General features: G+C 40.6%; 6 protein-coding genes and 1 pseudogene across 6 annotated transcripts; 1 reads left to right on the forward strand and 6 right to left on the reverse strand.

Annotated features, from left to right (window-relative positions):
- Nucleotides 1-1,653: 1,653 nt before the first annotated feature.
- Nucleotides 1,654-2,935, forward strand: LOC118078460 (olfactory receptor 14A16-like). Its single transcript, XM_035102337.3, has one exon. The coding sequence runs from the start codon at nt 1,666-1,668 to the stop codon at nt 2,596-2,598; it is 933 nt and encodes a 310-aa protein (XP_034958228.2). The 5' UTR covers nt 1,654-1,665; the 3' UTR covers nt 2,599-2,935.
- A 9,565-nt stretch (nt 2,936-12,500) lies between these two features.
- On the reverse strand, nt 12,501-13,425 carry LOC132592931 (olfactory receptor 14I1-like; annotated as a pseudogene).
- A 5,780-nt stretch (nt 13,426-19,205) lies between these two features.
- Nucleotides 19,206-20,198, reverse strand: LOC118078461 (olfactory receptor 14A16-like). Its single transcript, XM_035102339.3, has one exon. It carries the CDS (start codon nt 20,196-20,198, stop codon nt 19,206-19,208), a length of 993 nt encoding a protein of 330 aa, XP_034958230.2.
- A 5,251-nt stretch (nt 20,199-25,449) lies between these two features.
- Nucleotides 25,450-26,437, reverse strand: LOC132592932 (olfactory receptor 14I1-like). Its single transcript, XM_060281177.2, has one exon. The coding sequence runs from the start codon at nt 26,413-26,415 to the stop codon at nt 25,450-25,452; it is 966 nt and encodes a 321-aa protein (XP_060137160.2). The 5' UTR covers nt 26,416-26,437.
- Nucleotides 26,438-31,755: 5,318 nt separating this feature from the next.
- LOC118078462 (olfactory receptor 14A16-like) lies at nt 31,756-32,746 on the reverse strand. The gene has a single exon (XM_035102340.3). The coding sequence runs from the start codon at nt 32,728-32,730 to the stop codon at nt 31,756-31,758; it is 975 nt and encodes a 324-aa protein (XP_034958231.3). The 5' UTR covers nt 32,731-32,746.
- Nucleotides 32,747-44,799: 12,053 nt separating this feature from the next.
- LOC118078996 (olfactory receptor 14I1-like) lies at nt 44,800-45,787 on the reverse strand. The gene has a single exon (XM_035103001.3). It carries the CDS (start codon nt 45,763-45,765, stop codon nt 44,800-44,802), a length of 966 nt encoding a protein of 321 aa, XP_034958892.3. The 5' UTR covers nt 45,766-45,787.
- Nucleotides 45,788-49,957: 4,170 nt separating this feature from the next.
- LOC132593134 (olfactory receptor 14A16-like) lies at nt 49,958-50,948 on the reverse strand. The gene has a single exon (XM_060282202.2). The coding sequence runs from the start codon at nt 50,930-50,932 to the stop codon at nt 49,958-49,960; it is 975 nt and encodes a 324-aa protein (XP_060138185.1). The 5' UTR covers nt 50,933-50,948.
- Nucleotides 50,949-61,343: the final 10,395 nt, after the last annotated feature.

The raw sequence follows: 61,343 nt of genomic DNA on the forward strand, positions 1-61,343 counted from the left end.
GGAACTTAGACTGAACAGCTTGTGTAGATCCCAGGTGAGCGCCTGGGCAAATCTGAGCCCCATATAATAACTGTGCTAGGGGTTTAGCATTAAATACTGATGGTATGTGATTGCGTTAAAGTGCTGATGGTATGTGATTGCCAACTTTTGTATGGAAAAAGTGTGTCAGAATTTTGGCGCTTTGAGAAATTTTATCCTTTGCATATTTCTGATGTGCTCCCCATGACCCTGTTGACTGAAAAATAAGGCCGAGGTATTTTAAAACTTTAACTTGCTTGATCAACTGATTATCCACATATCATCTATGGGCCCCATAGTTTCTTGAAAACACCATGGCATTCGTTTTCTTGCAATTCACAGCCAGCTGTTCTCTTTGGCAGTATCCTGTTAATGCCCTCATCAATCTTTTAGGCCCACTTTTGTTTGAGATAGAAAGACTGCATCATCTGCATATAGTAATATAGAGATGGGTTTTGTGGCCAATTTAGGGGCATGATACTCTGAGGATGTTAAACTCTGGACTATATATATATATATATATATATATATATATATATATATATAGTGTGTGTGTGTGTGTGTGTGTGTATAAACAGTGTGAGAGCTAGGATACAGCCATGCTTACCTTCCTTTGTGGCTGGTAAGGATACTGTGAACTGCCCATTTATAGAGCAACACACTTTCAGCACAGTGTTTTTTAAAAAAAGGAAACTTCCAAAATTGTTGAGTTTTTTTAAGGAAGTTGTCTAACACAAAACGCCTTTGAAATACAGTGGTACCTCGACTTACAAAGACGATCCGTTCCGCGGTCGCCTTTGTAAGTTGAGATTTCCGCAAGTCGAAGCACCGCTACGGTGCATGTGCGAAGCATGATTTTGTGCTTCTGCACCGGTGAAGAACGCACGCTCCCGGCACACGTGCCGAAAATACTTCCAGAGGCTTCAACTTCGAATTCTTCAAGGTATGACTCTACCAGTAATGGGACATATGGCAGTATGTCTCATGAAATTTGAATGAAATGAGTGTTATGTGGGGCTGTTTTTACAGGTTGGGGGACTGTTAAGGTACCCATATTCAAATGCTGAAAGATGTTTAACCTATAATAACAGCTCAAGGTTCTGAGTGTTTAGAACAGGGGTAGGCAACCTAAGGCCCATGGGCCGGATGCATCCCAATCGCCTTCTCAATACGGCCCGTGGATGGTCCAGAAATCAGAGTGTTTTTATATGAGTAGAATGTGTTCTTTTATTTAAAATGCATCTCTGGGTTATTTGTGGGGCATAGGAATTTGTTCATTATTTTTTTCAAAATATAGTCCAGCCCACCACATGGTCTGAGGGATGGTGGACCGGCCCACGGCTGAAAACGGTTGCTGACCCCTGGTTTAGAAGATCAAAGTAAACCCATATTAAATGAGCTGCAGAACACTGATGTTAAGAAAACAGTGGTAAGCCACTATCTCTTATTATAACACATCATTATTAAAGTTTTCATGTGTTGAAAGGTTCACTTCTAAGACTTGTGGTTTATTTCCCTTATCTTTTTTTCTTTCCCCCGACTCTCTTTTGAATTTAATAAATCTTGCTTAGTAAGTTATGCTAACAGTTATCTTTTTATTTTGTTCCAGAGGTTGCAAGGATCTTAGTGATTTGTTTTTAGAAAAAAATGGATAATAAATCCTCCATTTCTGGATTTCTACTTCTTGAATTCTCAGCCATCCGGGAACAGCAGATTCTACTCTTTCTGTTGTTCCTGATATTGTACCTAGCAATTGTCTCAGGGAATCTTCTCATCATTTCTGCAGTAGTCTTTGACCACCACCTGCACACCCCTATGTACTTCTTCCTGATGAACTTGGCCATCCAGGATCTTGGCTCCGTTTCTGCCATCATACCCAAATCAATGGCTAATTCTTTCCACAATACTAGATACATTTCTTACTCTGGATGTGTGGCTCAAGTGTTCTGTTTTGTTTCCTTTGTGGGATCTGATTTCTTTCTCCTCACAGTCATGGCATATGATCGCTATGTTGCCATTTGCAACCCGCTACAATACGAAATGGTGATGAACAAGGCAGCCTGCACACAAATGGTTGCTGGTGTTTGGATCACTGGTCTTTTCTATGGCACATTGCACACTGGAGGGACCTTTGCAGTACAGTTTTGCTCCAATATTGTCAATCAATTCTACTGCGAAATCCCAGAGTTACTGAAGGTCTCCTGCTCTGACTCATATCTAGCTGAAGTTGTCATTCTTGTGATCAGTGCAGTTATAGAGTTAGGCTGTTTTTTCTTCATTGTTGCAACGTACGTGCTAATCTTCACTGCAGTGCTGAGAATCCCCTCCATCCAGGGAAGGCAAAAAGCCTTCTCCACCTGCCTTCCACACCTCATTGTATTTTCTGTATTTATATTCACTGGGTGGTTTGCCTACCTAAGACCACCTTCTGATACACCATCTGGTATGGATTTGGCATTAACTGTGATATATACCTTTGTTCCACCCATGTTGAACCCAGTGATCTATAGCATGAGAAACAAAGATATCCAGGTTGCTCTAGCAAAGCTGTCAGCTTCACTGTCCTCTTTTTGCATGTAACTGTGGGTTTTGTGTTTCCTTAAATACCTTCATTTGTGTGGAAGGCAGTTTAAAAAATAATTCAGCTGGAAATATTGCTGAAATAGATGTAAAACCTGGCTCTTTTGTTTGAGGAACTGGTGACTCTTTTTGCTTTCTAAATCTTGTTCCAAAATTGTATGCACATAAATCATAAAACAGGATATGACTAACAAAAATGGGTCATGACAGGAATACTAAATCTATTATTTTATGCTACAAAATAATGAATTCATTGTCATAAGCCAGTGAAATGAATTCTTCAACAAAGCAACTTGGAAAACACAGAATAATAGTAGTGCCTGCTTATCGACTCCATATTGCAATATATGTTGTATGTATTTCCCGTCTGTGTGTTGTTTCATGTGTATATTTGGTAAAACCACACCATACAGTATAAAAATTATCTTTCAGCCCTCTTCGCCATCTTCACTTTTGGCAACGGATTTTCCATTATGTCTGTTTGTCACACTATATTATAGCAGTGATCAATATTCATTAATTGCAAGGTTTTCCAAGTTCCATTACTGTTGTATCTGCTGTTAATAAATGCCTCTGCTATATCAGTCTCTACAGCCACAGTACACACTGTAACTCTCCAACAGTTTCACTATACCACCAAGGGAACACTCTTCCAAGACAGAGGGATGCCAACAACATCTGCAAGTAAGATTAATCAAGCATGGTAGACACGGCCTTCTTAGTGGTGACCCCATGGTTTTTGAATTCTGTTCCAAGAGAAATTATGACCCTCTTTCCTCAGGGCATTACCACAACAGACTGATATCAGATCCTGATACCCCTATTCTGTCATTCTTTAATGAAGAAATTCTAGCTTCCTTTCAATGTGGGTGCCCAGCACATGCATGTGATGTGACACAACGGACAGAGGCATAGCTGCCAAGTCTCCCGTTTTCCCCGGGAAACCCCCGTTTTTAAAGCCATTTCCCGCTGTTATCCCGAATGGGGGAATATCCCGTAATTCCCCCGTAATTTTTATTTTTATTTGCAAACTGAGCCAGGAAGTGTGTGCGTGAGTATCACTCTTTAATTTTCCTATCTCTATGGAGACACTCGCTCAGTCTTCCCGGGGGCAGCACTGGCTCCGCGTTTCCTTTTGCAGCCCGGGACCAGGAAGAGAGTATGGCGATTCTTTCGCTTGTCCTCCCGCCAAGCGCCTTTCCTTCCTGGTCCCCAGCAACTGTTCCCTTGTGCCACAGTGCCTCTGGTGAGTGCAGGAGCCACAACGGGCTCAAGGTACTAATTTTTGGGGGAGGCGCTTCTTCCCCTCTAAACTTTGCTTTGTGCTGGGAAGGGAAATAGCTACAACTTCAGTACAAATGTTGGCAGCAGCAAATTTCTATTTTTAAACTCCTCTTTGCTCTTTCTGCATCCCCCCCCAAACACTTTTTTATATAAAATTGTTGGCATGAGGGTCCTAACATAATCTTCTTAGGGGTGGAATGAAGGTTGCTGAAGTTCTTAAGGTTTTTGGTTTCTAAGTGGGATTTTTTAAAAAAAAGAAAGAAAAGAAAAATACATATTGAAATTTTAATTGGAGTCATGGAATAAACAGATGTATTTTATGGCTTACAGATGCACCCACACAAACTCTCCAGCCCAGGTATATATAGCGGAGTTTTAAATGACTAATTTAGAGGTCAGAGAGATAAACAACTACCTGACATTTAGAAAATACTGTATTTTAGACAGGGGGAAGAGGGATTTATCCAGACTGTGCAGTATAACATGAGACCACATATGTTTTGGGGAGCTATGTTAGCTGATATTACAAATCAAAACAAATAAGCAGATTTTAATTTGCCCATTTGGTGCTTGGATGCTCCTAAAAAAAAATCTCTTCTTGTATCTACAGAACTCATTGTAATTTACACGCATTTACATGTGAAAAGGATCTAGGAGTCCTGGTATACCACAAACTTGACATGAGTCAACCGTGTGATGCAGCAGCTAAAAAAGCCAATGCAATTCTGGGCTGCACCAATAGGAGTATAGCGTCTAGATCAAGGGAAGTAATAGTACCACTGTATTCTGCTCTGGTCAGACCTCACCTGGAGTGCTGTGTCCAGTTCGGGGCACTACAGTTCAAGAAGGATACTGACAAGCTGGAACGTGTCCCGAGGAGGGCAACCAAAATGGTCAAAGGCTTGGAAACAATGCCTTATTAGGAACAGCTTAGGGAGCTGGGTATGTTTAGCCTGGAGAAGAGAAGGTTAAGGGGTGATATGATAGCCATGTTCAAATATATAAAAGGATGTCATATAGAAGAGGGTGAAAGGTTGTTTTCTGCTGCTCCAGAGAAGCGGACACGGAGCAATGGATTCAAACTACATTAGGAAGAACTTCCTGACAGTAAGAGCTGTTCGACAGTGGAATTTGCTGCCAAGGAGTGTGGTGGAGTCTCCTTCTTTGGAGGTCTTTAAGCAGAGGCTTGACAGCCATATGTCAATAATGCTTTGATGGTGTTTCCTGCTTGGCAGGGGTTCGGACTGAATGGCCCTTGTGGTCTCTTCCAACTCTATGATTCTATGATTCTATGACCCTTGAAATATTTTTTAAAAAATCTGCATTGATAAAACAGGTCAAATTTTGCAGAGATTCTTGGTCTTCTGAGTATAAGGTATTTTTTTGTTATTTTGTGTGTAAATATGTTGCAGTTGATAATGAAGAAAAGTGTGTGCCAATGGGCTATGGTACCTTCAGTGGGTGAATAGTTCTACCCGAAAACTGCTGAAGAAGATTGTTGTTGAAAGGACCCTGTCTGAACTCACCATAGTGGATAATGTCTGGCAACTCAACAATTTATCTTGTAGGCAAGCATGCAATGGTGTCTCCCAGCCAAAGTTTTGTGGAGGATCAAGATAAATTTCAATATGATCCTGGCCTTACTTTGGTACTGAAATGGATTTGGTAGTTTCCAACCTTTTTTTGCCCTTGAACCACTTGAATATTGCTTGACAGGCTACTTAATGATTTTTCTGCCTGTTGTAGTGATTATAATGTGCTGTGCTAGATGCTGTATGATTTTTAATTTTAATTTTGCTAACACTGCATAGACCACCTGAATGAAGCTCTCACAGGCCACAGTTTGGTTACTGCTCTAGACAATCTACACTAGGATCTAGACACAGGGAGTCTTGTCTCTGATGGTCTGCTGAGCCTGTCAACAGCTTTCAGTACTATCCACCACAATATGGTTCTCATGGACCTGCCTGGGATAGACCCTGCTTGTTTGCAGCAGTATCATTCCTTCATGGAAACACACAGTTCTGAAAGATGGTACTGAGGACGATTGCTCATCTTGTCTCCCACACTGTTCAACATCTAGATAAAACTTAGCAAGATCTGAAGATTCTGAGTCCACTAGAGGCATAGGAAGGGGTGTGTGATGGGGGCGGATCACCCAAGGTGTCACGGCTGAGGGGGGTGACATTCGGTGCACCGCCTGCCCGCGACTCCCAATCCTACCCTGAGCTGTCGGGGGAAGGGGGGAGCTGCGCCGCTTTGCCAGTGGCCTTCCCCCTTCATTTTGACAGCTTGGGGGAGGCTTAGGAGTTGCAGGTGTGTGGCGTGCCATTGTCCTGCACTCCCGGGCTGCTGGAGGAGGCAGGCCAACAGGCAGGGAGAGGACGGGAAGGAGGCAGGCGAGCAAACAAGTGGAGTGGGGAGGGAAGGAAAGAAGCAGAAGCTCCCTCAACTCAGGACCCAAACCCTGGAACACACAGGAGGAGAGGTGGGGTGTGAGAACAAAGTTGGGGGGGGAGAGTTTTAAGTGCTTATGCTCAGGATCCAGGCCCCGGATTCCTTATTTAAAAAAAAAATCAAATTTTATTAAGTTTTTCACTTACAAACCAATCATATCATATCAATTATTCCATATTATACAAATACATATCTATTAAACCAAATATTATACCAAATCATAAAATTTTTGACTTCCCATGCTTCAAAATCTGAGGGTTCTGAGTAACGATACTTGCTGCCATTTATCCAAATTCCAAATTCTTTCCAATCATTATAGTCCAATATAGTCCCAATCTTTCCCAACAGTTCTTTCTTGTTATTCTCTTCCTCTTGTCACAGCTTCTGAGATATTTTCAAGCAAGATTTAACACAAAGTTACTATTCCTGTGTGAATTTTCTGTCCAGCCTCCCCATAAATCCTTGCATTTCTTTTTCAAGCTGGCATGTTTCCCAGGCCGCTCCAACTATCCAAAATGGACAGTCGCTATCTTGAAGATCCCATTAATCATGTCCCAGCTTCTGCTCAATAAATCCACTGATTGCAGAATTGCAGTTTTTTCAGGCGAGGTTCAGCCAAATACAAACATTAACACTCTTCTTATAACAGACGTATGGCTCTCCCCGCCCTTTAACTGCTCCTCCGCTCTCCTCAAACTCCCTTTAAGCGGCCTGAATTAAAAGTGTATCACAAATCGTAAATCCTCTTAGAACTGTCTGCAAAGAATTTTAATGAGCTCCAACAGTTGATATAACCCAGATTCCTTTAATGGAATACACTTGGTCAATGGAGGGGCAGGTGTTGGCCGACCTCCCCTCCCCCCCCCATCAATAAGCCAATGCCCAGCCTAACCACCAAACGTTACAAAGGTGTGACGGTTGCTAAGAGGTAAACCAAATGGCCAGTGCCAATCTGCCAAATGGAAAAAAATCCTACCCAGTCCCTGTCCCAAGACAGGTGATCAATCAAAGTCCAAAGCAAGGCCAGAGGACACCTAAATTAAAGGGCAGGTGGGCGGGCGTTCGGCAGCATGAAGCAGGTGCTTGGCACATGACGTCGTGCTGCCGCCTTTATACCCCCTCATGATCACCCCATTCAAAATGATTGGCCAAGAGGCCTGGAGTGATCGTGGTGTCACCTGGTGTGAGGGTATTACTCCGCCCATGCCAGGGAAGGGGGGAACTGGGTTGAGGGCCTGCCCACAACCAGGACCATCTTTTAAGATGATCCTATTTGTCAAAATTGCTCAGAGGGTATGGGAGATTTAGAAGTATGCCACCATCACCCATGCCCCAGTGTCCTCCTTTAAAATGTATTAAGAGCAATAGATACCATTTGGCCACTTTGTATGTAGGTCACAGTGGAGACTTGCTTCCAATTCCTCCTATGTGTGTTCACTATAGACATACATTACCTGGCAACTGCCTTATAGTAAATCAGACCATTGGTCTATCTAGCCCAATATGATCTGTTCTCATTGACAGTAGTCTCCATATGGTGGTCCCCCCCCCACAGTAATAACTGGAATACTGCTTGAATGGTGGCTTGAGTATGTATTATAAAATCATAAAAGGGACATTAAATAAGTCATTACTTTGTAGAGTTTATTCTTCTGGTTTGTGTGTGAGAGAGATTTATTTTGCTATTTTTTTAAAAAAATGAGCAAGCAAAAATAATCAACATTTTGAAAATAATTCTTTTTGAAATACTGATAACTGTCCATAAACTGTTTTAACTCATCTCCAGGGAAATTAGAGGAGGAACACATGAGGGTTTTTTCTGCTTCATTTACTAGTATGTTTTCTGAGATGGAATTATTTCACCATAGCTCAGTGAACAGCATTCTTAATTGACCTTCTCATCTGCTGAATATTGTTGTCATTAATTAACCAAAAGCACATTACCTTTAAAAAGAAGCTTTTACCCTTTTTTATTTTTTCCAAAAAATTAGACAAAGAGAAATATGCCCCATAAATTTGCATTCTTGGGATTATTGTGCTTTCCAATTAATATAATGAAGCCTAATTATCCCAACTTTTTTGAGGTGATTGTAGACTCAGTTAAAAAAAATTAATGATCTCTCTAGAGATAATATTGTATGTACAACTATTTACACTAATTAAGCTAGACTGTGAAATGTAAAATAATGAGGAGAAGCATAATTTGTCTTTAAATTAGTTTAATTCCTACAATAAAGAAGAATAAATATTTCAAACAGTATTCCAGTTGAATTAATATGTTGTATCTCTTACAGCTTTAATTGTGGTCTTTATAAACTGAAGGGAACAAGAAAAAATGTTTGGTAGATGCCACAGTAATTCTAAGTGAAGTGATTTTAGAATTAAATAGTCAACACACTTTGCAAATCAAATTAATTCAGCATGGATGTTGCCATGGACACTTGAATTGTTCCTCCTCATTCCCTCAGATGAGGTGCTGATTAAAAACAAGCAATTATACAAACTAGACAAATAACACACTGGAACATAAGATGGCACTCACACTCCACTATACAGTAAGGAAGAAACGAAACTTGTTTACTGCAAAGTTTGATTTTCCTCTGTGTACACTTTGCCCAATTGGGAAATAATGTATTGAACCTATCTTTACCATGTCTCCTTCCAGTCACCGTTTTAAAATCAAAAGCCAAACCAAACATATGATATGTGGTCTGTGTAAAAAGTTACAATTATTGGAAATAATAATAATTGGGGAATGGATGATTACATAAATAGAAACCCAGTGTTCTGACCCTATGGTGCACCTTGTTGTAGACGTAGAAACTGAATCAAAGAGTCCAAGTGCTGGGAGAAGTGAGAAGTGTAGGTTTGACCCAGCTCTACACTCTATGTTAGACTTTGTACAGCTCCTAATAGCTGTCGGCTGTTGGCCATTTATGACAATATAATCACACTGAAAGACTGAATGGATATATTGAGGCAGGGATCATATCCAATGGTCCCACCCTGACTGAATGTGTTTTCCAGTTCTGCAGCACTTCATCCATATTAGAAGCTCATGGAATAAATAGCCTGCCTAGGTTTGAAAAACCTGAGACTACTTAAATTTATGTTAACTTAGAGTCTTCCTGTAAGTTAACATATCATCAAAGTAGAATTCTGCGGAAAGAGTAGACTGTGTTGACTTCTCTGGCAGTTGAAGAACAGTTCTATAAATACTGAGTCTTGTTTTCAGCCTTTTTGCCCTTCAAGGCCCCCAAGCCCTTCCCTCGTAAATAACTTCCCCCTACACATAAGTTTTAGTTATTGGGAAAAAATTTAAGCCACAGCTTTATTAATTACAGCAAAATGAGTGGTATTGGCTTAGGCCCTGGCAACAGACTATAACTGACTCCTGCCTCCCTGGCTGGTACTCTGAAATGGTAAACACCAAACGAGGGAGCAACATTGATGAAGATCAACCGAAGCTTACCCCAGGGTTCCTGGGTTCCTGGAATGGCCCTAGACCCTCAAGTGGACTTTGGACAAGATCCAGGACCCCCAGATTCCATTACCGGAATACCCTATTTCTGGAGGGGCAGGTGACGGCAGCACCTCCCCTCCCACACACTTCAATAAGCCTTACAAAGTTGTGATGATTGCTAAGGGGGTAGGCGAAAACCAAGTGGCCAGTGCCAATTTGCCAAATGGAAAAAATTCCTAACTAGCCCCTGCTCCAAAGCAAGTGACCCAATCCAAAGCAAGGCCAAAGCATGACCTAAAATTAGGGAGGGAGGGTGTTCGCCAGTGAGAAGCAAGTGCCCCCAATCTCATCACGCTGCCGCTTTTATAGGCCCCAGGAATCATGCCGCTTGCCAAAACAGCCTGGCGTGATCCCAGGGCCTAACGGTTAAGCATAGCTGCCAAGTGCCCCGTTTTCCCTGGGAACCCCCCAGGGGTTTCCTTACCGTTTCCTGCAGGTGTCCCGAATAGCAAAATACCCCATATTCCCCCGGATTACGGAGCCCCTGCCAGCAGCCATGTTCTTCTGGTGCTGTGCCAGCACTACAAGTCGCTTCTACGCACTTCCGGACATGCATAGAAGCAATTTCCGGTGCCGCGGCACTGCTGATCCCGGATTTTTCAATCCGGAACTTAGCACCTATGCGGTTAAGGCTTCGGTCACACCTAGCCACAACCCACCCTGTGTGGGTGTCCCGGGGGCCCGAGCGCAACCAGGACCCTTGTTAAGGAGGATCCCATTTATTGCACAATTTCACATTGTGTAATCTTATATACAAGTAAATGTATGTGATGCACACACATTTTAAAAAGCTGGACATGATGGCTTCCATTTTTATTTTTTAAATATATTTTCCATAAGAAAGCTTCCCATAAAAATGAAAATAGTAGGTTTTTAAAAATGAATAATCTGTTCAACATTCTAAAACCCACAATTCCTGCCAGAATTCAAATAATGTGGAAGCCAATGTATACTGAAGCACTAAGGGCTCATCCACAGTTCTGTTTGTGCTGCAATTTCTAGGCACAGGTTCGAGTGTTGTTGTTTTTGTCCTGCCACTTTCCCTGGGAAAACCTGCTGTTTAAATGGGTTCTCCATTCATGGAGAGCACCAGTTGCGGAAGGGTTAACAGGACAACCCCAAGGTTAGCTGGGATGGTTAGGCAAGATGGCCACTGGGTGACTGGGCATATTTTCTGTTGCTGGGGGGAAAGTCATGTTGCAAGTTTGATTGCTAGCCATAGCCTTTATAAACTCTAGCATACTGCGTCTGGGTTTCACTTTTGCCAAGAGTAACGGATCTCCTGCCCGCCCACCCTCTTTAAGGGCTTTGTGCGTTTGACATTGCTGTGCCTGTCATGGGGTTGTCTGCTTTGGAGCAGGGGCCTGGTAGGAATTTTGTCCATTTGGCTGATTGGCTGTTGCCTTTTGGTTTTTGCCTACTGTGTAGCAAATTGTCACAACTTGTAAGGTTGGCGGTTAGGCATTGGTTAAAAATTTGGTTGGTGGAGGGGTATGGAAAGGCTGGGCCTATCCCTCAAAATTGTGGTGTATAGAGGTATTCCATTAAAGGAATCCTGGGGCTCGGAGGGCTGTTGTCAGTACCCCTGCAAGGGGATTTGCCCATACAAGAGGAAAGAGCCTTGGGGAACATTCGGGGAGAGGTATAGGGCCTGTCGCACAGCTCCAGCCTCTCTCAGGTGGTGTTTACCTACTGACTTCCCTAGATGGCTAGCGGAAGTCAGTGTTGATCCGTCCCAGGGTGGGGGACAGATGGATTAACCAATGCCTAAGCAACCACTCACTATTGGTTGTATTTTAAATAAAGTTGTGGCCAAAATAATGCCAAAAACCTTGGACTTAAATTTGGTGTGATGTGTGAATTTCTTGGGGGGTTGTACTGTGACCTCGACACGCAACCACTGAATCAGAACAAGCATCAATCAGGTTTCCCCCTTGATTGACATTTGTTCTGATTCATTGGTAAAAGAAGCAAACTGCAACTCCTAGTTTTCATAATAGAAAATAATACATTTTTAATTCTGTTTATGAAGTTACAGGTAGGTAGTCGTGTTGGTCTGATGTAGTTGAAACAAAAAAAAAAAATTCCTTCCAGTAGCACCTTAGAGACCAACTAAGTTTGTCATTGGTATGAGTTTTCGTGTGCATGGTTTCTGTTTCAGTGTATCTGAAGAAGTGTGCATGCACACAAAAGTTCATACCAATGACAAACTTAGTCTCTAAGGTGCTACTGGAAGGAATTTTTTTTTTTTTGTTCTGTTTATGAAGATAGTCTTGAAATTGCAATGGCCATATCTGGTGAAATCTTGGGGATCCCAGATAATATGTCCAGTGGTAAAGTCTTTAGTGCCATGCAGAACTTCTTGTCCAACCCATGACTAGAAAACCAAGACAAATTAATTCAATAATAAAAGACAAAACCACACACACTTTGCAAAATACACATCATGCCTACAGATCACTGGCCACTTCAAGATGACCTGTTTATTGAACATTCATCCTCAATTGTTTGCACAAAGTCTGCTGGGAGATTAGGCATGTATTTTGGGGGTGGGGGTGGGGTGGAAGGTTATAGAGTATTGCACCAAGAAAGTTGTATCCCATATTTTACAGAGTATTTGTAAGTGAAACTGCATAATTTATTTTATATTTATAACCCTCCAAAGTGCTGTCTTGATATCTTTATTCCTGATGCTATAAATAATGGGATTCATGAAAGGTGGAATGATTGAATATATCACTGCAAGCATCAGCCCCATGTCTGAGGAGGACCTACCGGTAGATGTTTGTCCCAAGTAAGCAATGCTTCCAGTGAAGAAAAATAAAAAAAGGACAATGAGATGGGGAAGGCAAGTGGAGATGGCTTTTTCCCTTCCTTGTACAGAGGGGATCCTCAACACTGCTTTTAAAATCTGCAGATAGGAAATAATTATGAATCCAAAACATCCCATGCTCAACACTGAACAAAATATGACAGCTCCTCCTTCAAAAATGTATGAGTTGGAGCATGAGAGCTGGAGAAGCTGTGGGATTTCACAGAAAAACTGGTTTATGACATTAGAGCAAAAAATGATTCCAAATGTGCAGCTAGCATGCAAAACAGCATATAAAAGACCAACGAGCCACACACTAACTACCATTTGAATGCAGGATATTTTGTTCATAAGTAGCTCATATTGCAGTGGGTTGCAAATGGCAATGTATCGATCATAGGCCATGACTGTCAGGAGGAAGAACTCGGAAGATGCAAAAAAAAACAAAGAAGAAGACCTGAGCCACACATTCAGAATACGTAATGTGCCTGGTGCCCAGTATGGTGTTAGCTATAGCTTTGGGAATGGTGACTGAGATGTAACCAAGGTCGACAGCAGATAAATTCACCAGGAAAAAGTACATTGGAGTATGAAGATATTGGTTGAGTGCCACAACATTGATCACCAGCAGATTTCCAACCACAGCTGTCAGGTAGATAATGAAAAATGTCACAAAGCATACAATCTGCAGTTCTCGAATTTCAGAGAATTCCAAGAGAAGAAAACCTGTCATAGTGCTTTGGTTGAACATTTCCTTATTGTTATTCAGTAATGCACCCCTGTCAGAGAAGGGAAGACATAAATGGGATGGTGGTGTCCTGAAATGTATCTCAATAGAGGTTCCATATGCATGTTTTAAAAATTGAACAATGGTTAAAGGTAAAGGGACCCCTGACCGTTAAGTCCACTTGTGAACGACTCTGTGGTTGTGGTGCTCATCTCACTTTACTGTTTGTCCACAGACAGTGGCCAGCATGACTAAGCCACTTCTGGCGAAACCAGAGCAGCACAAGGAAACACTGTTTACCTTCCCACCGGAGCGGTACCTATTTATCTACTTGCACTTGACATGCTTTCAAACTGCTAGGTTGGCAGGAGCAGGGAACCACTCCATCATGGGGATTCAAACTGCCGACCTTCTGATCGGCAAGCCCTAGGCTCTGTGATTTAGGCTATAGTGTCGCCCATGTCCTTGAACAATGATTAATTCTGCCTAAATGCAATATTTGAGCATGCTTATGAGGACAGTAAATGAGTCAAGTGGGTCATGTTGACTTTCTTAAGATACACATAATATCACCACCACCACCACCCCCCCCCAAAAAACCCACGGAATATATATTTAGGAACTGGTGACATGTAAACTCATTTATATTCACTGTTTGGCTTATCAAATAGCAGAACATTAATAAACAAATTATGTGGTTGGCATCCTTCAAGTATTTTGAAAAACAAAGATTAGCAAGGCAAGGGGTAATATCCGACAGAAGACATAATGCTGATTAGATTGTGTTTGTGCAAATACTGCTGCAGTTAGCAACCCAACAGCCAGAATGGACTGTTCTAGAAACAGGGCATGTACTTTTCAATTAATTGCATATAACAATAGAGCCTACACCAGGGGCAGCCAATGTGGTGCTCTCCATCAGATCCTTGGACTCCAGGTCTCGACATTGCTGACCATTGGCTATGCTGGCTGAGTCTGGTGAGACCTAGAGTCCAACAACATAAGGAGGCAACCATACTGGTGATTCCTACTCTATACGGTTATGATCACAGGTAATGTTACAAATGTTCTAAGCAGTATTGCCAACCTGGAGGGCAAGTCTTGCCGTCTTCTCTACAAACAAGGTCTTAGTACTTTTACACACCAAAAAATCCATAAGGCTGCAACCCTATACCCACTTACCTGGGAATTAGTCCTGTATTGAACAGTAACTAAATCCATGGTAAGCTTCTTATGTTTGACCTTATCCATACAAAGCATACTTTAACACAGAACTGAGACTCATCCCACAAAGAACAGCAGCAAACAAGGATATAGATAAAACATTTGAGGAAAAGATGGTGGTGTGGGACGATAAAAGCAGAATATTTAATACCAATTACCCAGTCATTAGATGTCATCCCTAACAGGATATTGACTATAAAGATTCAAGAAGGCATTTAGGCCAGTATAGTTATTATTCCTTTTAAGGAAGGGACTTCCATCCAAAGTCATAGACAGATGTCTGAGTAATTCCACTGGAAGAAATTTAAGTCCAACACCTGACAAAAAAAGAAAAGAAAATCATAGTGGATGAAAGAATGATTTTAAGAAAAAGAACAACACTGTCTATACAATTATTAAATAATCCCCTGTGTTTTTTTGGCTGTAACTGTTTCTTTATACATTTCTCTACTAGCTAGTTATGTTATTCCAAAACAGGCATTTCCCTGGCCTAATCCCCAAATATCAGTTTTTTTGTGCACACCTTTGTCTCACATTGTCAGATGATTTGTCAGTCATCACCACAGTAAATCTGTTCACCGCTCACTCTTTCTCACAGTGAAGGTCTATCGCTCACATATTGTCCGTTTTCCTGTCTCCTTCTAGTTGTCTGTGGCTGTATAATCTGCAAAATCCTAGTTATTTAGCTAGTCATTCTTCTAGTTTCTCTGAAATGGAAATCTGCAATTGTTTGCCAGAAGTTCATGTATCTGGCTCAAAGGTAAGATGACGTCCGAAGGACGCTTTTGTAGGAAGCTTTATGTGTAGCTTTTCTAAGTTGGCCTCTGGAGATAGGCTGACATGAGTCCAATCAAATACAACAGCAGTGTCTCTGAGGGAATTCTAAATATATTTAAATGGCTAGAGAATTAAAGTAATGTTAGTGATAGAATTATTGATTTCAGATAGATAGATAGAGATAGATAGATAGATAGATAGATGATAGATAGATATAGATAGATAGATAGATAGATAGATAGATAGATAGATAGATAGATAGATGATAGTGTAGGGATTAGTAGGCTACAGACCTGGCTCCCATTTTTAGTTTTATGGTTCACTCCTCAAACTAGAACTAGACGGAAGTTGTCCTGAGTGCAAGTAATAGTGCATTCCCCTCACTGAATAGCTAGCAAGAGTCCCCTATTTCCAGAGACTTTAAGCAGGGCTTCTAGATGACAGTGGTATTTCTACACATATTTGAGACCTGACAACAACTACTACTTCCTCCTTACTAGAAATTAAACATTGACAATAACCAGCTCAGATGAGAGAAATTAAAGGCAACTGCTACTAAGTAGACTAGGACAGGGAAGGAAATGGTGGGCAGGTGAGTTATGTTGTCATCAGTTTTTGAATGTAATTTTTCAAAACATTTTTTTAGCCTAGTAATTTTAGCAAGGTGAGAGCATTGGCAATCAATATTATGTGTTAGTTGTTTAAAAATAAGATATATTTTATTTTTAAGGATTAGGTTGCAATTTAGCCTCATAGTAAGCTGTGTAGCACAGCAAATAACACCTACTTGACTTGCAAATACAGGTATAATCTGGTTGTTGTTGTTTAGTCATTTAGTCGTGTCCGGCTCTTCGTGACCCCATGGACCAGAGCACGCCAGGCACTCCTGTCTTGCACTGCCTCCCGCAGCTTGGTCAAACTCATCTTAGTAGCTTTGAGAATACTGTTCAACCATCTCGTCCTCTGTCGTCCCCTTCTCCTTGTGCCCTCCATCTTTCCCAGCATCAGGGTCTTTTCCAGGGAGTCTTCTCTTCTCATGAGGTGGCCAAAGTATTGAAGCCTCAGCTTCAGGATCTGTCCTTCCAGTGAGCACTCGTGGCTGATTTCCTTCAGAATGGATAGGTTTGATCTTCTTGCAGTCCATGGGACTATCAAGAGTCTCCTCCAGCACCATAATTCATAATATTATATTAGATAAAATCTGGTAGACTATACCTATTTCAAGAGGTGTAAATTTTCATTAAAACTCAAGCAGGCTCAAACAGGAGTATTATAAAACAAAGAACTTTATGTAAACAAGTTTTGGTTAACTCTCTCACCCTCCTGCTCTTTGTCTAAACTTTCTGTGCTAAGTACTTTCTGGCAGCTGTTCCCATAACCTGTGTCTTCTCTCTTCTCTTTAGAGATTTTCCCTATCATAACCACAACCCAGACCATTGGGGCTTTGTAGGTCAAAACTAGCACTTTGAATTCAGTCTGGGAGTTTTTGCATTTGTTGTTGTTGTTGTTGTTGTTGTTGTTGTTGTTGTTGTTGTTGTTTTGTTAGCAAATAAAGCTGCTTCTGGATAGGTGAAGTAGTGATGAATGGGTTGCTGCTCTTCAAAAGGTAGGGCACCACATTCTGTAGTTGATGAAGTTTCTCAAAGCACCATATAAAAGTGTGCTACCATTCTCCCCTCTTTGGATTTGTCCCAGAAGACCATTAGGATAAGTCCTATCTCACCTCCCCCTTTCTATTTTATTCCAAAGAAGTAGGATTTGACAAGACTGCCCAATGCAACAGGCTGTTGTGGAGAATGGGTTTGTATCACCTCACATACTAGTGACATCTTCCCTCACCATTTTAATACTGATGCTGAGGAAGAGTTATTTGAAATGGGGTTGTACTCCCTTGGAGGAGTCCACCTGGATCCATCTTGGTCATTGGAAGACCAATGACTTCCATGGCTAGGGGTGCCATTACACCAACTTTAAGTGTTAAGTCAGCTATGGTAACTTCTGGACTGGAATAGCTTGACTATTGGTGTCCATGTAGAGATAGCCTTCATATTGGATTACTGTAATGTGCTCTATGTGAGGTTGCCCATGAGGCTGACTCAGAAGCTTCATAAAATTTCTGAACTTGATGGTTCACTTAAGCAGAAATAGACAGCTGCTAAAAGAATTGTGCTTGCTGAAAATTATCTACCAGGCTAAGGTCCTGGTACAGATATGGAGAGACAAAACCTATGCAGCTATGGGACACAATGTCCCATTCCTAATGGGTCACTGTGCTCATTAGAAGAGGGTATCCTGAAGGTACCAGCTCATTAGGATATCCATTTCCTATACAATATAGGCACCTATCTTTTGGAGGCACCTATCTTTTGGAAGTTCTTCCTTTTATATATTAGATGTCACTTCTATTGTCCTTTGGGGCCTGTTCATCCTTCAACAAGCCATTATTATTATTATTATTATTATTATTATTATTATTATTATTATTTCTGAAATTTGTATACCACTCTTCATCTAAAGCTCTCAGGGTGGTTCACAGTATAAAAAGATAGAAACACAAAATACATAATAAAAACAAGAAGGAAAACAAAACATACCAATACCCTCCCATAAATACATATAAAAGGATATTGGATGTTAATCAGCCAAAGACTTGGTTGAAGAGGAATGTGTTCCTGCATTGCATTTCAAATTGTTTTTATATATGTAATCATTTTGTCAATGGAGTGGCTAATTCTGCTGAGCCTGTCTGTTCGCAGGTAGGGAGCTTCTTGAATCAAACGCAACCAAGGAATATACAAAGCAAGGCAAGCCAAAATAGGCTCTGTTCTTTATTTCTGCTGCACATCAGGTACCCAAAGGTACCGTCCCAAACAAGGAAAGTACAAAGTCTTTTATACATTTCTATAATTAGCATTTAATTAACAAATTATGCCAAAGCCTGGTACATCCTAACACATGCATATATACTTATAGTATTTGTTATAACTCTTTAGCCATTGTCAACTTTACACAAACACAAGGTTCATAGAAGTATTTCCGTACAGGGCAAGTTGACAGGGCAAGTCAGCAACCATCAGCCAATACAGTAAACAGAGCTGGCAAACGTTGGTACATTTTAAACAAACAAACAAACAAACAAATCAACAGCAAAACTTCCCATCATTCTATTACAAACCTAGGGTCCCAAAAAAATTGCAGTGCAAAGGCATTTCCTTCACAAGTTTGTGATACACTTTATTCCTGCAATTTTATATACGATATGTGTTTTGTTGTATGGTAAAATAGATTTGAAATGCTTCGTAGGAAACAATTTTTCAAATAATAAATAAATAAATGCATAATACTTACATATAAATATGATGCTTTTTTGCTTTGAGATCAGTTTAATTTAAACTTCAATTTTGCAAACATAATTTGATGTCTATGTAAAGATTGATTGGCTCAGCTGAGCTAGTGTAATAGAATGAGCCTGCTTTCATGTAACAAAGCGAATTTTGATTCTGCATCAAGGAATCAGAGCAGGGACTGACTTGAAAGGTTATCTTGCTCAAGGTCTTGCTGTAGCAGGAAACCAGTCTATACATAAAAACGTCTAAGACTCTTGTTCATCACCTTCTGAAAAACATCTGTATGACTACTGAACAGTTGATACTATTGGGAACATTCGTAATGCTTAATAATAAAAAGTGCTCTTCAAATTTGAATATGTTAGTTCAGTTTTGCCTTGTAAAGCAGCCCTTAGCTGAATATATGTAACTTATGCAAACTTTCCTCATCAGACTTACAGTTTCCTATCATTAGAGTTATATACAGAATTTACATTTACATAATCGGCTGGGAAAGGTATTCATAGAGGAGTGTCTTAAACCCAACAGCTTTGACAGAGAATTTTTAATTTCCTTATTTCTCATGCTGTAGATTACTGGATTCATCAAGGGTGGAACCATGGAATACATCACTGTAAATGCCAAATTAAGGTGTGGTGGGCTATTAAATATGGGCTTAAGGTAAGCAAAATATCCAGTGAATACAAATAGGGAGCAAACCATGAGATGTGGAAGGCAAGTTGAGAAGGCCTTTTGCCTCCCTTCACTAGAGGGGATTTTCAACACTGAGCTGAATATGTACACATAAGTTACAACGATGAAAATGAAGCAGCCTAACGCAATGACTAAACTGAATGCAAGAACTCCAATTTCGAGTAGGTACAAATCAGAGCAAGTCAGTTTAAGTAACTCTGGGACTTCACAGAAAAACTGATTGACCAGATTGGAACAAAAAGGGGGTGCAAACGTGCACCCAGTATGTAACACTCCATAGAAAAAGCTGATGATCCATACACTAGTGATCATTTGGGTACAGACCTGCCTATTCATCAACATCTCATACTGTAACGGTTTGCAAATGGCAATGTACCGATCATATGCCATGACTGTAAGGAGGAAGAAATCTGATGCTATGAAGAAGAGAAAAAAGAGGACTTGAGCAACACATCCCGGATTAGAAATGTACCTTGTATTTAAGATGGTATTGGCCATGGATTTCGGCATAATGACTGAAACTGAGCCAAGGTCTTGTAAGGCCAAGTTCATCAGAAAGAAGTACATGGGGGTGTGCAGGTGATGGTCAAAGGCTACTGCAGAGATGATGAGAATATTTCCTGTAAGTGCTGCCAGATAAAAAGCAAGGAACACAACAAAGTATAAAATCTGTAGCTCCCGAAGCTCTGAGAATTCTAGAAGAAGAAATCCTGACAGAGAGGACTGATTAACTATGATTTGCTCCATCACAATCATGTTGCTGTGGAAGAAAGCAGAACAAAGTGGTTAAAGGGTTTTTTATTTTTATTTTTAAAGAATAGGATGTCAAGAAAGAGTCCTGCACTGTCTGCAAAAGAAGATGGTATGGTTTCAGACTTGATTTACAGTGTCCCTTCTAACCTATTGCAGTGATAATTTGTGACAACATAGATAAGAACAGAATTCTGTTACTGCTTGGTATGGTACAGCCTCCAAGACACACACAAAAAGGGCTCCAACAAGCTGTAAGAATTGCAGAAATGGTAATTGGTGCTAGCTTGCCTACAATAGAGACAATCTATGCTACCAGAGTTAAGAAGAGAACAGAGAGAATTGCAGCAGATCCTTCACATCCCGGTCATCATCTGCTAGATTTACTCCCACCTGGACGTCGCTACAGGTCTTCATATACAAAATTGGCCAGGCACAGGAACAGTTTTTCCCCCTGTGCCATTAAATTGTTAAATTTGTAGATGTGTAGCTGAAGGGGAGGTCGATTATGGGTGGGTTTCTTTGCTTATTTGTATTGTGAGTGGAACAATGTGTGTATGTTTACATTGCAATGTAGCCAAAACAAATTCCAAGTATTATAAAATGTACTTGGCCAATAATAAATTATTCTATTCTATTCTATTCTATTCTATTCTATTCTAATGTATCATATGATTTCCCTAAAATCAAGATTTTCTCTTATGCACTGCATGAGCAGTGAAGACCTGTGCTGTCTGCAAGTTTTTCATAAATAAGTAAGTAAATAAATAAATAAATGGTGCACCAACCCTGCAAGAAGTGGGTTCAAAAGACTGGAAGAACATTGGAGCAATTCACATTAGAGGAATCCCAACCATGCTAACAGTATTAACAAGCAACAAAAATTAGGCTTCGTTCAGAGTTCTTGATAGGCAAAACTTGGCATTTTGTGGTACAGCTGAAAAATTGTACACTGCTATCAAATGTTGTTGTTTTTTGAAGTTTTTGGAATATCTAGAATAAAAATACAAAATGAGAACATAAAATAGTATGGACAAAGGGAAGCTTGGACTTGTGAACAGCACAAAGAAAAAAAAGTATATTGTGACTGGCATGAATGAAAAGTATAGAAACACAAAAACAGACAAAACACACGTTGATGTACTTTGTGTTGTTCTAGCCATGAAAAGAGAAAGAGAGTTGCACAAAGAGAGAGTTACAAAGTGACTATATGTGGAAGAGAGAATATGGCAGAGAAATAGAGAGGAGGAGAGGGGACATAGAGTTGAAGGGATTTATTATTTTCATTGCAAGTGCAATTGAGAAAATGAGTATAAGCAGCTTACTATTATTCTTCATAGATTTCTCTCCACTTCAGATTCTGTTTCATTGCATTGAAATTAAATGACTGCATATCTATTGAGCCATACGTGCAATTTTATAAAAATCTTCCTATGCTTGGATCTACTATGATGACAATAAACATTTGTCAACATGGGGAGGAGATTTCTTAACAACTCTTCAGTCTTTCTGGAGATTTGCTCCCACAGGAATTGCTGAAAACACACTTATCATCTGCAATTCAGAATACTGCCAAAAACGGTGAGGGATCTAGCAAGCTGGTTCGACTAGCCAACTTTTCAACCAGAGGTTTTACCGCACTGGCCACCTGTAACCACAGAGGAGGCAAAGAAATTAATCGCACAGCTAAATAACAACAAGGCCCTAGGCATAGACTATATTCCCGCATAACTCTTGAAGACCAATATTGGTTGGTGGGCCCCCCTGCTGGCGACAATATTCTCCCAGATTGACTCAATGGGCATACTTCCCGAAGGGTGGGCCAAGGCGATAATCATCCCAATCTATAAAATGGCCCCACATCGGACCCAGCGAGTTACAGACCTATTAGCCTTTTACCTATACCTAGCAAATTATATGCAAAACACCTCTATATCAAATTAACTAGCTGGATGGACGCCGAGGCTATCTTGGTGGAGGAACAAGCTGGATTTAGGCAAGGCAGATCTACCATAGATCATTGTTTTGTCTTAGCGCATCTTATTGACAAATACGCCAAGAAAACCTGTGGGGTCCTATATGCAGCCTTCATTGATTTGAAGGCTGCCTTTGACTCAATTTCATGAGTAAGACTCTGGGCCAAATTGAATACTTCAAGCATAGACAAGCATCTTTGATTATTGGTCTATATAAAGATACTGTGCTGTATGTAAGATGCACCACAAATGGTCAACTCATAGGCCCTGTACCAGTCACCAAGGGGATTAAGCAAGGCTGTATTCTAGCCCCAGCTTTATTTAACCTATATATTAATGACATGGTCAAAAGCCTAACATCATCGGAGTTCCATGCTCCTAAATTGGCTGCAAAACCAATCTCAGTGCTCTTATATGCTGATGATGCGGTCCTCCTATCCTGAACAAAAATAGGCCTAAAAAGGCTGATAGGAGAATTCTCAGCATACTGCAGGAGAGAGCAGCTGGTGGTAAACTATCAGAAAACCAAAGTCATGGTTTTCACAAGGAAACATAAATCACAAAACTGGAGTATGGACAATCAACCAATCGAGCAGGTTAAAGCCTTTAAATACCTGGGCATAGTCTTCCAGTCAATGAGATCATGGGATGTACATAAAAAATGTGTCAAAGAAAAAGCAGCCCAAAGTGCTAAGATGCTGTCCCGCTTTTTCCATATGAAGGGCGGCAAATACATCCCAGCAGCCCTAGAAGTTTTTCAAGCCAAATCTTTGGCGCAGATACTTTATGGGGCCCAAATTTGGACAGGTAACTATTTTAGCATTATTGAAACTGTCCAATCCAAATTTCTAAGGCAGATTTTCTCTGTACCACCTTGTGTCCCAAATGCAGCATTACGACTGGAGGCAAGTCTTCCCTCTGTAGAAGCTCGGTACTGGCCAAGAACTCTTAATTATTGGCTCCGTCTAAATCTAAATCCATCTGGTCTATTGCCCTTAGTGACACAAGACCCCCATAAAAGTGTGTGGATTAAAATAGTGCATCAAAAACTCCTCTCCTGAGGACTCCACCCACATCAGCTCCTCATGATGAGCTTTACTAAAGCAAAAGGCCTAATTGGACAGAACCTGAAGGACTTAGTCTCAGAGCAACAGAACAATCTGGTCATTATAAATAAATTCTTTCCTTGGTATGCCTTTTTCCCTCTTCTCATTTTGATTTCTTGGCACCATATTTGTATAAATTAACTATCCCTAAATATAGACATGCCTTCACATTGGCCAGATTGGATGTGATGCCCTCTGCCGTACTTGAGGGCCGATACCAAAAGATTCCAACTGAGAAACGACTCTGCCCCTGTGGAGATGGCAATACGGAAACAGTAGCTCATGTTCTCCTGTCTTGTCCCCTTTATAAAGATCTGAGGAATGAGATCATTACCCCAATCTTACTTAACATCCCAAGCCACCCATCTGCGGCCACATTGTTCTTTCTTCTATCAGACCAAAATGATCAGACAACAGTAAAGGTTGCTAGGTTTATTGAGGGTACAATGAGATTAAGGGCCACTATCTGAACGATAATCTTGGTTATTTGATTGTCCTTTTTACCTATTGTTGTTTTTATCTGTATATACTGCTTGTTTTATGTTGCTATGGCCGTTGGCTAATGTGAATAAAGTTTTTTATTATCCCACAGGAAATAAACACATATTAGAAATAAAACTTGTTTGCAAAATGCACATATTGGGCATAATTGTGGGGAAATACAATTTTTAGGATAAATATTCATGTATCAATCGTGTGCCAGCTCCATCTGGTAGGCTAAGACCCTACCTCCCCAAAGACTGTCTTGCCAGAGTGGTGCATGCTATAGTTATCTCCCGCTTGAACTACTGCAATGCGCTCTGCATGGGGCTACCTTTGAAGGTGTCCTGGAAACTACAACTAATCTAGAATGTGGCAGCTAGACTGGTGACTGGGAATGGCTGCTGAAACTATATAACACCAGTCCTGAAAGACCTACATTGGCTACCAGTACACTTCCAAGCAAAATGCAAAGTGTTGGTGCTGACCTTTAAAGCCTAGTATTTAGTATTTAAAGCAGGAAGCCACTAGTTTTGTTGAATTAGAATATAATTGTTGAGTAACAAATGTAACTTTTGATATGGAAAAAAGAACAAAATACTATTACAAAAAAGAGGAAGATTGTTGCCTTCCATTGCAGTGGACAAGAAATATGTTATATCAAGAGCTATACATAGTTCACCAGGGGCTGATTCTTGTATCATAGGTGCAAGCAGGACAAACACTCTGAAACATTAACTTGAGCCAGGTAAAAGTCAGGTAATACACATACCCTCCAACATTCCTCTGGTGAAAAGAGGGACATTTTCAACTGAGGACTTTGGAGAGTATGCAACCATGGTAAGGTGCAGTGGTGTAAGTGTGGGTTAAAATGTTTCCCCATGCTTTATATTTCTGTGGAAAATTCGTTCATTCAACTTATTATAGTCAATGAACCATAACTGAAGTACAAAACTGTATAATTCAGATTTAGCAAAACAATAACCATAACAATTCTATACCACCCTTCATCCACACATCACAGGGCAGTTTACAATATAAAAACACAAAAATGCATAATAGAGTAACAGACAAAAACAATAACCCCATCCACTTTAAAAGGCCACATTTCATTTAATTAGCATAGCCAGCACCGTCTTAAGCGCCCCTGTCGCCATGGTGCGCCGGATCTCTCCAGCGCCCTATGGCGCCCCTGTCGCCATGGTGCGCCGGATCTCTCCGGCGCCCTTCCGCCCCGTCCCCCAACACGGTGGGCGGGTGGGCGCGGCGCTGCTGCGCGGCGGGTGGGCAGACACAGCGTGATCTCTCCGGCGCCCTCCCGCCCCGTTTCCCAGCGCGGTGGGCAGGTGGGCACCGCGCGCAGCTGCGCAGCGGACCGGCGGACCGGCCGGCCAGCGGGCGGGCCGGCGCCATGGTGCCCTGCGCCACCGGGGGTCTACGATGAGCTGGCCCTGAGCATAGCCCAAAGTCACTAATGATGGTGGCCAGAGACCAAAGCATGTGGAGGGCTGTAGGGCAAAGAAGGAAATTTTAACCACTAAACCAATACTCACAATTTGCAATAAAAACAATATACCGGTAACCCTTCTAGATCAATTGAGAAAACTAAGCTAAATCTATTTAGCTGCTTCAAAGTTTCCTCAAAGAATTTCCAGTTTCCTATCATTAGTATTATAGTGCATGTAGAATTTTCCTTCACAAAATAAGACTGGAAAGCTTTTGCATAGAGGAGTGACGCAAACGCAATAGCTTTGACAGAGCATTTTTAATCTCCCTATTTCTCATGCTATAGATTACTGGATTCATCAAGGGTGGAACCATGGAATACATCACTGTAAATGCCAAATCCAGATGTAATGAGCTAGGCTTAAAGAAAGCAAAGTATGAAGTGAATACAAATAGGCAGTAAACAATGAGATGGGGAAGGCAAGTTGAGAAAGCCTTTTGCCTTCCTTCAGAAGAGGGGATTTTCAGCACGGCAGTGAAAATGTACACATAGGATATAATGTTGAAGATAAAGCAGCCAATCCCAATGACAGCACTTATTACAATAACTCCTACTTCAATTAGATACAAATCAGTGCAGGCCAGCTTAAGTAACTGTGGGATTTCACAAAAAAATTGATTGACTACATTGGAACAAAAGGGGGATGCAAAGGTACCTCCGGTGTGTAACACTCCATAGAAAAAGCTGCTGATCCATACACTGCTAATCATTTGTATGTAGGTTTGTGTATTCATCAGCATCCCATACTGTAATGGTTTGCAAATGGCAACATACCGATCATATGCCATGACTGTGAGAAGAAAGAAATCAGATCCCACAAAAAAGACAAAGAAGAGTAGTTGTGCAACACACCCAGAGTAGGAAATGCGTCTGGTGTTCAAGAGGGAATTTACCATGGACTTGGGAATAATGACTGAAGCTTGCCCCAGGTCCTGCAAGGCTAAATTCATCAGGAAGAAGTACATAGGGGTGTGCAGATGATGGTCAAAGGCTACTGCAGAGATGATGAGAAGATTTCCCGTGACAGTTGCCAAATACAATACCAGGAATATAATGAAATGTAGAATTTGTAGTTCCCGAACATCTGAGAATTCTAGGAGGAGGAATTCTGAGAAAGATGATTGATTATCCATGCTCTGCTTCTTCACATTCATGTTGCTATGGAAGAAAGCAGAAAGCCAGATGTTAAAAGTGGAGCCCATTTTATTTACAATTGTTATAATTATTATTATTTTTCATCCACTTTACTGTTGCCAACTGCAGACCACTGTGTTAAAAAATTATAGCAAATTCATGTAATCCAAGTTACACTTCACTTCCTAGTGTGAAAGTATCTGAAAATATCCAGAAAATAGATGCAACACATGCTGAGGTACTTTGTGTTATGCAAGATTTGTGAACAAAGGTACATAGTTGCAGGAGAGTGACTATCTGTGTAGAGGAGAATATGAGTGTTAAGGAGACAGAAGGAAAGATGATCAATACATTACTTTCATTCTAAGTGCAAGTGAAAAATATAGAAAGTTATCTTACTATTTTTGTTCTACCTAGGGTTCTCTGCAGTATGCTTCTCCAGTGAAATTAAATGACTGCATATCACTCTACCCATACCTGCAATTTTATAGCAATCCTCCAGCAGTTGGATTTATGATGACAAAAAACATGAATCAACATGGGGAAGAGACTTATTAATAACTCTCCTGTCTTTCTAGAGATTTACTCTCACAGGAATTCAAAACACATCCACATTAGGACTTTAGAGAAACAATACTGCATTTTGGTTAGTTGCAGGTAGGTAGCCGTGTTGGTCTTCCATAGTCGGAAAAAATTTAAAAAATTCCTTCCACTAGCACCTTAGAGACCAACTAAGTTTGTCATTGGTATGACCAATGATAAACTTAGTTGGCCTCTAAGGTGCTACTGGAAGGATATTTTTTTATTTTGCATTTTGGTTAATTTTGCTAATTTGATTAGGAAAGTCTGTTTGTTTTGGTTATCATGAGAATAACAGAACTGTGAAGGGAACTAATCATTCCACTACAGCGTTATCAGATATACCCAGCTTCATGAATTTCTTCTTGCATGGATAGCTCTAACTATCAATGTTAATAATGAGTGTAATGAGCCTAGGCAGCCAGCTTGATAACATAGTACGCCAGAGTAATTAACTTGAAGATTTATTGCAGACAAAGCAATTAGCCTCAGAGCGCTCTTGCCTATCGTCCATTAGTACAGTGTTTCTCAACCAGTGTGCCTCCAGATGTTTTGGGACTACAACTCCCATCATTCCTGACCACTGGTCTTGCTAGCTAGGGATGATGGGAGTTCTAGTCCCAAAACATCTGGAGGCACACTGGTTGAGAAACACTGCATTAGTACACTCAAGTTGACCCTTCTGAGGAATGTTTCCAGTGTCTGCAGAATATACTGAACCTATGAGCTTTGCATTTCTTGGTTTGTTTTCTGTCTAAAACCCTTCCCATTCATCAGATTCTTGGGCTCACTGGGTCAACCAACTCCTCTTCTGGTGAAGAAAAGCTCTATCTTGCTTTTGAGCCTGCCTGAGAGCTTTGGCTTTGTTCCAGCCTGCTTCCAGCTACTGTCTTATCTCTATTCCTTTTCGTGTCAACAAGAGGAGGGGGTGCCGGCTCTCCTCTGCCTGAGAGAAATCCAATCTTCTCTGCTGCTGGCTGGTTTCTAACTGAGGCTGCAAAGCCTGGTTTTGGGCAGGCATGATCATGACACCACCCCCTCCCCTATCCTCCTCCTCCTCCTCCTCCTCCTCCTCCTCCTCCTCCTCCTCCTCCTCTTCCTGTCCTCCCTCTTTCTGAGGTTCGCTGTCTAGCCCTTCCCACCAGTCATCCTCACTCTCTTCCACATCATCTTCTCATTGCAGGTTCCCCTCTATTCCCACTCTGCCTCACTCTCTTCATCTTCTTCCTGTTGGGAGATTCATTCCCCGTGTGCAGTCATAGGTTTATTGTGTATCATATGACTGTATGTGTTTTCATTCCACAGAGTGGAAGTGACGTAGACAGGATGTTTGTCTTACGTGTTCCTGGAGTGGAACTATTGTTCCTTTGTTCATTCTCTTTACTGCCTGTGATGCTAGAGAGAGCAGGCCTGGCTCTAGGTGCAGTCCCGGTGGCACGGGGCGCCAGGGCCGGCAGGGGGAGGCACTGAGCGGTGAAGCCACGTGGAAGCCGTGCTGCGCGCTGTGAGGGCGGGGGCGCCGGAGCGATCTCCGCACCTCAGCGCCAGGGCGCCTGACCTGCTTGAGACTGCCCTGAGAGAGAGGGAGCCATAATGAAGAGCTCCAAGTCTGTTTATATGTAAATAAACTAGCTTAGCCCAAAAGCTGTGCTACTGAGTCTGTCACGCTACTGCGCAAACCTCTGCGGATCACTAAAGTGCGGTGGTGCTTCACATCACCAGTCACTGTGATGTTCGGGCTGAAGAACGCTCAAGAAGCTCACAAACGATCTCCCAGGAGGGAGGGGACATGCCAGTCGGGTATGTGTGTCTGCCATGGCCTTACTCTCGAGTAGGCACCCTCCTGGACATGCTGACGTTTCCATAACCTCATACTCCCCCCTCCCTCCTCTTGGTTTGGGTTTGTTGGGGTACCTGTGGCTGAATTCTACCTGTAACCAAGGGTTACACATTCCCAGAATCCTCCCAATAATTTCCCTCATTTCCATAACCTTTCCAAGCTATGAAATACTGCAATCTCCACCCCCTCCATTGAGAGTCCAACAACTGTGACACTTCAATTCTGGTTCACCTTCTATTATTATCGGGGGTGTGTGTGTTTGTGTGTGACGTTTTTACGCTGTTTGGTATAGCCTTATCAACCCGACCCATCAAGGGTTAACTCAGACTCCGTGTCGACTGACTGAACGTACATGTTGAAATCCATCCAGGATGCAGCCACTGGACTATTTCTCTGTTTGAGGCTCATTATCTTCTGAGCGAGAGCCTCTTCTTGCATGCTGTCCATCATTTTTATGAAGGCATTTAAATTGGCAAGAGTCCTGTCATTGTTTAATATTATCGGGGTCACCCAATGCCTTCTCAAAGGCTTTTTGGAACATAATGAAATTAAGGGGGGGGGAATAAAGTGACTTTTGCCAGGAGGCGGGAATCCTCCCTCCTGGGGATACTAGACAGCGAAATCCCAAAGAATCCCTCAATGATATTGATATATGTGACTACAGCAGCAGAAATGGAATGAAGGAAGAATGGTTGATGATAATCTTGGAAGATGCAGAGATGGCAGAATTGATGGCACTGATAAAAGATGCAGATTTAGAATCCTTTAAAGAAGACTGGAACCATTTCTGGTCTATATAAAAATTTATTTCACTTATGTGAAGACCACAGCAGGGCTTGAAGTGTAAGAAAAGAGCAGTGTGTATATATATATATATATATATATATATATATATATATATATATATATATATATATAATGTTAGGGAGGATGAAATTACATAAGACGGAACCTTAAAATGCAATTGTATGCAATCTGAGTTAAAATATCGATGTTGGGTGAGTGGGAAGTCATTAGTTCTGTTGAATTAGAACATAATTGTTGAGTAACAAATGTAACTTTTAATATGGAAAAACAAACAAAATACTACAGTGGTACCTCTAGTTAAGAACTTAATTCGTTCAGGAGGTCCATTCCTAACATGAAACTGTTCTTAAACTGAGGTACAACTTTAGGTAGTGGGGCCTCCTCTGCTGCCGCGTCACTGGCGCACAATTTCTGTTCTCATCCTGAAATTTCTGTTCTCATCCTGAAATCCTGAAAGTTCTTAACCCAAGGTACTACTTCTGGGTTAGCAGAAACTGTAACCCGAAGCGTTTGTAACCCGAGGTACCACTGTACTACAAAAAAACATATTAGAGAGGATGAAATTAGATAAGGGCGAACCTTAAAATGCAATTGTATGTAATCTGAGTTATAAACATCGATGTTGGTGGAGCAGGAAGTCACTAGTTTTGTTGAATTAGAATATAATTGTTGACTGAGAAACATAACATAAAAAGTACTATTATAAAATAGGAAGACTGTTGCCTTCCATTGCAATGGACAACAAAGATGTTATATCAAGAGCTATACATAGTTCACCAGGGGCTAATTCTTGTCATAGGTGCAAGCAGGACAAACACTCTGAACCATTAACTTGAGCCAGGTAAAAGTCAGGTAAAACACATACCCTCCAACATTCCTCTGATTAAAATAGGGACGTTTTATTCTGAGGACTTTTGGAGGGTATGCAACCACAGTCAGTTGCAGTAGTGTAAGTGTGGGTTTCCCTTTGCTTTACTTTTCCATGGGAAATTCGTTAATTCACCTTATTACTTATACCATAAGTGAAATACAATAAAATTCAGATTAAGCAATCAACAACTACATAAATTTTATACCACCCTAATCCACAGATCACAGTGCAGTTTACAACATAAAAACACAAAAATACATAATAGAGTATCGGGCAAAAACAATAAAAAGGCCCACTTTTAAAGTCATAGATTGTTTCATTAGCCCAAGGCCTGGACAGCATAGCACAAAGTCACGAATAATGGGAACATCTGAAGACTTTTGGAGGGTATGCAACCACTGTCAGGTGCAGTGGTGTAAGTGCGGCTTCAAATATTTTACACTGTTTTACTTTTCCATGGAAAGTACTTTCATTCAACTTATTGCAGTCAATAGACCATGAGAAAAATACAATAAAATTCAGATTAAGCAAAACAAAAAGAACAAAATAAGTTCTATACCACCCTTCATCAATGGATCATAGGGCAGTTTACAATATAAAAACACAAAAATAAACAATAGAGTAACAAACAAAAACAGACACCAGGCCCACTTTAAAAGGGCACAGATTGTTTCATTGGCACAAGGCCTGGCCATCATAGCCCAAATTCACTTATGATGGGATCCAGAGACCAGAGCATGTGGAGGGCCGCAGGGTAAAGAAGGATATTTTAAGCACTACACCAAACGGCTTCTCAAAATTTGCAATATAAGCAATATAACTCTTCTAGATCAATTGAGAAAACTAAGCTAAATCAATTTTGTTTCTTCAAAGTTTCCCCATACTATTTCCAATTTCTATCATTGGTGTAATAATAATAATAATAATAATAATAATAATAATAATAATAATAATATACCTCACCCATCTGGCTGGGTTTCCCCAGCTACTCTTAGAGGCTCCCAACAGAATATTAAAAACACGATAAAACATCAAACATTAAAAACATCCCTGAACACGACTGCATTCAGATGTCTTCTAAAAGTCAGATAGTTATTTATTTCCTTGACAGCTGGGAGGGCGTTCCACAGGGTGGTGACTACTACCAAGAAGCCCCTCTGCCTGGTTCCCTATAACCTCACTTATCACAGTGAGGGACTCACCAGAAGGCCCTCAGCACTGGACCTCAGTGTGTGGGCTGTATACTGTATACAGAATTTTCCTTTACAAAAGAGGACTGGAAAGGTTTTTCCTAGAGGAGTGACTCAAACCCAATAGCTTTGACAGAGCATTTTTAATCTCCCTATTTCTCATGCTATAGATTACTGGATTCATCAAGGGTGGAACCATGGAATACATCACTGTAAATGCCAAATCTAGATGTGGTGAGGTATTAGAGGGAGGCTTGAAGTATGCAAAGTAACCAGTAAATACATATAGGGCATAAACTATGAGATGGGGAAGGCAAGTCGAGAAAGCCTTTTGCCTTCCTTCAGTAGAGGGGATTTTCAGCACGGCAGTGAAAATGGAGACATAAGTTATGATGATGAAGATAAAACAGCCAATCCCAATGACAGCACTTAACACGAGGACTCCTACTTCCATTAGATACAAATCAGTGCAGGCCAGCTTAAGTAACTGCGGGATTTCACAAAAAAATTGATTGACTACATTGGAACAAAAGGGGGATGCAAAGGTACCTCCAGTGTGTAACACTCCATAGAAAAAGCTGCTGATCCATACACTGCCAATCATTTGTATGTAGGTTTGTCTATTCATCAGCATCCCATACTGTAATGGTTTGCAAATGGCAACATACCGATCATATGCCATGACTGTGAGAAGAAAGAAATCAGATCCCACAAAAAAGACAAAGAAGAGTACTTGTGCCACACACCCAGAGTAAGAAATGTACCTGGTGTTCATGAGGGAATTGAGCATGGATTTGGGATTAATGACTGAAACTTGTCCCAGGTCCTGCATGGCCAAGTTCATCAGGAAGAAGTACATAGGGGTGTGCAGGTGGTGGTCAATGGCTACTGCAGAGATGATGAGAAGATTCCCTGTTACAGTTGCCAAGTACAATGCCAGGAATATAATGGAATGAAGAATTTGTAGTTCCCGAACATCTGAGAATTCCAAGAGGAGAAATTCTGAGAAAGATGATTGATTATCCATGCTCTGCTTCTTCACATTCATGTTGCTGTGGAAAGAAGCAGAAATAATGCTGTCGAAACGGTTACCCTTTTCATTTAAAATACCTTTTCAGATATCTGAAGAAGTGTGCATGCACATGAAAGCTCATACAAAAATAAAAACTTAGTTGGTCTTTAAGGTGCTACTGAAAGAATTTTTTTATTTTGCTTCAACTCAGACCAACACGGCTACCTACCTGTAACTTTTCATTTAAGTTTTTGTTGCTGGTGATGATGTTAAGTTATTGTAGCAGGCAGCAACGTCCTGAAGAAGTTACTAATTTGGGGGCGGGGCAATGAGCCCGAAAATGATGATGATGATGACTGTGAATTCTAGTGCTATTATCATTATTATTAGCAATGCAATTATGTTTGTAAGGTCATTATGGTTTGTTCATATCGCTGATCCACTATTTCCCTTAAGAGCTTGACTATTTAAAGGAGTTAGATGCCAAATATCCCGCTTTCTGCTGACTGAATCTTTTGAAAGTGGATCAGATTCACATACACAATAATGTTGTCCAAGTCCAGTCAATACCAGCCAGATATTCTTCCCACCCTAATATAATGCCATAGCTCAATTGTAGAAGGAAAAAGGCCATTTCATTATTTATTAGAAACCATGATGACAGTGTGAATCTGACATGAGCTAACTCATCACAGTCAATAGTCATCATCTTTAACATCCTGATAATTACTAAGGAGGGCTTTTACTATTTCTTTGTTTCTCTTGATTTCTCATCAGGGAGAGATGCTTGATAAAACTACAGTAATCTTCTGATTTAATGGGAAAGCTCCCAGCTTAGGGAAAGAGCACATATTTCCTCAGATCAGGGTCTGGTATCTCCAAGGAGGACTAAGATAGATCACTGCCTCACATCCTGTAGAGCTGCTGCCAATCAGGGTAGCCCACCTTTCCCCAACCTGGTGCCCTCCAGATGTTTTGGACTAGAACTTCCTAAGCACTGACATGGCTGCCTGGGTCAAAGGAATTGTAATCCAAAGCCTAAGGACGGCAGCAGGTTGAGGGAGGCTGATGCACATAAAAACATAGGTAGCCAGTCTATACTGGGTCAAAAGCAGTGGTCCATCTAGCTCTATTTTTACTACAATGAATGGCAATGGCTTGCCAGTTACCAGATATTATTCCCCCCCCCACCCTATCTGAAGATGCCTGGGAACTTCAGCATACAACAAGGGTCCTCCACCACCAAGCTGCAGACCTTCCCCACTGGCAATGCTGAGGTAGAAGTATCAATGGTCTGACGTAACATGTGAAAATGGTTGCCTCCTTTCCACTAGATGGAAGATTTTGAAAGAATGGGAAAGGAATTGGTGTCCACAAATGGCTGCAGAAATATGAAGGGTAATATAAACAGAGGGAAGTTTGAACTTGTAACCAGCCCAACGAAAAAATAAAATGTGAGAGTTACAATTCAAAAGTAAGAGGGAGAAGGTACAAGAGTAAAATACACATCATATAATCATTAGCTAGGTGGAAATGAAAATAAGTCCTAAAGAAAAAGAGCAACATAGGCTTCACAAAGTATAATATGAAGCTGCACCGCAATTGCCACAAAATCATCCAGACAGTCACCGTATTATTTCAGTTAATATTTGCCCAGGATATACAAAACCTTTCCCCTTAATATGTGACATGGTTCGACATCACCAGGCTTTTAAGAAATAAAAAAAATAAAAACTCCTCTTTTTAAAACTCCTCAGATATTTTCCCAGATGAGAAATATGGATATTCAATGTAAATGTGAATTTACATTCTATTTCAGTGACTAGTCCAATCGCTAACTGTATACCTCTGAGTTAGAAATCTACAGCAAATTCATTCAATTTATGTTGCAATTCACTTCCTAGTATGAAAATATCTGAAAATAACCAGAATATAGATTCCATACATGTTGATGTACCTTGTGTTATGCCAGATTCATGAACAGAGGTAGAGTTCCAGGAGAGAGTGACTATTGGTGCAGGAGAAAATATAACAGCTAGAGATGACGAAGGGAGGGTGACCGGTTCATTTCTTTCATTCAGAAAATCCAAAGAAAGTATCATACTGTTTTTCTTCATATTCTTTTACTTCTCCAGTGCCATTAAAGGACTAGATGCCACTCCAGCCAAACATGCAATTTTATAAGATTCCACTTGCATTGGTATCTATTAGGACAATAAACATTTATCAACATGGGGAAGAAATTGATTACTATATATTCTGTCTTCCTAGAGATTTGTTCTCATGGGAATTGAACACATCTCAGCATTAAGGTTGTACAGAAACAATGATATATTTTGGTCAGTTTTGCTAATTTGATTAGGAAAGCCTGTTTGTTTAGGGTATCAGGAGAATAATGAGACTAAGGGTCTCACAGGCAATGTGGTGGATAAATCACACAGTTCAAGCTGGAGTTAGCTCCATGAAATCAGTAGTTCTGACTACATGAAATCAGTAGTTCTGACTACATGAAATCAGTAATTCTGACTACATGAAATCAGTTGCCCACACTGAATGATCCTGCCTCCCCACAGCTGCCTGTGTCTCCTTCTCACCAGGGCTCCTTAAAAACAATCAGAGACTACACCTGCATGTAGCCTGCCTTTGCTCCTCCTCTCCTGGTTCTGGGAGTAAGTGAGGAGGGGATCCTGCTGCCAAGATGATGTCAGTCATGCACGCCACACGATGTGCTGGCATCAGTTGTGAGTGCCCGTTTGCTTATTCATCAGCATCTCATATGGTAATGGTTTGTAAATGGCAACATACCAATCATATGTCAAGGCTGTGAGAATAATGAAATCAGGTATTGAAAAGGTGAGACAGAAGAGGATTTGAGAAACACACTCAGAGTAAAAGGAATAAATAAATGTGCCTGGTGTTTATTAGGGAATTGGCCATAGGTTTGAGGATACTTGCTGAAACTTGGCCCAGGTCCTGCATGGCTACATTCATGAGAAGGAAGTACATGGGATTGTGGAGGTGGTGATCAAAGGCTGCTGCCTAGATGTTGAGAAGATTTCTCACAACTGCTGCCAGGTAAAACACAAGGAATAGAAAAATATATAGAAGCTGTAGCTCCCAGACCCCAGATAATTCCATGAGAATAAATTCTGACAGAGAGGATTAACTATGCTGTGCTCCTTCATATCCTTATTGCCCATGGATAGAAGCAGAAGGGCATGTTAAGAAATCTAAGTTTTTTGGGGGAAATAAAATAAGAGGAGGGGGAGGAAGAAGTGGAAGGAGGACTCTGAATATTTTCACTACTGTTATAAGCAATTCTTGCAAACTCATGTGAATGGTGCTGAACAACTCCAATTTCAATGAGGTACAATTCAGAGCAGGCCATCTTAAGTAAATGTGGGATTTCACAGAAAAACTGATTGACCACATTGGAGCAAAATTTAGGTACAAAGGTACCTCCGGTATGTAACACTCCATAGAGAAACCTGATGATCCATACAATAACAATCATTTGGATGCAGGCGTGCTTGTTCACCAGCATCTCATAATGTAGTGGTTTGCAAATGGCAATGTACCTATCATGCACCATGACTGTGAGAAGAGAGAAATCTGGTGCTACAAAGAAGACATACAAGAGGACTTGAGCAGCACACCTGAGTAAGAAATGTGTCCGTTCTCATGAGGGAAATTGCCATGGATTTGGGGGTAATGACTGAAACTGAGCCAATGTCCTATATAGCCAAGTTCATCAGAAAGAAGTACATAGGAGTGTGCAGGTGGTGGTCAAAGGCTACTGCAGAGATGATGAGAAGATTTCCTGTAATTGTAGCAAGATAAAAAGCAAGGAATCCAAAGAAGTGTAGAATCTGCAGTTCCTGAATCTGTGAGAATTCCAGCAGATGTTCTGAGGAATGATGACTGTGAATATGTGTAATGTATTATTAGAAATTGTGCTTTCCCTCTTTCTTCTTAGTGTCTTAACAAATGAAACTGATTTGCAAAAATGATACATGTTAAAATATGAGAGACACTGCACACACCTTTGTAATTCAAGAGATCTTTAATAAAAATATTTAAAAAAAAGGGGGGGGGGAAGAAATGGTGCTTGCAAACTCATTGTAGTAGTTTGATAAGGCACAATGACATTTAACAGTTTGAACGTTTCATAATCAGCTGCCAAATATCCCACCTTCCAGTGACCGAGTCCCTGAGGGTGTAAACTTGAGTCACATTTCACACACCTAAGAATGTTGTCCGCATATAGAGGGCTTGGGAGGGGCAGGTGGAAGGAGGATTCTGAGAATTCTAGGAGGAGAAATTCTGAGATAGATGATTTGTTATGCATGCTCTGCTTCTTCACATTCATTTTGCTAATGAGCAACAACACTCATTGGCAAAGAGTGCCTCTTAAACCCAGCACCTGTGGGATAAGTAATAACTGCATGCCTGAATGTTCCTGATGCTTTTGCACTGCACCCAGATGGATTTTCTTCACATTTTATCAACCCTTTGTAAAAAGAGCTTCCTTGTGCCTATACTCTAATGGGTTAAAGTGAGAATGAAACTATCAAAGCAAGTCCCACCTGCATGTCACCTCCACATGAGTAGTTTTATAAGGAATTTTGAGTAGAGACATTAGGGTTGCCAGACTCAATAGGGGACAGGACTTCTGTGCCTTTAATTGCTCTGCTCTCTTTTGAGTCTGGAAACCTTAAAGAGAAACCAGCAGACCCTTTGCTTGGAAATTAAACACGATCGAAAATTGGAAAAAATTATGGATTAGGGATTTAAAATACATTACAGACTATGATCTAAAAGAAAATGTGCTCAAGATGCAGTTTAGGTGGCATCTTACACCGTCCAAACTGGCTAAGATGTATAGAGGAGTTAGTAACATCTGCTAGAGGTGTAAGGATGAAGTAGGTACTTTCATACACATATGGTGGTGTTGCAGCGAAATTAAGAAGTTCTGGGATGAAATATACAAAGAATTAAAAAAAAAATAGTCAAATACTCCTTAAAAAAAAACCCGAATTTTTTCTTTTGAGCATGCTGAGCGAGGAGATCAAAGCAAAAGACAGGTGCATGCTGATGCATGCAACCACAGCGGGCAGACTCCTAGTTGCCAGAAACTGGAAAAGTGAAAAAATACCAAGTAAAGAAGAGTGGCTGATCAAATTAAAAATTTATCAAAATCTAGCAATTAAGGTGGGTTTATCTAAAGGTTTAAGTGAAGAGAAAGCAGGAGAAGACTGGAAACCACTCAAACTATACCTACAGAAACAAGTGGAAAAGGCGAAACTTATAGCGGAATTATGAGGGGTACAAATAAGACCAAGGAAATCAAAGAAAGAACCAAGCCAGATAAGTGTATGCAGAACATCAAGGAAATTTAAATCAGAATATAGGAGAGGTTGGAAGTCACGATATGGTGGAGGGGGGTGAAGGGGGTGGGCCAACAGATTTTAGTATTGTGCAACTTGAAATATCTTTTCAAGTCTTTTTAAACATGATCCTTTTTTTTCCTTACTATTAATTTACCAATCTAAACTTGGATTCAGATACGGAATGTCTGATATGTTATATTATGACAAGTTATGTTATGTTATGTTATATCAGGTTATGTTATGTTATATTAAGATTTGAGTTTAATTTTCTATTACTGTTTAGTTTGTTTGTCTGTTTGTTTAGTCTTCTTTTTACATTATTTATCTATATGGTTTTTTTGTTGTTGTCATTGCTGTTGTTTATGTTTTTTAAAAAAATGTCAATAAAGATATTTTTTTTAAAAAAAGAAAAACCAGCAGACCCTTTGCTTGGAAATTAAACAAAGGGTCTGCTGGTTTCTCTTTAAGGTTTCCAGATTCAAAAGAGAGCAGGGCAATTAAAGGCACAGAACAGAATATATAGTAATCAATGAAATTAGATAAGATGGAACCTTAAAATGCAATTGTATGCAATCTGAGTTATAAACATCAATGTTGGGTGAGCGGGAAGTCATTAGTTCTGTTGAATTAGAATATAATTGTTGAGTAACAAATGTAACTTTTAATATGGAAAAACGAACAAAATACTTTAGTGGTACCTCTAGTTAAGAACTTAATTCGTTCCGGAGGTCCATTCTTAACATGAAACTGTTCTTAACCTGAGGTACCACTTCAGCTAATGGGGCCTCCCGCTGCCGCCGCGCCACTGGCACACAATTTCTGTTCTCATCCTGAAGTTAAGTTCTTAACCTGAGGTACTACTTCCGGGTTAGCAGAAACTGTAACCTGAAGCATTTGTAACCCGAGGTACCACTGTACTACAAAAAAAGGAAGACTGTTGCCTTCCATTGCAATGGACAAGAAAGATGTTATATCAAGAGCTATACATAGTTCACCAAGGGCTGATTCTTGTATCATAGGTGCATGCAGAACAAACACTCTGAACTATTAACATGAGCCAGGTAAAAGTCAGGGGGGGGGGAAACACAACCTCCAACATTCCTCTGATGAAAATAGTGACATTTTCATCTGAGGACTTTTGGAGGGTATGCAACCACAGTCAGGTGCAGTGGTGTAAGTGCGGCTTCAAATATTTTACACTGCTTTACTTTTCCATGGAAAGTTCTTTCATTCAACTTATTGCAGTCAATAGACTACAAGAAAAATACAATAAAATTCAGATTAAGCAAAACAAAAAGTACAAAATAATTTCTATAACATGAGAGGATTTTGGCAAACAAAAAATTAGGGGTAGAATTTGTATCCTCAAATGAAAAGAAAACAAGAGGTGTGGTAATTTATGTAAAAGAAAACTATAGTGCTAAATTAGTATTTAAAGACGATGAGGGGAGAGTGACTGCCGTTCAAATAACGGTACAGGGAGAAAAGTTATTGATAGTAGGGGTATACGCCCCAAACCAAAAAAAGGCGGAATTTTATAAGAACCTTGAAAAAAGCTTATTTGAATATCAAGATGAAAAAATGATTTTGCTGGGTGACTTGAACGGGGTGGTGTCACCAATAATGGATAGAATGGCAAAGAAAAAACCCAGCATGGATTGTAAACTCCCTAAATCCTTCTTTAATCAGGTGGAGAGACTAGGATTGGTGGACAGCTGGAGGTTTAAAAACCCCACAGCAAAACAATTCACATTCTTCTCCGAGCCAAACCAAAGCTCGGGGAGGATAGATTTTATATGGATATCAAAGGAACTGACCATAAAAATTAATAAAACTGAGATCCAACCAAGGGTATTTTCAGACCACAACCCGATATACCTGGAATTAAAGGGCGAAAAACCCTCCTTCCGGTGGAGATTAAACGAGGGTTTGTTTAATGACCAAAAAAATACTAGATAAAGCACACACAAAAACAATTAAGGAATATTTTGAAATAAACTTAATAAAGAGACCAACCTAAAGGTAGTCTGGGATGTGGGAAAAGCATACATGTGGGGTTTCCTAAATCAGCAGAACAATATCAAGAAGAGAGAGAGAGAGAGAGAGAGAGAGAGAGAGAGAGAGAGAGAGAGAAGAGATAACAGGGCAACTTATAGAAAATGAAAAATTGTTGATATCAAACCCTGGAGATACGAAACTAAAACAAAATATAAAAATGCTGCAAACCCAATTTGCTACTTTAGTAAATCAAGAAATAGAATGGAAACTAAAATGGGCAAAACAAAATTTTTTGAATATGCAAACAAAAGTGGAAAGCTACTGGCTTGGCAACTTAAAAAAAGACAAAAGCAAAACTGTATAAATCAAATATGAAAAGATGACAAGATAACAGATAAGCAAAAAGATATTAGGAAAGCTTTTCAAAAATTTTATAAAGATCTGTATCAGAAAGGAAAGGAAGAAGAGGAGGAAATGGAGTTATTTGTAGACAAATGTAGCCCAGCTTCAATATCAAAAGAAGAGGTAAATATGCTCAACGCCAAAATAACATCGGAAGAAATACAGGAAGGCATTAGAAGAATGAAGGCAGGAAAGGCCCCGGGCCCGGACGGGCTAACTGCAAAATATTATAAGGAATTGATAGACCAGATAGTACCAGTACTGACACAGATGCTGAATGAGATAATTGAGAAAGGACAGGTACCAAAAACATGGGAAGAAGCCCACATATCGTTAATTCCAAAAGAAAACTCAGATTTATTAGAAGTTAAAAACTACAGGCCAATCTCCCTGTTGAATCTAGACTATAAATTATTTGCGGATATCATTGGAAATAGATTGAAAAGAGTGCTGTCTGAAATAATCCACAAAGACCAAACAGGTTTTCTACCTGGGCGTCAGATGAGAAACAACGTAAGAAACGTGGTAGATATCATTGAATATTTAGAACTGAAAATAGATAAAAAACTGTGTTGATATTTGTTGACGCGGAGAAAGCGTTCGACAACATCTCTTGGAGATTTATGAAAAAATTACTGGAAAAAAGGGAGATGGGAGAAAAATTTACGAGGTGTATTGATGCAATTTATTTTAAACAAAGGGCAAAGCTACCGGTAATTGTCAATAACATACTATCCGAAGAGTTGGAGATAACAAAGGGTACTAGACAGGGGTGCCCTTTGTCACCCCTGTTGTTCATTTTAGTATTGGAAGTATTGTTAGAAAACATAAGAAAGAATAAGGAGATAAAAGGGATAAGGATAGGCAGGAAATAATTTAAACAAAAGACCTTTGCCGATGACCTCGTGCTTACGCTAGAAGATCCTGATACCAGTATGGAGGCAATGATGAAAGAAATGGATCAGTTTGGGAGATTGGCTGGGTTTAAATTAAATAAAAGGAAAACGAAAATGATGATTAAAAATATGTCTAAAAAAGAAATGGGAGAGATACAAGAAAAGTTTGGTATCGAAGTAGTAAAAAAATTTAAATACTTAGGTATTTGGCTGTCCTCCAAAAACATTAATTTATTCAATGATAATTATGTTAAGATCTGGAAAGACATCCAAAAAGATATAGAATTATGGAATAACCTGCACCTATCATTATGGGGCAGGATTGCTACGATAAAAATGAATATACTACCAAGGCTCCTGTTTTTATTTCAGATGTTGCCGGTAGTCAAAGGAACAAAACAATTTGACGTATGGAGAAAAACATTATCCAAATTCATATGGCAGGGAAAACCCCCTAGAATAAAACACAAACTTTTAATAGACAAAAAGGAGAGGGGAGGTTTTTCACTGCCGGACCTTTGATTATACTATGAGGCATCTTGTTTGATGTGGATTAAAGAATGGGCAGCATTAAAAGACTTGGAGGGGTTTAATAATAGATACAGTTGGCACTGCTACCTGTGGTACAACAAGGTTAGTGTACATAAAGGTTTCTTAACACATGTGATCAGGAAATCGTTATATGAAGTGTGGGTAAGAAACAAGGGTTTACTCGAAAGAAAAACACCGAGGTGGCTGTCGCCTACTGAAGTCTTGACTATCAAAATAAATAAATAAATATGGAAACTAACTGCCTGACTTATGATGATATTCTGATAGAAACAGGAGAAGGATGGGAAATAAAAACATATGAGCAGTTAAAAGAAAAAGGGATTGGGTGGTTGCAATACCACGAGATCCAGGACCTGTTTAAGCAAGACAAAAAGAACTACGGCTTTGAAAATAAAAAATCCAGGTTCCAAATAGAGTTAGTAGAAGGCAAGGAAAAATTGATGACTAAAATGTACGACCTCCTATTAGAGTGGAATACTAAGGACGAGGCGACAAAAGAATGTATGATAAAGTGGGCAGTTGATTTAGGATATAATATTGACTTCGATCAGTGGCACCATTTGTGGAACCATTATATCAAATTCACTGCCTGCATAACGTTAAAGGAAAACATCATGAAAATGATGTACCGATGGCATCTAACGCCCGTCAAGCTAGCAAAAATTTATAAAACAAATAACAAAAAATGCTGGAAATGTAACAACAAAGATGGTGATTTCTACCATATGTGGTGGCGGTGTGAAAAGGTGAAAGTATTCTGGGACTCAATTTATAATGAGTTAAAGAGGATGTTAAGGTGTACCTTCCCAAAGAAACCGGAATGTATACTTTTGGGAATAATGGGAAGATAAATTTAAAAAGAGGACCAAAGGCTGTTCATGTACGCCACCACGGCCGCTAGAGTGATTTTAGCACAGAAATCCCAACTGTAGATGATTGGAGGGAAAAAATGATGGGTTATCTAGAATTGGCAAGGTTGACAGGAAGAATAAGAGACCAGAAAGAACAAAGGTATCAGGAAGAATGGGGAAAAATTATGGAATACCTAAAAGAATACTGCTAAAATATGTAAACACTAGTAGGAATGCTTTGAAAATACAACATAAAAAGCATATAGACGTTGTCATTAACACAAGCTGGGAAATATTTGAGGTAGATAACAGACAATAAAGGATAAAGCGCAGAATATGAGGGATGATAAATAAAACCAAGAGAAAAGAAAAGAGGAAGTCCAGTTCGAGAGAACAAGCTTAGATTACAAGGATATATAAGAGGAAGAGAGAAGATGTAAACAAGAATTGACAAATGGTTTGTTTGTAAGATAATTTTTACTTTATTTTATTTTTGTGAAACAAAGTGCAATTGACATGTAATACAAAATGTATGACAGTTTATTTGCAGGTAGGTGTTATAAAATATTTGAATGAAAAATGGAAACAATAAAAAATTATTATCTGATGGATTTTCTTCACATTTTATCAACCTTTTGTAAAAGAACTCCCTGTGCCTATAATAGGTTAAAGTGAGAATGAAACTATCAAATCAAGTCCCACCTGCATGTAAACTCCACATGAGTAGTTCTGCAAGGAATTTTGAGTAGAGACATAAATATGCCTTGTTTTTAGGTGTATCTTGTAAACCCTTGTATCAAATAAAGAACTCACACCTAGAAATAACAAAATATTTGTTTATTCAAAGAAGATATGCATAACTTTAGACATTACATTGAAAAGTCAGCAGATGCCGACTGCAACCAATCACTGAGACATCCATCCTCTCTTATCTTGAGATGAAAGTGATTCTGGCCCTCCAGAATGTTATTATTATTATATAGACGGGAACCACTTCTAGTCTATATAAAAAGTTATTTCCCAATATGTGAAGATCACAGCAGGATTTAAAGTGTAAGAAAACAACAGAATATATTCAGAAATATGTTAGAGAGGATGAAATGAGATAAGGCTGAACCTTAAAATGCAATTGTATGTAATCTGAATTATAAACATTGATGTTGGGTAAGCAGGAAGTCACTAGTTTTGTTGAATTAGAATATAATTGTTGAGTAACAAATGTAACTTTTGATATGGAAAAAAGAACAAAATACTATTACAAAAAAGAGGAAGACTGTTGTCTTCCATTGCAGTGGACAAGAAAGATGTTATATCAAGAGCTATACATAGTTCACCAGGGGCTGATTCTTGTATCATAGGTGCAAGCAGGACAAACACTCTGAACCATTAACATGAGCAAAGCAAAAGTCAGGTAAAACACATACCCCCCCCCAACATTCCTCTGATGAAAATAGGGACGTTTTATTCTGAGGACTTTTGGAGGGTATGCAACCACAGTCAGTTGCAGTAGTGTAAGTGTGGGTTAAAATGTTTCCCCATGCTTTATATTTCTGTGGAAAATTCGTTCAGTCAACTTATTATAGTCGATGAACCATAACTGAAGTACAAAACTGTATAATTCAGATTTAGCAAAACAACAACCATAACAATTCTATACCGCCCTTCATCCACACATCACAGGGCTGTTTACAATATAAAAACACAAAAATGCATAATAGAGTAACAGACAAAAACAATAACCCCATCCACTTTAAAAGGCCATATATTGTTTAATTAGCATAGCCCAAAGTCACTTATGATGGTGGCCAGAGACCAAAGCATGTGGAGGGCTGCAGGGCAAAGAAGGAAATTTTAACCACTAAACCAATACTCACAATTTGCAATATAAGCAATATATCGGTAACCCTTCTAGATCAATTGAGAAAACTGAGCTAAATCTATTTAGCTGCTTTAAAGTTTCCTCAAAGAATTTCCAGTTTCCTATCATTAGTATTATAGTGCATGCTGAATTTTCCTTCACAAAATAAGACTGGAAAGCTTTTGCATAGAGGAGTGACGCAAACACAATAGCTTTGACAGTGCATTTTTAATCTCTTTATTTCTCATGCTATAGATTCCTGGATTCATCAATGGTGGAACCATGGAATACATCACTGTAAAAGCCAAATCCAGATGTAATGAGCTAGGCTTAAAGAAAGCAAAGTATGAAGTGAATACAAATAGGCAGTAAACAATGAGATGGGGAAGGCAAGTTGAGAAAGCCTTTTGCCTTCCTTCAGAAGAGGGGATTTTCAGCACGGCAGTGAAAATGTACACATAGGATATAATGTTGAAGATAAAGCAGCCAATCCCAATGACAGCACTTAACACAAGAACTCCTATTTCCATTTGATACAAATCAGTGCAGGCCAGCTTAAGTAACTGTGGGATTTCACAAAAAAATTGATTGACTACATTTGAACAAAAGGGGGGTGCAAAGGTACCTCTGGTGTGTAACACTCCATAGAAAAAGCTGCTAATCCACACACTGCTAATAATTTGGATGTAGGTTTGTCTATTCATCAGCATCCCATACTGTAATGGTTTGCAAATGGCAACATACCGATCATATGCCATGACTGTGAGAAGAAAGAAATCAGATCCTGCAAAGAAGACAAAGAAGAGTACTTGTGCCACACACCCAGAGTAGGAAATGTGTCTGGTGTTCAAGAGGGAATTGACCATGGACTTGGGAATAATGACTGAAGCTTGCCCCAGGTCCTGCAAGGCTAAATTCATCAGGAAGAAGTACATAGGGGTGTGCAGATGGTGGTCAAAGGCTACTGCAGAGATGATGAGAAGATTCCCCGTGACAGTTGCCAAATACAATACCAGGAATATAATGAAATGTAGAATTTGTAGTTCCCGAACGTCTGAGAATTCTAGGAGGAGGAATTCTGAGAAAGATGATTGATTATCCATGCTCTGCTTCTTCACATTCATGTTGCTATGGAAGAAAGCAGAAAGCCAGATGTTAAAAGTGGAGCCCATTTTATTTACAATTGTTGTAATTATTATTATTTTTCATCCACTTTACTGTTGCCAACTGTAGACCACTGTGTTGAAAAATTATAGCAAATTCATGTAATCCAAGTTACACTTCACTTCCTAGTGTGAAAGTATCTGAAAATATCCAGAAAATAGATGCAACACATGCTGAGGTACTTTGTGCTATGCAAGATTTGTGAACAAAGGTAGATAGATAGTTGCAGGAGAGAGTGACTATCTGTGTAGGGGAGAATATGAGAGTTAGGGAGACAGAAGGAAAGATGACCAATACATTACTTTCATTCTAAGTGCAAGTGAAAAATATAGAAAGTTATCTTACTATTTTTGTTCTACCTAGGGTTCTCTGCAGTATGCTTCTCCAGTGAAATTAAATGACTGCATATCACTCTACCCATACCTGCAATTTTATAGCAATCCTCCAGCAGTTGGATTTATGATGACAAAACAACATGAATCAACATGGGGAAGAGACTTATTAATAACTCTGCTGTCTTTCTAGAGATTTACTCTCACAGGAATTCAAAACACATCCGCATTAGGACTTTAGAGAAACAATACTGCATTTTGGTTAGTTGCAGGTAGGTAGTCGTTTTGGTATTCCGTAGTCGGAAAAAAATAATTCTTCCAGTAGCACCTTAGAGACCAACTAAGTTTGACATTGGTATGACCAATGACAAACTTAGTTGGTCTCTAAGGTGCTACCTGAAGGAATTTTTTTATTTTATTTTGCATTTTGGTTAATTTTGCTAATTTGATTAGGAAAGTCTGTATGTTTTGGTTATCATGAGAATAACAGAACTGTGAAGAGAACTAATCATTACACTACAGCTTTATCAGCTATACCCAGCTTCATGAAATTCTTCTGGCATGGATAGCTCTAACTATCAATGTTAATAATGAGTGTAATGAGCCTAGGCAGCCAGCTTGATAACATAGTACGCCAGAGTAATTAACTTGAAGATTTATTGGAGACAAAGCCATTAGCCTCAGAGCGCTCTTGCCTATCGTCCATTAGTACACTCAAGTTGACCCTTCTCAGGAATGCTTCCAGTGTCTGCAGAATATATTGAACCTATGAGCTTTGCATTTCTTGGTTTGTTTTCTGTCTAAAACCCTTCCCATTTGTCAGATTCTTGGGCTCACTGTGTCAACCAACTCCTCTTCTGGTGAAGAAAAGCTCTCTCTTGCTTTTGTGCCTGCCTGAGAGCTTTGGCTTTGTTCCAGCCTGCTTCCAGCTACTGTCTTATCTGCATTCCTTTTTTCCCATGTCAACAAGAGGAGGGGGAGTTGCCGTCTCTCCTCTGCCTGAGAGAAATCCAAGCTTCTCTGCTGTTGGCTGCTTTCAAACTCTGACTGCAAATCCTGGCTTTGGGCAGGCATGATCATGACACCACCCCCTCCCCTATGATCCCCGCTCTCCTCCTCCTCTTCCTGTCCTCCCTCTCTCCGAGGTTCGCTGTCTAGGCCTTCCCACCAGTCATCCTCACTCTCTTCCACATCATCTTCCCCTTGCAGGTTCCCCTCTATTCCCACTCTGCCTCACTCTCTTCGTCTTCTACCTGTTGGGAGATTCATTCCCCGTGTGCAGTCATAGGTTTATTGTGTATCATATGACTGTATGTGTTTTCATTCCACAGAGTGGAAGTGACGTAGACAGGATGTTTGTCTTACGTGTTCTTGGAGTGGAACTATTGTTCCTTTGTTCATTCTCTTTACTGCCTGTGATGCTAGGGAGAGGGAGCCATAATGAAGAGCTCCAAGTCTGTTTATATGTAAATAAACTAGCTTAGCCCAAATGCTGTGCTACTGAGTCTGTCACGCTACTGCGCAAACCTCTGCGGATCACTAAAGTGCGGTGGTGCTTCACATCACCAGTCACTGTGATGTTCGGGCTGAAGAACGCTCAAGAAGTTCCCAAACGATCTCCCAGGAGGGAGGGGACATGCCAGTCGGGTATGTGTGTCTGCCATGGCCTTACTCTCGAGTATTCACCCTCCTGGACATGTTGACACTTCCATCACCTCATACTCCTCCCTCCCTCCCTCCTCTTGGTTTGGGTTTGTTTGGGTACCTGTGGCTGAATTCTACCTGTAACCCAGGGTTACACATTCCCAGAATCCTCCCAAGAATTTCCCTCATTTCCATAACCTTTCCAAGCTATGAAATACTGCAATCTCCACCCCCTCCATTGAGAGTCCAACAACTGTGACACTTCAATTCTGGTTCACCTTCCATTATTATTGGGTGTGTGTGTGCGTGTGTGTGTGTGTGACGTTTTTACGCTGTTTGGTACAGCCTTATAAACCTGACCCATCAAGGGTTAACTCAGACTCAGTGTCGACTGAATGTTGAAATCCATCCAGGATGCAGCCACTGGACTATTTCTCTGTTTGAGGCTCATTATCTTCTGAGCAAGAGCCTCTTCTTGCATGCTGTCCATCATTTTTACGAAGGCGTTTAAATTGGCAAGAGTCCTGTCATTGTTTAATATTATCGGGGTCACCCAATGCCTTCTCAAAGGCTTTTTGGAACACAATGAAATTGAGGGGGGGGATTAAAGTGACTTTTGCCAGGAGACGAGAATCCTCCCTCCTGGGGATACTAGACAGTGAAATTCCAAAGTATCCCTCAATGATATTTATATATGTGACTACAGCAGCAGAAATGGAATGAAGGAAGAATGGTGGATGATAATCTTGGAAGAAGCAGAGATGGCAGAATTGATGGCACTGATAAAAGATGCAGATTTAGAATCCTTTAAAGAAGACTGGAACCATTTCTGGTCTATATAAAAATTTATTTCCCTTATGTGAAGACCACAGCAGGGCTTGAAGTGTAAGAAAAGAGCAGTATATATATATATATATATATATATATATATATATATATATATATATATATATATATATAATGTTAGGGAGGATGAAATTACATAAGACGGAACCTTAAAATGCAATTGTATGCAATCTGAGTTAAAATATCGATGTTGGGTGAGTGGGAAGTCATTAGTTCTGTTGAATTAGAACATAATTGTTGAGTAACAAATGTAACTTTTAATATGGAAAAACAAACAAAATACTACAGTGGTACCTCTAGTTAAGAACTTAATTCGTTCAGGAGGTCCATTCCTAACATGAAACTGTTCTTAAACTGAGGTACAACTTTAGGTAGTGGGGCCTCCTGCTGCTGCTGCGTCACTGACGCACAATTTCTGTTCTCATCCTGAAATTAAGTTCTTAACCCAAGGTACTACTTCTGGGTTAGCAGGGCTTGAATTGTAAGAAAGCAGCAGCATACATCAAGAAACATATTAGAAAGGATGAAATTAGATAAGGCCAAACATTAAAATGCAATTGTATGTAATCTGAGTTATAAACATCCATGTTGGTGGAGCAGGAAGTCACTACTTTTGTTGAATTAGAATATAATTGATGAGTGAGAAATATAACTTTTGATATGGAAAAAAGAACAAGAAGACTGTTGCCTTCCATTGCAATGGACAAGAAAGATGTTATATCAAGAGCTATACATAGGTCACCCGGGGCTGATTCTTCTATCATAGGTGCAAGCAGGACAAAAACTCTGAACCATTAACTTGAGCCAGGTAAAAGTCCGGTAAAACACATACCCTCCAACATTCCTCTTTGCTTTACTTTTCCATGGAAAATTCATTAATTCACCTTATTACAGTCATTATGCCATACGTGAAATACAATAAAATTCAGATTAACCAATCAACAACTACATAAATAATATACCACCCTAATCCACAGATCACAGTGCAGTTTACAACATGAAAACACAAAAATACATAATAGAGTATCGGGCAAAAACAATAAAAAGGTCCACTTTTAAAGCCATAGATGGTTTCATTAGCCAAAGGCCTGGACAGCATAGCACAGAGTCACGAATAATGGGAGCCAGAGACCAGAGCATGTGGAGGGCCGCAGGACAAAGAAGGATTTTGTAAACACTACACCAAGTCTCACAATTTGCAATATAAGCAATGTACCCCTTCTAGATAAATTGAGAGAACAAAGCTTAATCTATTTAGCTGCTTCAAAGTTTCCTCATAGAATTTCCAGTTTCCTATCATTAGTGTTATACTCTATACAGATATTTTTCTTCACAAAATAAGACTGGAAAAGGTTTTCATCGAGGAGTGACTCAAACCCAATAGCTTTGACAGAGCATTTTTAATCTCCCTATTTCTCATGCTATAGATTACTGGATTCATCAAGGGTGGAACCATGGAATACATCACTGTAAATGCTAAATCTAGATTTGGTGAGGTATTAGAGGTAGGCTTGAAGTACGCAAAGTATCCAGTGAATACAAATAGGGCATAAACTATGAGATGGGGAAGGCAAGTTGAGAAAGCCTTTTGCCTTCCTTCAGTAGAGGGGATTTTCAGCACAGCAGTGAAAATGTACACATAGGTTATCATGATGAAGATAAAACAGCCAATCCCAATGACACCGCTTAACACAAGAACTCCTATTTCCATTAGATACAAATCAGTGCAGGCCAGCTTAAGTAACTGCGGGATTTCACAAAAAAATTGATTGACTACATTGGAACAAAAGGGGGATGCAAAGGTACCTCCGGTGTGTAACACTCCATAGACAAAGCTGCTGATCCATACACTGCTAATCATTTGAATGTAGGCCTGCCTATTCATCAGCATCCCATACTGTAATGGTTTGCAAATGGCAACATACCGATCATATGCCATGACTGTGAGAAGAAAAAAATCAGATGCCATAAATGACATAAACAAGAGTACTTGTGCCACACACCCAGAGTAGGAAATGTACCTGGTGTTCATGAGGGAATTGAGCATGGATTTGGGATTAATGACTGAAACTTGCCCCAGGTCCTGCATGGCCAAGTTCATCAGGAAGAAGTACATAGGTGTGTGTAGGTGGTGGTCAAAGGCTACTGCAGAGATGATGAGAAGATTCCCTGTTACAGTTGCCAAGTACAATGCCAGGAATATAATGGAATGTAGAATTTGTAGTTCCCGAATGTCTGAGAATTCTAGGAGGAGGAATTCTGAGAAAGATGATTGATTATCCATGCTCTGCTTCTTCACATTCATGTTGCTGTGGAAGGAAGCAGAAATAATGCTGTCGAGACAGTTACCCTTTTCGTTTAAGTTTTTGTTGCTGCTGCTGATGTTAAGTTATTGTAGCAGGCAGCAACGTCCTAAAGAAGTTATAATTATGGGGGGGGGGGGGCAATGAGCCCCAAAATGATGATGATGACTGTGAATACTAGTGCTATTATTATTATTAGCAATGCAATTATGTTTGTAAGGTCATTATTGTTTGTTCATATCGCTGATCCACTATTTCCCTTAAGAGTTTGACTATTTAAAGGAGTTAGATGCCAAATATCCCACTTTCTGCTGATTGAATCTTTTGAAAGTGGATCAGATTCACATGCACAATAATGTTGTCCAAGACCAGTCAATGCTAGCCAGATATTCTGCCCCCCCCCAAATATAATGCCATAGCTCAATTGTAGAAGGCAAAAGGCCATTTCATTATTTATTAGAAACCATGATGACAGTGTGAATCTGACATTAGCTAACTAATCACAGTCAATAGTCACCATCTTTAACATCGTGCTAATTACCAAAGAGGGCTTTTAATATTTCTCTGTTTCTCTTGATTTCTCATCAGGGAAAGATGCTTGGTAAAACTACAGTAAGCTTCTGAATTAATGCTAAAGCTCCCAGCTTAGGGAAAGAGCACATGTTTCCTCAGATCAGGGTCTGGTATCTCCAAGGAGGACTAAGAAAGATCACCGCCACACAACCTGTGGAGCTGCTGCCAATGAGGGTAGCCCACCTTTCCCCAACCTAGTGCCCTCCAGATATTTTGGAGTAGAACTTCCTAAGCACTGTCATGGCTGCCTGGATCAAAGGAATCGTAGTTCAAACCCTTAGGAGGGCAGCAGGTTGAGGGAGGCTGATGCGAATGAAAACACAGGGAGCCAGTTTATACTGGGTCAAAACCAGTGGTCCATCTACCTCAGTTTCGACTACAATGAATGGCAATGGCTTGCCAGTTACCAGATATTATTCCCCCCACCCAGCCACTCTATCTGAAGATGCCTGGGATCTTCAGCATACAACAAGGGTCCTCCACCACCAAGCTGCTGACCTTCCCCACAGGCAGTGCTGAGGTAGAAGTATCAATGGTCTGACGTAACATGTGACAATGGTTGCCTCCTTTCCACTGGATGGAAGATTTTGAAAGAATGGGAAAGAAATTTGTGTCCAACCAATGGCTGCAGATGAACAGTGGTAGAAATATGAAGGGCAATTTGGACAGAGGGAAGTTTGAACTTGTAACCAGCCCAACGAAAAAATAAAATGTGACAGTTACAATTCAAAAGTAAGAGGGAGAAGATATCATAGTAAAATAAACATCATATAATCATCAGCTAGGTGGAAATGAAAATAAAGTCCTAAAGACAAAGAGCAATTTAGGCTTTGCAGAGTATAATTTGAAGCTGAACCACAATTGCCTCAAAATTATCCAGTCACAGTATTTTTTCACTTAACATTTGCCCAGGATATACAAAACCTTTCCCTATTTGACAGGGTTCAACATCACCAGGGTTTTAAGAAATAAAAAAATAAAAACTCCTGTTTTTTTAAAACTCCTCAGATATTTTCCCAGATGAGAAATATGTATATTCAATGTAAATGTGAATTTACATTCTATTTCAGTGACTAGTCCAATCGCCAACTATAGACCTCTGAGTTCGAAATCTATAGCAAATTCATTCAATTTAAGTTGCAATTCACTTCCTAGTTATGAAAACATCTGAAAATATCCAGAAAATAGATTCTATACATGTTGATGTACCTTGTGTTATGCCAGATTCATGAACAGAGGTAGAGAGTTCCAGGAGAGAGTGACTATTGGTGCAGGAGACAATATAACAGCTAGAGATGACGAAGGGAGTGTGACCGGTTCATTTCTTTCATTCAGAAAATCCAAAGAAAGTATCTTACTATTTTTCTTCATATTCTTTTACTTCTGCAGTGCCATTGAATGATTAGATGCCACTCCAGCCAAACATGCAATTTTATAAGTTTCCACTTGCATTGGTATCTATTTTAGGAAAATAAACATTTATCAACATGGGGAAGAAATTGATTACTATATCTTCTGTCTTCCTAGAGATTGGTTCTCATGGGAATTCAACACATCTCAGCATTAGGGTTGTACAGAAACAATGATATATTTTGGTCAGTTTTGCTAATTTGATTAGGAAAGCCTGTTTGTTTAGAGTATCAGGTGAATAACGAGACTAATAGTGGAACTAATTATTCCACTACAGTTTTAGCAAATGTACTCATTTGCATGCAATTCTTCTGGCATGGAAAGCTCTAATTGCCAGTGTTAATGATGAGCAACACCACATTAAAGCCTTGTGTCACAGGGCAAGGTGGTGAATAAATCATACAGTTCAAGCTGGAGGTAACTCTTTATTAGTGAGACAGATCTGAGTTTCATGCCTAATGACCACAGCAGTTCATGACTGACTCCATGAAATCAGTAGTTCTGACTCCATGACATCAGTAGTTCTGACTCCATGAAATCAGCAGTACTGACTCCATGAAATCAGTTGCCCACACTGAAAGTTCCCGCCTCCCCACAGCTGCCTGTGTCTCCTTCTCACCAGGGCTCCTTAAAAACAATCAGAGACTGCACCTGTATGTAGCCTGCCTTTGCTCCTCCTCTCCTGGTTCTGGGAGTAAGTGAGGAGGGGATCCTGCTGTCAAGATGATGTCAGTCATGCACGCCACACAATGTGCTGACATCAGTTGTGAGTGCCCGTTTGCTTATTCATCAGCATCTCATATGGTAATGGTTTGTAAATGGCAACATACCAATCGTATGTCAAGGCTGTGAGAAGAATGAAATCAGGTATTGAAAAGGTAAGACAGAAGAGGACTTGAGAAACACACTCAGAGTAAAAGGAATAAATAAATGTGCCTGGTGTTTATTAGGGAATTGGTCATAGATTTGGGGATACTGGCTGAAACTTGGCCCAGTGAAACTTAGCCACTGCATGGAGGTGGTGATCAAAGGCTGCTGCCTAGATGTTGAGAAGATTTCCCACAACTGCTGCAAGGTAAAACACAAGGAATAGAAAAATATATAGAAGCTTTAACTCCCAGACCCCAGAAAATTCCATGAGAATAAATTCTGACAGAGAGGATTAACTATGCTGTGCTCCTTCATATCCCTATTGCCCATGGATACAAGCAGTAGGGCATGTTCAGAAATCTATGTTATTTTAGGAAAAGAAAATAAGAGGAGGAGGAAGAGGAGGAGGAGGAAAGAAGTGGAAGGAGGACTCTGAATATTTTCACTACTGATAAGCAATTCTTGCAAACTCGTGTGAATGGTGCTGAACAACTCCAATTTCAATGAGGTACAAATTGATTGACCACATTGGAGCAAAATTTAGGTGCAAATTTACCTCTGGTGTGTAACACTCCATAGAGAAAGCTGATGATCCATACAATAACAATCATTTGGATGCAGGCGTGCTTGTTCACCAGCATCTCATAATGTAATGCTTTGCAAATGGCAATGTACCTATCATGCGCCATGACTGTGAGAAGAGAGAAATCTGATGCTATAAAGAAGACATACAAGAGGACTTGAGCAGCACACCCTGAGTAAGAAATATGTCCATTACTCATGAGGGAAATTGCCATGGATTTGGGGATGATGACTGAAACTGATCCAATGTCCTGTATAGCCAAGTTCATCAGAAAGAAGTACATAGGAGTGTGCAGGTGGTGGTCAAAGGCTACTGCATAGATTTCCTGTAATTGTAGCAAGATAAAAAGCAAGGAATCCAAAGAAGTGTAGAATCTGCAGTTCCTGAATCTGTGAGAATTCCAGCAGATAAAACTCTGATGAAGCAGATTGATTAATTATTCTTTCCTCCTTGACATCCATGCTGCCTCTGGAAGGTAACAGAAGAGCAGGTGTTTAAAATGATAGTGTTGTTGTTGTTGTTGTTGTTTTTGTTATATCTAAATTCTTTTAGAATAAGGCAATGTTCTGAGGAAGAAAAGCTCATGTTGATGACTGTGAATATGTGTAATGTATTATTAGAAATGGTGCTTACAAACTCATTGTAGTAGTTTGATGTGACTAAGGCACAATGGCATTTAACAGTCTGAAGGTTTCATAATCAGCTGCCAAATATCCCACCTTCCAGTGGCTGAGTCCCTGAGTGTGTAAACTTGAATCACATTTCACACACCTAAGAATGTTGTCCGCATTTAGAGGGCTCGGAAGGGGCAGGTGGAAGGAGGATTCTGAGAATTCTAGGAGGAGAAATTCTGAGATAGATGATTTGTTATGCATGCTCTGCTTCTTCACATTCATTTTGCTAATGAGCAACAGCACTCATTGGTAAAGAGTGCCTCTTAAACCCAGCACCTGTGGGATAAGTAAAGAGTGCCTCTGAAACCCAGCACCTGTGGGATAAGTAGTAACTGTATGCCTGAATGTTCCTGATGCTTTTGCACTGTACCCAGACGGATTTTTTTTCTTTTTTAAAAATAATATTTTTATTGATTTTAACTTTTAACAACATAGAAAAAGACAAAATAAAAGAAAAACAGTAAAAGAGTTTAAAAAAAAACAAATAACAAATGAATCAAATATATTGGCTCGTTTGAGCGTACTTAACAATAAAGCCTCATTTACATAACAATTAAATTGCCCACTTGCCAATTCTGAAATTCCTTCGACTTCCTCCATCCCTCCCTTCCATGTTTCTATTTTTATTACTTATTTAGCACTTCTAAATCTTTATACCATTCTTTCTTAAAATACACATTATAAATCATTATTCTATTTCCCTTTACATCTCTAAATTCCTTTACTTCATCATGACTTCTAAATCTGGAAAACTAGAAAACATAAAAACTATTTTTCATATTATCTTAAATCCTTCTCCTCAAATCTAAATTGCTTCTACCGCCTCCTTTTACTTCCACGCCCTTTAATAATTATTTTTAATTTTATAGTTCTTCTCCAAATAAATTTTAAACTTCTTCCAATCTTCTTCCACCGACTCCTCACTCCAATCCCGGATTCTCCCAGTCAGTTCAGACAGTTCCATGAATTCTATCAGCTTCATCTGCCAATTGTCAATCGTAGGAATACCTTCTGATTTCCAATTCCCTGCTAACACAATTCTAGCTGCTGTTGTGGCATACAGAAAAAAGGTAATATCTTTCTTGGGCAATTCTTTTATTTTTAGTCCACCCTGAGGATTTTTGGCTCTTGGGATTTAAATTCAATAACAGTTGGTACTTTGATAAGGCAATGGCTATGGGTTGTTCAGTGGCCTGTGCGGCCTTCGAGGCTTTCAGCACATTCATTGAGTGGGCCATGAAAACAACATCTGGTTTCCCCTTACGTGACTCATTACTTAGATGACCTTTTGATAATGGGGGCCCCTGATACTCCCTCCTGCGCTCTAGCTTTAGCCAGTTTCATGCGCCTGGCGGCAGACTTTGGTATACCATTGGCCACCAATAAGACGGAGGGTCCTTCTACGGTTCTCACCTACTTGGGTATTGAACTTGACACACAGCAGCAGTCATCATGTCTCCCCCAGGCCAAACTTGATTCCTTGAAAGTGCTATTGGAATCAATGTTGCGGGTCAGGAAGATGACCCTTCGCCAGGTCCAGTCGCTAATGGGCCATCTCAATTTCGCGTGTAGGGTGGTTGCGCCAGGCCAGGCCTTTTGTGCTCGCCTGGCATGTCTGACAGCCGGGGGGGGGGGGTAGCCCCCCACCATCACATAAGGGTGACAAAGCAGATAAAGGAGGATATTAAGATTGGGCTCACATTCCTGCAGGATTCTAATGGGGTCTCATTCTGGCAAGAAGTCGTCAACCCAGGGGTGGAACTCCAGGTCCATTCGGATGCCTCCGGCCGCCATGGCTTCGGTGTGTTCTTCAGGGGCCGCTGGTGTGCGCACCCGTGGCCGCCCGCCTGGCATACAGCAGGCATCACTTGCGATCTAACATTTCTTGAGTTCTTCCCTGTTCTAGTTGCCATACGCCTCTGGGGAACCCTTTTTGCAAATTCTAGGGTATGTTTCTGGTCTGACAATCATGCGGTGGTAAGAATCCTATCCCAGCAGTCCCCTAAGTCTGCCCGGGCTATCAGGGTGCTGCACCTATTTGTGCTTGAGTGCCTGAGGCACAATATTTCCTTCACGGCCTGCTTCATACCTGGTCTCAATAACAACATTGCTGATGCATTATCTCGTTTCCAGATGGAGCGTTTCCGCGAGCTGGCACCAGATGCAGCCCAGACCCCGGACGCCTTTCCAGACGAGCTGTGGGAGATTGGAAGCACAAAGTGAACCAGGGAGTATTGTCAGCCTTAGCCCCCTCTACTAGACGTTCCTATTCCAGGGCCTGGGACGCCTTTGGGCGTTTTTGGGGCTCCAAAACACGGCACGCAACCAAGGGGGAAGTACTTCAATTCCTAGTTCTCCTGAAGCACAGGGGCCTGGCCATAAAAACTCTAATGCTTTACAGGGCAGCTATATCCTTCTTTTTCAAATTCCTTCATTGGCTGGATCCATGCGACACATTTCACGTCAAGAAGTTGCTGTCGGGCTGGCGTTGCATCATCCCTCCACGCCAGGATGGCAGAAAGCCCATTACCATCGACATCCTGAATTTAATTTGGAAAAAATTACCAGAGATTTGCTGGTCAAATTTTAAGACACATCTCTTTCGAGCAGCATTCTCCATGGCCTTCTTTGGGGCTATGTGTATTGGAGAGTGTCTGGCAATTGGGGCACGTCAAGCAGGGTTGAGTGATTCAGATGTCAAGTTCTCCAGGGACACTGTCAATGTCAAAATTCGGTCCTCCGAAGCAGATCAGCTGCGAAAAGGTGTCACGTTGATGCTTGCTCCAACGGGACAAGAGGGTGCCTGCCCCTATAGGGACTCTCGCAGTATTTCCAGGGTCCGGCCAAAATGCAGGGGGCCTTTCTTCATTCATGCTAACATGCAGCCTTTATCCCAGTTTCAATTTATAGCAGTCTTGTGCAAAGTCCTAGCAGCCTGTGGAGCAGATCCCCAAGGATACTCTGGACATTCCTTCCGGATCGGGGCCACCACTTCAGCAGCAGTCCAGGGTTGGGACCCAGCCTGCATCAAGACATTAGGGCGTTGGCGCTCTGCTGCGTACAAGAGCTACATTCGCCCTGGCTCCTCTTCCTTAACGCTTACAATTTAACTTTTTTGCAGGTTTGCCCTTCACGAAGATCTGGGTAGTAGGGCACAGCTTCGTACATTGGGCGGCGGAACATGCCCAGCCACAAAAGGGGGTCTTCACCTCAACATTCACCCCAAGGTACGCATTTATTGGATGGGTCACCAGAGCATGCGGTGGTCAGGCCTTTAGTAAGGCCGCAGCGATGCCTGGCCCCCCGGGAGTACTGGTGGTACACCTGGGGGGAAATGATTTGGTTGAGCAAAAAGGCATTGCCCTTACCCTTGCGGCTAGGGCAGATATAGAGAAGCTGCACACCTTGTACCCAACAATGGCAATAGGCTGGTCCAATCTAATCCCCCGCCTGTGTTGAAGGGGGGTTTCCAATCCTTTTCGCATTAACTACGCGGTGCAAAAAATCAACAGGGCTATGCGCAACACCATGAGGAAAATTGGGGGATTCTTTATCCCACACCCCACCATTAGGGCGGATGCGGCGGGCATGTTCAGAGCTGATGGGGTGCATCTGACACCACTTGGGAATGACCTCTGGCTAAATGATGTGTGGCAGGCCCTCATGGACCGGCTAGACATTAGGTTCTGATGTCAGAGTACGGATCATGGTCACTTGGTCGTGGGGCTTGGCGGTGAGGCCCTTAAGGGCCTCGGGTGGCGGTTTTAGACCTTGGCAAGGTTTCCTTTGGTCTATCTTCAGTTGGGAGGGATACAATCAGGCTCCCTTCCCATGCGGCGGCGTTGCAGGGGCCCATTTAAAGGGGCAAAATCGGGAGTCCCTGGCCCTGGAGCGGCGGCTCGTAGGTCAAACTCCTGGATGGGCTTAGTGGAAGGGCATGCTGTGTAAGTTTGCACTTTACAGTCCCCTCTCACTGGCCTCATCAACCTGCATATCCTCAGTCAGAGGGGCTGAGAGGGTTACCTGCCAAGGCCTGGGCCAAGTTTCCCACTTCCTGAATTCAATAAAGTTGTGTCCAATTTTAATCCATACTCTTGACTCTTGACTCTTTATTGAGGAATGGGGTAGGCACCACAGACAGGACTTAGCACGTGTGTCACAGTGGCCTGGGTGGGCTACTTCAGAGTAACGACTCCACACAGCTCTGCATTTTATCTTTTTATTGGTGCTGTGTATTCACAGTGCTAAAGGCAGTGCTATTTACAAAGATACATCTTATCCGTTTTCTTCAGAACCTCCGAATGGAGATTAGCGCGTTCTTCTCCAGCATAAAAGCTTGGGGAGACCCCGCCTCTTCCCCCGACGTTTCTTGCGCAATTCCGGAGTCGGTGGGATTGGCCTTCCCCCCTTGCTCCCCCCTTCCTGTCCCACCTTGGGCAATGGCTCTGCTACCTTGCCTGAGCCTCGGACACCACTTCCTGCTTCTCCACTTGAGTCGGAACTCTCCCTGCTTTCCCCAGCGCTCGTAGATGGGCTGGAGCTCAAGATGGGAGGGACCTCCCGATATCCCTTGTCCCTCACAGCGTGTGTACGCAAAAATTCTCTATGCTCAGAAATGGAATGAACACCCTGGAAATGATCTCTTTCAGCTTCTGCCTTCTGGAGGGGGGTATAGGGTCATAAAGACCAGGACTAGCTGTCTGAGAAACAGCTTCTATCCAAGAGCAATTTTAGTTTTGAACGCAGCGAAAGGCAGTCTGTGAGTGAGGGTCTGTATTCAGTTGTGGGGTATCAGAGTTTTAGGAAGCATTAGAGATCTTTTAGGGGTTAATTATGTATAGTCGGGATGGGTAGTGAGTCAATATGCATTTTTTGATTGTAGTCTGGTGGTGGTTGTTGTAAGTTTGATGTAGATTTTCAATTTTGTTGTTCAGCATGGGACAATGACAATAAATATTATCGTATTGAGGAAAGAACTCCCTCAAAGGAAGAATGGTTAACGAAAATCTTGGAATATGCAAAGGTGGCAGAATTGATGGCACTGATAAAAGATACAGATTTAGAATCTTTTAAAGAAGACTGGTGTATGGGCAATCTATCTGCAAGATAACTGTATTTCAAGGAGTTAGTGATCTAATATGGTTATCGTTCCTGTCTCTGTTCCTTCCTTCCTTCCCTATCTCATGTTAAGCTCTTTTATGGCTGAGAACAGCCTTTAATGTCCTAATCTGTTGGAAGGAAGTGATAGTGCTGGATACCTTCTGACCTTCTTTGATGTTGAACATTGTTTGGAGAAAGTGAGTCATTGGGAAGAGGGTGGCTAATAAATTATCTGCATGTAGCCAGTTGGGCAAGCTACACAGGCTATCTATAAATCAGGTGGTCTTGGGCAGAGTTAATGAGAAGCTTGTGCACAGAATGTCAGCCGCAGGGCTGTGCCAACTAAGGCTACCCGGGGAGTCGCTTTGCCGCTTCTTGAGGGCTTCCAAGTGGCAGATTGAAGTGGTTGCTTCATAAGCTATATATTGCTTGCTGTTTAGAATAAAATATTTAATCTTCTCATTCACCTGTGTTTTTTTATTGCCTCTGAATATCAAAATAAAAGAACCACCTTGCATATGGCAAGACAACTGGAAACCTTTTCTGGTCTATATAAAAAGTTATTTCTCATATGTGAAGACCACAGCAGGGTTTGAAGTGTAAGAAAAGAGCAGAATATATATATATATAACATGTTAGGGAAGATGAAATTAGATAAGACAGAACCTTAAAATGCAATTGTATGCAATCTGAGTTATAAACATTGACGTTGGGTGAGTGGGAAGTCATTAGTTCTGTTGAATTAGAATATAATTGTTGAGTAACAAATGTAACTTTTAATACGGAAAAACGAACAGAATACTACAGTGGTACCCGTAGTTAAGAACTTAATTCGTTCTGGAGGTCCATTCTTAACGTGAATCTGTTCTTAACATGAGGTACCACTTTAGCTAATGGGGCTTCTCACTGCTGCCGCGCCACTGGCACACAATTTCTGTTCTCATCCTGAAGTTAAGTTCTTAACCTGAGGTACTTACTACTTCCGGGTTAGCAGAAACTGTAACCCAAAGCGTTTGTAACCCGAGGTACCACTGTACTACAAAAAAAGGAAGACTGTTGCCTTCCATTGCAATGGACAAGAAAGATGTTATATCAAGAGCTATACATAGTTCACCAAGTGCTGATTCTTGTATCATAGGTGCATGCAGGACAAACACTCTGAACTATTAACATGAGCCAGGTAAAGTCAGGAAAAAAACACAA

The sequence above is a fragment of the Zootoca vivipara genome, chromosome 12 (assembly GCF_965207765.1).
Source record: "Zootoca vivipara chromosome 12, rZooViv2.hap1.1, whole genome shotgun sequence".
Classification (NCBI taxonomy): domain Eukaryota; kingdom Metazoa; phylum Chordata; class Lepidosauria; order Squamata; family Lacertidae; genus Zootoca; species Zootoca vivipara.

Coding starts and splice junctions, on each gene's coding strand:
- LOC118078460 (XM_035102337.3), top strand. CDS start 1,666: ATGGATAATAAATCCTCCATTTCTGGATTTCTACTTCTTGAATTCTCA.
- LOC118078461 (XM_035102339.3), bottom strand. CDS start 20,198: ATGATTGTGATGGAGCAAATCATAGTTAATCAGTCCTCTCTGTCAGGA.
- LOC132592932 (XM_060281177.2), bottom strand. CDS start 26,415: ATGAATGTGAAGAAGCAGAGCATGGATAATCAATCATCTTTCTCAGAA.
- LOC118078462 (XM_035102340.3), bottom strand. CDS start 32,730: ATGAATGTGAAGAAGCAGAGCATGGATAATCAATCATCTTTCTCAGAA.
- LOC118078996 (XM_035103001.3), bottom strand. CDS start 45,765: ATGAATGTGAAGAAGCAGAGCATGGATAATCAATCATCTTTCTCAGAA.
- LOC132593134 (XM_060282202.2), bottom strand. CDS start 50,932: ATGAATGTGAAGAAGCAGAGCATGGATAATCAATCATCTTTCTCAGAA.